This window comes from Diospyros lotus, chromosome 4 (genome assembly GCF_014633365.1).
Source record: "Diospyros lotus cultivar Yz01 chromosome 4, ASM1463336v1, whole genome shotgun sequence".
In the NCBI taxonomy this organism is placed as follows: Eukaryota; Viridiplantae; Streptophyta; class Magnoliopsida; order Ericales; family Ebenaceae; genus Diospyros; species Diospyros lotus.
This window is the reverse complement of record NC_068341.1, coordinates 25,396,550-25,463,053: the sequence shown is the minus strand read 5'-3', so window position 1 is coordinate 25,463,053 and position 66,504 is coordinate 25,396,550. Positions and strand designations below refer to the sequence as shown.

The window sequence follows — 66,504 nt, the reverse complement described above, 5'->3', positions numbered from 1 at the left end:
ATGCCCCTAGCCCCCTGGTCGACATCAAGCCAGCAACTCATAATTGAGATATAACTAAACTGATACTAGTGGGATCCCTGCAGACAAGCCGCCTGGCGCGCATAATGCAATGCTCATATAAGTACTGGCACACGATATGTAGTGCTTCATATAAAGTCATGCTCAATGCTCATACAAATGTGTATTTACAATAATCTCACAAAATAATGCTGACCATGTCATAATGAACTACTAAACATGGTATATGATTTTTACCAACTATATTGAGATACAAAGATTCTAAAATTTCTGAGTATAGGCATGGCATATTGGATTTTATCATATCTTGGCATAAAAATTCAATATTTGAATAATTAAATATTTATATTAAATTTAAGACTTGCATCAAGAATTTATTGGAAGCCATTTGAATGCCATATGATACTATTTGGATGATTGAGGAAGTATAAGGAGTGATTCGAATGAAGCAGTAGCCCATTCGAATGAAAAAAATGGACTACAACAAGCTCATTCGAATGGCAGAAACTCATTCGAATGACAGAGGCTCATTTGAATGATAGATGATATATAACAAAGGCTATTCGGATCTGATCAAGGACTCATTCGAATGACTCACAAATTCATTTGAATGAATTTGACAATTTTCTAACTTTTGAACTGGCAAAAAGTGACTCATTCGAATGCAATAGTACCCTTATTCGAATGAATTAATGGGATACTCACGGGTCATTCGAATGCTAGACTACACAAAGCAACAACTTACTCAATTCTTTAAGGGCTCATTTGAATGACAAGAAAACTCATTCGAATGACAAACTCAAAACTACAAAAATACATACGAATGATACGATAACACATGACTTATTCGAATGACAAAGGACTCATTCGAATGACTGATACATTATAAGGGAAAAACTTACGATAACACTGAAAACTCATTCGGATGTCTCAAAACTCATTCGAATGACATAAGACTCATTCGAATGACTTTAATCTTATTAGACATAAAACTCACGACAACATAGACGATATCTTAAATTACAAACTTAACATTACTACACCATTCCGAAAGAAATCTTGAGAAAACAAATCCCAATTGATTCCAAACAAACTTATGAATGATTCAACCATAATATTGATAAGAATCGCTGGAAGTAATCATGCATGATCTGGTATACATACTCACTGCTTGTGCACATATATATATATATGTACACTGACTGTAACATAAATCTGAAATTTAGATAAAGAGCTACTGAAACTGATGATCAAATGCTAAATACGATCCAGTAAGAAAGGTTTATAGGGAGAAGAACTTACCTTTCAAACTCTCTGATCGATCAAATCGACGCTTTCAATGAAAATCTCCTTATGCCAAGACACTGTTGGCTGCACTCCTCACCCTACAATTTAGATAGCCTTAATCAGTTTGGATGTTCAGTGTTGAAATGGTGAGGAGGTTTAAACTCACCAGTGTGTGAGTGTAGTTGTAGCACAAATATAAATTTCGGACAAGTCCGTGTCGATTCATTGGGAGGTTTATTTAACAAAAGAATTGTTCATTCAGGTTGATTTATCCAAAGAGAGCTAAGTTTTCTTGATTGTGAAAAGGTTTTTTGGAATATTAAAAAGGTCTTGGGTTGAGGCGAGTTCATAACCAATGCCTAATAAATCTCTTATAGCAATTTAAACAGCAACATTAATCTGAAATAAATAGAGGATCGTTTGGTAGTTATAATTCAAGATACGAATGATTCTCAACTAAGCAACCCTCATACATGATATGAGGGTTTTAGGTTAAGATGTCACTGTAAATTGTATTATACTACAGACTATGATTTGATCGTCTGAGCTTGGGTATATCTCATCTCCAATTCTAGCAACTCTCATACATGGCATGAGAGTTCTAAGTTAGGATGATGACCCAATCCAAACTCACAAAACCATTTACACACTCAACTCGAGTTTAACTCAGATAAATCTTGCATTCATCGAGGTTTGGCTTATCTTGAGATTCAAGAACATTGGACACTGTCCTCGCCTTACCCAAGTTGTAAACTAGCCACACATTACGTTTAAAGAACTAACAGAGATGATTTTCATATTAAAACAGGAAAATAATGTAAACAAATTCTACTAAGCACTGACAGTTAATTTACTATTCAATAAATTTCCAATACCAATGTAACAGTAACTGTAGCTGATTCGGATAGTTGAATACAATAATGAAACGGATTACAAACTTTGTGTTTAAAAATGTCGCAAGTAAGAATAAAAGAAGAACAGATAAAAGATGAACAGACGATCACTAAGCTTCAGACCAAAAGTAAAAGCTATCTCTAAAAATGGCGGATCCCCCGGGGAAGACGATGAGCTTCCTTTTTGTTCTCTTTTTTTCCCCAAATTGTCCTCTCTTGCTGATCATTATTTACCATCCAAGCCACCGTGTATCTTTGTGAAGCTGACAAAATTGACCTGGTAGAGGGATTCGAATGGCTGAGAAGAGTATTCAGATGCTAGGTTGATTTGTCTCTTTAATTTGAATAAGTCATTCGAATGTCATTCTTGCGCATTCGAATGAATTTTACTTCTCATGTGTATTTCCTCTCTGAATTAGCTAGTCATTCGAATGCAACAGTGATGCATTCGAATGGATTTTGTTTTTTTTCTTCGTTCATTTCTCCCACAGATTCGAATGGCTATCGCATTGCTTAAGGTCCCACATTCGAATGGTCTGCGCCTAATTCGAATGGCTTCCGCATCTATATGAAACTCTCTCATTCGAATGGTCCGCGGTTAATCCAGATGGCCCATTCTTTACTGCACATTCGAATTGCTCTGACCCTATTCGAATGGCCGTGTGTTTTAACCTTCATCAGCCTCTCTTTATTCGGATGGCCTTGACATGCCTTCTTATTCGAATGGCCTTCCTAGGCATTCGAATGTCCGTGAGACTTGGTCTTCTGTTGCATAAGTGAATCTCAATTCGAATGGCTCAGATGTGTCTTGTCATTCGAATGACCTTCCTGGACATTCGAATGTCCGATTTTCTACTTCTCAACCAGCTTATCCTCATTCGAATATATCTTGAAATTTCTTTGTTTCTCCATTATTTTCTCTCATTGGACCTGCAAACAATCATATATCAATTTTAGATCATTAAAATGGTTAGGAAGAAATAAGATATGACAATATTATGGTATTTTTGAGAACTAATCACACCCCCCAACTTAGATATTGCTAGACCCTTAGAAATTAAATTTAATGCCAGAAATTCTCATTCACAATTTATCAATGGATGTAAAAACTCCAGGCGTGAAGCAGATGTGTATGGAAGGGAACACATGGATTTTAAGCACACATTGAGCTGTTCCTTATTAAACATTTGGCAATCAATAAGCAATTCTCAGGAATCATGATTGAGTCAATCAGTTCATCACACATTATTCTCTAAGCCTTGACTTCAATTCTCACAGTGGGTGTATCTCTCCAACAAAATGATCCCACATGGTTACACTCAAGGATGCATCATAATCAGAGTAAGTGTAAAACAAATTCAAATTGATGTCATCCAACAAATGAAAAACGGAACCAAGAAAGGAAGGGATTTTGACATAGCTTCATGATCGGACAAATGCACTAATGATCAAATTCCAAATCCCGGACAAAATTGCCTATACTAAACCTGAGTCTTGAGTGAGAATTTGCCCAAGGATCAAAAGGGATTGTAACAGGTTGTAGCTGGGCTAAGGGTGATGGAATAGGTATGAAGAAAAAGATTAGGGATTCAAAAAGTGTGTCTTGTGACTCTTATTTGCATAACTAATTTTCTAGTAAATCTACATAACTCTACATATTTTGCTTTTCCTTTTTCTCCTTTCTTTTTTTTCTTTTGCTTCTTCTCTCTCTTTATTTTGTATTTTTTTTCCGTAATTGGAGGGTATTATGAAGCAGCCATTTTTTTTTTTCACATAGTAACATATATTCTTGCTTAGGGGTCCACAAGACACATACGGGTGGATACGTTAAGAAGAGTAAGGGTTAAAACATGGGTTGTCAAAAATGCATATTCTATGTGGCCCAAAGGGTTTACAAAGAGAATATGTTTATAAGAACAATAGGTTATCGGCTCAAACATCAATAAAATGATCCCCTTATCATATCCTTAGGGACAAATCTACTCAATTGTCAAATCTAAAATAAGCAATTCTACCAGAATTCTTCCATTGACATTTTTGGCATTCAAATCAAATTAATGTTTTGAAGCTATTGAAATGAAAACTGGAGCAAGAAGAATGTATCTAGAGTAAGTTGTTATTCCCTCAGAAATGACAGATAATGGGTTCAAATGCTCACAATGGGTATTAGTGTCCACTTTTGAGAATTCATGCAATGCACTAACCTTTCAATCAAAAATTCCTTTGGTTTTATGCTAACTGACAAATAGACAAAATGGAACACTCTTTGTATGCCAAACCTTTATTCTTTCCCATACATTTATGTTTTCAAACAAGGATTCAACACATTCATATCATAGATGTGAATTTAAATTAAAAACATCAAACTCCAATGCATAGGACAAGCAATTCAATCATCTAGGAGTGAAAGTAATGCATAACTTTTAATTTAATCAATTGTAGTTCATAGGGTTATCAACAAATCAAAAACAAATGAAATAAAAACCCTATGACTACTCAGTGGGGTCTGGGGCATCAGTAGAGGTGCACTCCTAAGTGGAGCCACCAGATATGTGCTCAGGAGAAGGATCAATAGTAGCAGAAGGATCAATGGCAGGAATAGAAGTAGCAGGATCATTAGGGTGCGAGGCATCTGGGACTGGCTCAGTGGTGGCAGCCTCCTCAGGTGTGGGGACTGCTGGAGTGTCAGGCCCATTATGTGTAGCATTTGCTGGGGCATCAGTGTGTGGAGGAGCAGGTGCTTGCCTCTGCTAGAATGCAATCTGATCCTGGATGCATGCCTCTGCCTCAGCTACCTCTGCGTTAGTAGGCTCATCTCAAAATGGTGGTGCTCCTTCTGATGAAGATTCAAAGAGTTGGTCTACCTTGTTTTCCAAACCCTTGTATATCCTATTCATCTTTATTAAGCCCACATGAACAACAGTTTGGCATGTTTTCAAATCTTCAAACATGGTATCCTGCCTCTCCTTCAATTCTTGGAACATAGCCTCTTGCCTCTCACCCATCCTCCTTACCATATCCACAAGTCCCTCCAAAGAATGTTCCTCTGATGGTCTGGGAAGCACTTGTGGATGAGTGTCTGAGAGAGGCTCCTACTGAGTAGGCTCATCAGATGGTTCTCCTGTCTCCAAAAGTGGAACCTCAACTCTTTTCAATTGTCCCCTACTCCTACGAAGGGAAGCTGGGCTTATCCGGTCCATGGGGAAGATCATTGCAAAACTTTCTCTTTCCTTCACTCCCTTGGCCAACAAATAGCATGAAATGAACCCTCCAAAAGGTAATCCTTCACTCCCTAAAGGGTTCTTGGCCACTAAGTCAATAGTGTCAAAAATATGCTTGGCTAAGTCAATATGTACTCCTTGTTAGTGTAGGTGCTCTAGACCCAATTAGATTGGGCAAATTGTACGCTGACATTTTTAATCATATTTCATATTGAATAAAGAGTTATTTAATTCTACAAGAAGTCGTTCTATTAGTTTCTTGTTATTAATGTAATGATCGGATGAAACTAGATAGAAGTCCATATGATGTATACTGTGATTAATCTATAAAGATGTGAGATGATGCATCATAGTTTCTCGACATCATTAAATGTCCCAAGTCGTAGCAATGTCAAGAATGGACATTGACAATTGCGGTAAGACTTGTATGTGCTATGTTTTTGCTATGTGATAGCAATGGGGGACTCACACCCATAGGCATGGGGATGCCTAGACAAGTACATAGGTGACCAATGTTGGAGAACATGTCACTGGACATGACTCGCCATGAGAATCCATTTTGGTTAAATGTTGATGGAATTCTCATACGAGATGGGTGTAACTAATCCTTGAACCTGAGGTTGTCACAGTCATCTCATAAGAAGACCGATATGCTTTGACATCGTTTCGATGGGCCTAGATAAAGGCTGCACGTGGGCGATCGTTGGGCATATCGTGAGGCTTATGGAGATGGGTGCATAACTAAGATGGGACTCGTCTATCCCTTGATAGAGGATGATGTATCTAAGGCGCCTTCGGTGGATATTCACTTTAAATCCATGGCCATGGTGAAAGAGATCAATAAGGAGTTATTGATTCACTTTCTATTAAGTGTAGATATCCGGATAACCGAAGAAAGAATTATGTGATCATAATCAAGCAACACATTGCTAACTTGAGATCACATAGGATACATTGACGAGAGGATCGAATTACACGGTAACCATGCTCGTGAAAGGTTATTTGCGGATTATGAATCCTTCTGAATAATTGGGTAGGCATGATACCTTGCTAGAGGCCAATCTTGTCTTATGTGTTCGTACCGACACATTGCCAACATATTCGGGAGCCTAATGAGTCATACGCAATAGGCACGGTCCCTGGCTTAAACTAGGAAAGCGGACGTATGGTTAAGTGGGACACTTCGGCAAGAAGTTGTGCCGTCGTAGGTTCTCACGGGAAAAGAACGAACAGACGTAATGACGTCGATATGACGAGGGGTCGTCATAAAGGAAAAGGTTTCCTAAAATAGCAATTGATTAAATTAGAAAGTAGTTTCTAACTTAATGATTAAATTAGAAAGAAGTTTCTAATTTAATAATTTGGGCTTAATTTAATTCTTGGGCCAAATAAAGTATTTGGACCAAATATTAAATTAAATTAAATATTTGAGCTAAATTAGATTTGGGTCAAATATTAAATAATAAATATTATATTTGGGCTAAATAAGATTTGGGCCAAATATTAAATATTAATTATTTAGGCTTGAATTAGATTTGGGCCACATATTTATAAATGAATTTGGGCCACTTTAATTTCTAGTTGGACTAGGATTAATGGGCTAGCCCAATCCATGTCCCCTAGGGTTTGGGAAAACCCTAGGAGGTTGCTTATTTATAAATAGCCCTTTATGGGATGCCTAAATTATGCCTCTTATTTTGTTGGTTTTCAAGAGTTGAAAATCAATTATTTTTCCGTCCATTCATAAGCCTTGTTAGGAGAAGGAGCTAGCACTCCCATTCCGCTCTCCTCGCCAACGGACGCGCGCCGCGTATCACAAGTTAGAGGCCGGACACTTGGACGGCTTGAATCCGCGAACGACTCGAAAATCTAAAGGTTAGATTTATTTATTTGTTTGTGAATGATTTGATTTCGACGTTGATCCAATCGCCGGGATGGGGGTAAGGTTCAAAATTTTTGAACCACGCTACTTGCCCCGTAGCGATCTTGCTTTACTTTCAGTGGTATCAGAGCCATCGTCGAAATATTTCAATTCCTTACGTGCGGATTCGGTTATGTTGTTATTTGTGAAATAATTAATTAATTGTTGCGTTTGTATTTTTGGATTGCAAAACTTTTTGGTTGAAGGGCAAAAGATCGTGTATGACACGAAAAAGGGCGAAACGGGGTTCGGGGTGCATACGGATGCACCGGAGGGCCAAAAGGCGAAGCCATACGGGGCTGGCACGCGCAGGGCACCGCCAGGGGCGGCCCAGCGCGCGCAGGGCCACGGCATGGCGTGGCCGTGCGCGCGCAGGCGCCCCAAGGCGCGGCCGCGCGCAAGCTGTGGCGCCCCAGGCGCGATCGCGCGGGCGCGCAGGCGCTGCAAGCGGCCCGCGCGCGCGCAAGGCGCAGCCGTCGCGGGTGCGACCCGCGATCCGCGTGCGGGCGCGATCCGCGGGTGCGACCGGCGGGCGCGACCCGCGGGTGCGACCCGCGAGCCGCGCGCGGGCGCGGCCAACCTGCGCGCGGCCTTCTCGCCCCAGCCGCCCGCGCGGCCACGGCCTGCACGCCCCAGCGGCCGCGGCCAGCGCGCCAGGCCTGCCCGGGCGCGCCCTGCGCGCCCCATGTCCGCCCCACGCGTGCTGCTGCTGGCAGCCTTTTGGACAGGCGCGGCCAGCAGCTGGGCGGCCCCCCTAGCTGCCTTGGGCTGTGTCTTGGCCCTTTCTTGGGGTTCACGTGAAGCACTCCGGCCGACCCTTTGGTGTCCCAGTGCATTCCATACCCTCAGGTAGGGCCCGGCCAAATTGTTTGGCTATTTTATTATTTTTATCCCATCCATGAGTGTATGACATTTATGGACCGTGATTAAAATTGGGCCAGGGCCGTTATTTGGGTTATTTATTAATTATTGGGCTATTAGTGTATGTTTGACATGCATTGGTTGATCCAAGGCCTGTTGAGCCTTGTTAGTTAGACTAATGGATAGAGCCCGAGCCCAACTCAATTAAAACAATTTTGTTTTTCCAAAATTAAACAAATTTTCAATTTATTGAAAACGTTTCATTAAGTTTGAAATAAATGCGACAATTAATTAACATAATCTAAATGAATCAATGTGATTGATTGCATGGGTGTATGGTATGGATCGAGTCGACCATTTACATTTATTTTATGTTGGGAATGAATGCTTGTAAATTTGGTTTTTGAAATAGGGCCTGCGTGTCCTGCCTCTCTTATACTCTGATGTACATTCTCTTCTCATCTCACTCCCCCCGAATGTAACTCGGGGTTTCTGATTCTATGTGATGTATGTAGAATAGAATAGAGTAGCGATAGTTGTAGTTTGTATGAAGAGCAAGAGATGGAGCCAAATTGAAGACAAGATTCGAAGACCAATGAAGGCTTGAAGAATGTGCTTATGAAGCAAGATGTGATTCTTCACCTAGGTTTGACCCGCTAGCTTTCCTTCTATGGCTCGAGGGGGCTAGCCGTAGTTATCCATACCATACACCGGTTTGAGTCGTTTATTATGCATTATTAATTTGATTAATTGCATGTGATGAGACCTAAATAAATAAATAATAAATCCCTCATTAATATTAAGCCAACTTGCCTTCCATCATTATGAAGCGTTAGGTTTCTAGCTGACACTTGATTTGTTGAGTCACTCAAGGTCATGTGTCACCTATGATTCCTATGTTTCATGGGCCATGAGATGTCCCTGAATGATGGGTCCGACTTAACTAGAAAGGTGGGGTTTGTTGAGTCACTCAAGGCCTTACTGAGTATAGAGGCAAAGATTGGGAGTCACATAAGATGTGCTTGGCAAGAAGTTGTCAACCCAATGAATCTAGGAGTTGCATGGAGATGCAATTGGTAGCAAGTACCTACCTAATCAATCCTAGCACAATTTGTTGAGTCACTCAAGGTTGTGCGAGGGGAGATGGGATCCTAGCTCACTAGGAAATCTTCCAACGGGATTTCCCGAGTTATGTCTTGAGGGTGGCAAACTCGTAGAAAATAGTGGGAGCAATCATAAAATGTTGCTTTTTGCAATTTATGATTTCGTAATTAAATATGATTATAACATTTATCTCTATAATTCAGGTTGTTGATCCAGAATGTCTGGAAATGTGTCGATAAGATCGATACTCGATGGCAATAATACCTTCAATGGGACGAATTTCCTCGATTGGGAGATGAATGTGAGGATAGTCCTCACTCATGAGAAGATCCTCTATACGATAGAGACACCTCTTCCTCCCGAACCATCACTCGAGGATGTCGTAGCACATGAGGCCTGGAAGACACACAAGGGTGATATGATCACTGCTCAGTGTATCATCCTGGCAGCCATGACCCCGGAACATAGGCGTCAGCATAAGGGTTATACTGCCTATGAGATCATAGCTAGGCTCAAGGATCTCTATGAGGAGCGAACTAGGCATGAACGTTATGACGTTGCCAAAAAGCTCTTCAGGTGCCGTATGGCTGAGGGATCATCTGTTGAAAAGCATGTCACTGAGATGATAGGCTATATTGACAGATTGTCAGAGCTTGGTGTGGGTATGGATTCAGAACTTACCCTTGATTTTGTGCTACAGTCCCTTCCTGATTGTTATGGACAGTTCATCATGAATTTCAATATGATGAATATGGATAAAACTCTTGGAGAGTTACTATCCATGTTGCGGGAGGCTGAGCCCGAGATAAACAAGAAGGCTAAGGGAAGTGTTCTCTTAGTTGGAGGTCCCAAGGGGCTCAAGGGCAAGCCTAAGAGTAAGAAAGCCAAACAGAAGAAGAGTTCTTCCACAGCGCCATCTGGAGGAGTCCAGAAGACCAAAGCCCGTAAGGGCAAGGAGGATGAGGTCTGTTTCCACTGTAACAAGCCGGGCCATTGGAAACGGAACTGTAAGGAATACCTTGCAGAGGTGCAGAAGAAGAAGAGTTCTACTTCGAGTACTTCAGGTATTTATGTTATTGAAGTTAATTTATCTACTTCTGATCAGTCCACATGGGTATTAGATACTGGATCTGGTGCTCACATTTGCACTTCTGTGCAGGGGCTTAGAGGTACGAGACGATTGACTCCAGGAGAGGTGGACCTACGCGTCGGCAATGGATCAAGAGTTGTTCCATTAGTTGTAGGGACTTTTTCATTGACATTGCCCTCTGGGCTTGTGTTAGATTTACATAATTGTTACTTTATTCCTAGTTTGACTAGGAATATTATTTCTATTTCTTGTTTGGACAAAGATAGATTTTCATTTTTATTTAAGAACAATAGTTGTTCATTTTATAAAAATGAGTTGTTTTATGGTAAAGCACAATATGTAACGGTTTGTATGTTCTTGATGTTGATACTCCTATTAATAACATAAATATTAAGTGACTGAAATCAGGTGATTTAAATAGCACTTATTTATGGCATTGTCGCCTTGGCCATATAAATGAGACTCGCATATCCAATTTGTATAAAAATGGATACCTTAGCACATTTGATTATGAATCATATGGTGCTTGCGAATCTTGTTTACTTGGTAAGATGACTAAATCTCCTTTTAAAGGAAAGGGAGAGAGGGCCAGAGAAGTGCTAGAGCTTGTGCACACTGATGTGTGTGGGCCCATGTCCACCCAGGCTCGAGGTGGGTACGTCTAGTTCATAACCTTTACTGATGATAGATCACGTTTTGGTTATGTGTATCTCATGAGACACAAATCTGAAGCTTTTGAAAAGTTCAAGGAATTCAGATTTGAAGTAGAGAAACAAACTGGAAAAAGCATCAAAGTACTTCGATCAGATCGAGGTGGTGAATACTTGAACAGTGAGTTTCTAGATCATCTGAAGCAGAATGGGATTCTCTCACAATGGACTCCACCTGGAACACCAGAGATGAATGGTGTGTCTGAGAGGAGGAATAGGACCTTGTTGGACATGGTTCGATCCATGATGAGTCACACTGAACTCCCCATTTCATTTTGGGGATACGCACTCCTCACCGCGATCTTTATTTTGAATAGGGTTCCAAGTAAATCAGTTACTCAGACTCCATATGAGATATGGAAAGGAAAGAAGCCAAGTTTATCTTTCCTTAAGATTTGGGGTTGTGAAGCTTATGTCAAGCGTGTTGATAGTAATAAGCTAGAACCCAAATCAATGAGAAGTTTGTTTGTGGGATATCCAAAAGAAACAAATGGATATTACTTTTACCACCCACAGGAACAAAAGGTGTTTGTTGCCAAGCATGCGGTATTCCTTGAGAAGGAATTCTTAGATGCTGTGGTTAGTGGGAGGAATGTTAAACTCGATGAGATTCGAGGTGATCCACAAACAGATACTCCCCTCCAGGAACCCGAGGAAGATCAGACACAAGATGTTGTGTCAATTCCCCAATCTTCCACACAAGGACTTCGTAGGTCAACGAGAGTTCGTCATGAGCCTGAGAGATATGGATTTCTCATCTCGACACATGGAGATGTGCTTCTGGTTGAGAATGACGAACCAAATACCTATGATGAAGCAATGTCAGACATTGACTCTAGGAAATGGCTTGATGCCATGAAATCCGAAATGGATTCCATGTACACTAACCAAGTATGGACTTTGGTTGATCCACCCGAGGGTATTAGACCCATTGGGTGTAAGTGGGTCTTCAAAAAGAAGACTGACATGGAAGGTAATGTACAGACGTACAAAGCCAGGCTCGTGGCCAAAGGTTTCAGTCAAAGACAAGGAGTTGACTATGATGAAACCTTCTCGCCTGTAGCAATGATAAAATCCATTCGGATTCTGCTTGCAATAGCTGCCTATCATGACTATGAGATTTGGCAAATGGATGTCAAAACAGCTTTCCTCAATGGAAACCTGATTGAGGATGTGTATATGACACAACCCGATGGTTTTGTCATCCAAGAACATGCAAATAAGATTTGTAAGTTACAAAGGGCCATTTATGGTCTAAAGCAAGCATCCCGGAGTTGGAATCAACGTTTTGATGAGACAATCAAAGAGTTTGATTTTTCACAAAACGAAGATGATCCTTGTGTTTACAAGAAGATTAGTGGGAGCGCGATGGTCTTTTTAGTCCTCTATGTAGACGATATATTGCTCATAGGGAATGATGTTCCCATGTTGCAATCAGTTAAAAAATGGCTTTCAGAAAATTTCTCCATGAAGGATTTGGGAGAAGCAACCTATATTCTGGGAATAAGGATCTATAGAGATAGATCCAGGAGGTTGCTAGGACTCTCCCAAAGCACGTACATTGACAAGGTGCTAAAGAGATTTAGCATGGAAGATTCTTAGAGGGGAAATCTTCCCATGTCACATGGAATACATCTTTCCAAGGCTATGTGTCCAAAGACACAAGATGAAAGAGATAGAATGAGTCGAGCACCATATGCATCAGCCATTGGCTCGATTATGTATGCCATGTTATGTACGAGGCTTGATGTCGCATATGCTTTGAGCATATGTAGTAGATATCAAGCTGATCCAGGTGAGAAACACTGGATTGCAGTGAAGAACATCCTTAAGTACTTGAGAAGGACTAAAGGAATGTTCTTAGTATATGGAGAAGGAGAGCTTACTGTGAAGGGGTTCACGGATGCCAGTTTCCAGTCCGACCATGATGATTTTAAATCACAGTCGGGATTCATATTCTGCCTGAACGGCGGGGCCGTTTGTTGGAAGAGTTCCAAATAGGAAACAGTTGCAGATTCCACAACCGAAGCCGAGTACATAGCAGCCGCCGAAGCAGCTAAGGAGGTTGTATGGATCCGTAAGTTCATTGGTGAACTTGGAGTGGTGCCCAGCATTGTTGATCCAATAACAGTGTATTGTGACAACAATGGAGCCATCGCGCAAGCGAAGGAACCACGGTCTCATCAACGGACCAGACATGTATTGCGGCGTTACCATCTGATAAGAGAAGTTATCAGCCGGGGTGACATGCGTATAGAGAAAGTATCGACGGATGACAACGTCGCAGATCCCTTAACTAAAGCTTTGTCCCAAGAGAAACATGAAAGTCATGTTCGATCATCAGGTATGAGATACATGAGTGATTGGCTCTAGTGCAAGTGGGAGATTGTTAGTGTAGGTGCTCTAGACCCAATTAGATTGGGCAAATTGTACGCTGACATTTTTAATTATATTTCATATTGAATAAAGAGTTATTTAATTCTACAAGAAGTCGTTCTATTAGTTTCTTGTTATTAATGTAATGATCGGATGAAACTAGATAGAAGTCCATATGATGTATACTGTGATTAATCTATAAAGATGTGAGATGATGCATCATAGTTTCTCGACATCTTCAAAAGGTTGCTCATGGGTAGGGGCATCAATCAAAGGTGGTTCCTTAACCGGTGGGGGCCCTTTTCTTCTTGTTCTTATCCTCTTTGAAGCCCTTGAACTCTCTCCTACAACCTTTGGCCGTTTGTGTTTTGGAGGCATGGTTGAACTTTGAATGTTTGGTCTAGGTTTTTGGTTGAGGGATTCTGTCAAACACTTGGTGGGTGTACTCGGTTTTCTTCTTCTTCTTCTCCTACCAATGAATCAAACTATCCCCTCTCCTTCAGTTCAATCTTCTTCATTCCCTCAATTCAACAACTCCTTTATCCAACAAAGCAACCTTTGAATTGAAAAGGGAGGGTTCAGTTTTACCTCTCGGCCGAAAACTTCTTGAAGCATTCAAATGTCTCCAAGACTGATTCAAATGACTGCCGCTTTGCTCCTTCTTCAGCTGATAGCTCCCCTTCGGATTGCGGGTTTGATGGATGGTTTGTGAGGGATGGAAGTGGGATGAGACAATTTAAATGGAGGTTATGGAGAATTCACTGAAAGGTCGCACAGATTGAAGAGGGGATTTGATTGAAGGGGTTTCACCGATTCGGATTCTCAGACGTCTCTTGGCACTGAAATAAGAGTCATTCGAATGGGCGAGAGGCATTCAAATGTTAGGAACGTATTCGAATGACGGAATGTTAATTCGAATGTCGGGTTAAAATTTCAGAAGGATAGCTCTAAAGATTTTAATTGATAGAAAGGGTGATTCGAATGAATTGCAAACGATGGCCCAATATGTGAAGGCTTTTTCTAGTCATTCGAATGCAACAGTAACGCATTCGAATGAATTTCAAATAGTAACCTGGCTTGCGATTGATTTACAAAGGGTATTCGAATGCAACAGTAACACATTTGAATGAATTTCAAGAATGAATCCCAATTCGCATGGAACATACACAGGCTATTCAAATGCAACAGTAACACATTCGAATGCTTAAACTTGCAGATTCTGTTTCCCTTTTTTTTATAATTTTTTTTTATTTTATTGGTTAATCACAAGATGTCAAACAAGAACATAGATAACAAGATCAAATCAAAACAAAAAATTTCACAGCTAAAATCAAAATCAATCAGCATACTTATCAAATTTTCAAAATAAACAGAGTATGCATCACCAAATTTTCAGAATAAACAGATTTCATATCTCACCCCCCAACTTACAATGTGCATTGTCCTCAATGACAAAAAGAAGCTAGGGTTTAAGACAAACCTGGTGGTCTTTACTGATAAAATGAACTGATTTTGAAAGCTGGGGTTAGAAACAAATGAAAACAGAGGTAATTAGAACAGAATCATTTATCAATAAACAAGATATGCACATGTGATGCTTTCTTGCATCAATAGCTGAAATCAAAGCAGGACATTCAAACCTAGTTAGTCGTATCCGAACCTAAGTTTTCATGCTCTTCCTACTGCATATGATCAAGCTTCCATTGCTTCACCCTCAATGGCTACGGGGGTTGTGTTTAATGTCCCAAACCTAGAGACATCCATTTAACCTAAATGGCAATGTGGTCTTTTAACGTTAGATTCCCAGACAAATGTGTTCCTAAATGTCACTCAACCACTAATGGTGGATCACCCAACTCCACCTTCTCTTCATTTCCTTCAACAAGATCTTTCTCAGCTATTCCTAGATATGGTTTCAGCCTTTAACCATTCACTTTAAAACATTGTCCAGACTCTTTGATTTCAATTTCTATTGCCCCATATTCTGATATGGTCTTGATTGTATAGGGTCCTGTCCATTTTGATCTCAACTTCCCTGGGAACAAATGAAGCCTTGAGTTGTAGAGAAGCACCTACTGACCAACATGAAAATTTTTTCTGTTGATGTGTTGGTCATGTAACTTTTTCATATGCAACTTAGATAATTTGGCATTTTCAAATGCCTCATCCCTAAGTTCTTCAAGTTCATTAAGTTACAATTTCCTATTGAGGCTCACTTCTGTTGATTCCTCATTAATCTTCCTAATGGCCCAGTAGGCTTTGTGCTCTATTTCAACTGACAGATGACATGGCTTTCCATATACCAACCTATAGGGAGACATACCTAGAATGGTCTTGTAGGCAGTTCTATAGGCCCAAAGTGCATCAATCAACCTCAAGGACCAATCCTTGCGGTTAGAATTGACTATTTTCTCTAAAATCCTTTTTATCTCCCTATTGGCTAATTCAACTTGGCCATTGGTTTGAGGGTGATATGGTTGCAACCTTGTGGACTACTCCATATTTTCTCATTAATTCAGCCACTGGTTTGTTGCAGAAATGAGAACCTCCAATTCAGCTTGGCCATGTAGGTTGCCTATGTGCTGGGAGAAAGTCAGAGAAGATCAAAGCCATTAGGGCTTGAATTAAGTAGCCCAAGATAGACAAAAGAGTTACGCGGGCAAGAGACAGCGTGACTTGGAGTTTGATGTGGGCGATAATGGGTGGTTGAGGGTAATGCCCATAAAGGGCGTGCCTCAATTCAGAGTTTCGGGGAAGCACAGTCCCCATTACATTAGACCCTTTGACATTATGGAGCGAGTTGGGACCTTATCACATAGGTGGGTTTTGCCACCTCAGTTATCCGGTGTTTATAACGTCTTTCATATGTTTGTGTTGAGGAAGTATGTGCCAGATCCCTAACTTATCAGTGATTATCAGACCATTGAGGTCGGGGAGGACGTTCATATGAATAGATGCCAAGTAGAATTTTGGGAGCGAAAAGGAGGAAGTTCTAAGGAACTAGTCAATTCCAATTGTAAAGGCCCAATAGCAACGTCATTCTCCGGGTAAGGCTACTTGGGAGTATGAGGATGAGATGAGGCATCTATTTTCCCCTAGCTTTTTGATTGACCAGGAATGAATTTGGAGGACCAAATTCTTTTAAGGGGGGGAGAAATTGTAACGACCCGTTAGTGGGTCTAGAGTTTTATTGAATTATGATTTTCTATGTGTGATAAATTAGCCTCAAGAATTAGATGTTATAAAAATTGTGAGGTGCCTCATTTAAGGGATTGGGCTTTTAAAGAAAACTTGGGTTGGAACCATTTATTTCGGGTTGTGTTTTATTTAAGAATGAGGTTGAGAAGCCCTTGGGCCTAAGAATATCTATTGGGCCCATTGTGTTGGGCTAATGAAATGGGCATTGGGCCCATGAGCATAAAGATTTGTGTATTCTAATTAATCAAAATGAATGAATTATGAAAAGTCTAATGAGGGCTTAATGTTTTGTTGAGGCCCTTTTGGTGGGCTAATGGAAATGGGCCATTATAATTAATTGGGCCAATGAATTGGGCTTAGGCCCATGTGTAAAATATGAGAGATGAAATTTAATAAATGAAATTATGTATATATATATAATTGTATTTTGTGGATTAAAAGAAAAGAAGAAAAGAATTGTAAAATGCAAGGTGACCAAATGGTCCTTGCTTTATTGAAAAAGGTGAGGGCAATTAGAGAATTTCATAATGAGGTTGAATAAAGAAAAGGAGAAAGAAATAAGAAAAATGAGAAATTCCAAAAATAGGTTTAATGAGTTGTGGTGTGTGTGTAAAGGAATTGGGAAAAATTGTAATTTGGCATATGGAGTTGGTGGAGGGCTGATGGGCGGCCATTCCTCCCCCATACTTCTTTCTTTTCCTTGTTTTCTTTTCTCTTTCTTCCCCCCTCTCCTGATCGGCCATTCTCTTCTTCTTTCTTTCTTCTTCTTCTTCCATTTTCAATCCCCATTGAAGCTTCAAAGGTGGGAGTTGCAGCTGGTTGTTCTTCTCGTTGGACCAAGCATCATTATGGCAAGTTCTTCTTGCATTTCTTTTTGGTTATGCAAGTTCTCTTTCCTCCTTGTTTCATTTTGGAGGCAAGTTCTCATTCTAAATGAAAGTTATTATTCTTTCTATGTTGTTTCATTGCAAGTTCACGTTGGTTCTCCTTGATAATGCAAACTTTGGTTCTTTTTCTCTTGGGTCAAGTGGGTTTCCTTCTTGGATTCCTTGTCTTCGAATCTTTTATTTTATTAGAAGATCAAATCATGAGTTATATTGATCGGTGGATTATTCTCCCATTCTTTGACTCTTGTGTTTTATCATCAATTGGTCTTTTTGTGAGTTTTCATTAGGGTTTAGTTCACCCTAAATTCTTAAAGGAATGACACTTGATTGATTAGGAATGTTAGAGAAGCAAGGTTTGGTGTACCTTGCTTGGGATGTTGAGTTTTGTGGGTTATCATTGATATTTTTAAGCTTCAGGCCTCTGTTGGTCGACCAAGTTTTTGTGTTGGTCGACCAAGTATGTGTTTTGTTCTTCAGTCGGTCGACCAAGTAAGTATTTTGTTCTTTGGTTGGTCGACCAAGCATTTCTATCGGTCGACCAAGTATATGTTTTGCCTTCTGTTAGTCGACCAAGTGATTCAGTCGGTCGACCAAGTGTTTTAGTCGGTTGACCAAGTGGGCTATTAGTCGACCAAGTGGTTTCAGTCGGTCGACCAAGTGACAATTTAAGCTTCTGTTAGTCGACCAAGTGTTTTTATTCGGTCGACTAAGTCCCTATTTAGTCGACCAAGTCTTCTTCATCGGTCGACCAAGCCTACAGTCGGTTGACTAACTCTTTTATTCGGTCAACCAACAGAATGCATTAATCCTTTCTTTGTGTTCCGATTCTTTTCTAATGCTTGTAATTCTTCCCCAAAACTCTTGTGATGTTCTAGTTGGCCTCAAAAATCATTTCGTCGATATGTAAGTGTTCCAAAAATGGGGAAGTTAATTAATGGTGGGAATTAAAGATGAAGATCATGAGTTTTTAAATGGTGAATTCATGTAATTAAATTATTTGACCTTGAGAAATGGTATGAAAATGAATCCCAATAGATAATGCTAAATCACGTGATGAAAATACCACTAGCTCATGTAAGGATGAAATCTTGAAATGTCTAAGTGTGTATGATGATCATAATGAGAACATTTCTAATAATCAAGCATGTCGATATGTTTACTTGAAAACCCTCATGAGCATTGCATGGTATTATTATTTATGGTATGGAAATTAATCTCAATTAATGATGCCAAATCATATGATGAAAATATCATTGGCTCATGTGAGGAGACAATCTTGAAATGGCTAAATGCGCATGATGATTATGAGGAGAACATTGCTAATAATGTAGCATGTTTGATATGCTTACTTGAAACCTACATGAGCATTGCATGGTATTATTATTTGCGCACTTATTATTTTGCGCAGCGGTTACGTATCGCGGGTTGAGAAAAGGATATCCTAAAGAGTGCCTGACGCGGGAAAGGTGGCCATAGACCCGATCGACGATGCTCAAGCCAAATGAATAGCTAAATGATTTTTCTATGTATATATATATGCATGCATGTGAATGAAAGGCCTTGAGGGCCGATACACTGCATGGAAAATTATATTTTCATGAGAAATGAAATGATGCATAAAATGCATAATGACCATGGCATGGGAATGAGCATAATGAATGAGAAATGAAATGATGCATGAATTGCATAATGCCAATGGCATAGAAATGATCATAATGAATGAGAAATGAAATGATGCATGAATTGCATAATGCCAATGGCATGGAAATGATCATAATGATTGAGAAATGAAATATTGCATGACATGCATAATGACAATGGCATGGGAATGATAATAATAATGGGATCTAATGGGAAATGTTACTCGTACTTGGGAAGTCGGGTCTATTCCATTTTGGTTTATCCATGCCTTGACTCTATTGTCCTTATTGTTGTAATATATATACTTGCTGAGCCTTGTGGCTCACTTTGCTTATTCCTGTCATTCTAGGTATGGGATAAGCTATTGCTGAGAGCGAGTCCATTAAGGCTAGAGCCCAGGTTTAGTTGGGTACAGGGATGTCCCAGCCTCAAGATCTATGGGTGTAATGTTGAGGGCAGGAAATAGAGGGTTCAATTAGTGTTAGAACCTTAGTGCCATTTTATTTGAAAAATGTATGGGCGGTATGCCCAAGATGATAATGTAAAGGGTGTGTAATTTTTAATTTGAGCTCCTATTGATAGTGAGCAAATGTAGAGATGTTTTATTTTGACTCCTGATGATCAGTGAGCAAGTAAAAAAAAAAAAAAAATTGGTGTTTATTTTGAGTTTATTGTTCTTGTATCCATTTCGTAACGACCTCCTTTCGAATTTCCTATGCTAGCGGGATGATCCGAGAGAAGGCCGCTACATTCTCAACTATGTGTTGTTTGGAAACTCTAAAGATATTCATCTCTACAGTCATGTTTCCAAATGATAACTTAAGTATTCCATTCCTATAATTAATTATGGCATTTGAAGTTGCTAAGAATGGTCTACCAAGAATGACTGGAACAGGGGGTTGAGGGCCTTGATGGAGTTGTGTCCAAGACTATAAAATCAACAGGGAAGTAAAATTTGTCCACCTGCACTAATACATCCTCCACTATCCCCCTAGGGACTTTGATTGACCTATCAGCAAGCTGTAGGGTAACTCTTGTTGGCTTGAGTTCTCCTAAGCCCAGTTGCTGATATACACTATAAGGAAGCAAGTTGACACTTGCTCTTAGATCTAAGAGTGCTTGGTCCACCCTCTGGCTTCCAATTATGCAAGAAATGGTTGGGCTACCAGGGTCTTTGTACTTAGGAGGTGTTTTAAGTTGCAGGATGGAACTCACTTGTTCATTTAAGAATGCTTTCTCCTGGATGTTGATCTTTCTTTTAACAATACACAAGTCTTTTAAGAATTTTGCATAAGATGGTGTCTGTTTGATTGCATCAAGGAGAGGAATGTTAATCCTCACCTGCTTGAACACTTCATAAATATCAGCATTTTGTTTTTCCCTCTTTGTTTGAGTAAGTCTTTGAGGGAATGGTGGTGCAGGGTTGCTCTTGAATTCTTCCACCTTATTTTTTTCTTTATCTTCTTTTTTTTTTGTTTTCAAGTTTTTCCTCCAAAGCTGGAGCATTGTCATTTTTTATATTTTCATTTTGTTCTTTTTCGTGTGCATTAAGTTGGTTTGTCCTAGGATCATCTGGTTTGTCAATTATTTTTCCATTCCTAAGGACAGTGACTGCTTGCACCTACTCATGATTATTTTTCCCACTAGTTGATGATTCCACTTGATTTGTTTGCCTCACGGGGTTGGGATTTGGTTGAGAAGGGAATTTCCCAGGTTCTCTCACAGTCAAAGTTTGAATTAGCTTGGTTAGCTGACTCCTCATATCCTCAATTTCCCTATTTGTTTGCTCTTGGAATTTTGCTACCTGAGCATTGTTCCCCATCTGCCCTTGCATAAATTGTTGTAGAGTATCCTCTAGGGATCTCTTATGCGGTGGCTGATATGAGCCAGATTGTCCTTGGTTAGGCTGGTAGGGCTGTGGTTGAGGTTGTGGCTATGGTTGTGAGGGAAATGGTTGGTGTGGCTGAGGTGCTGAGTTAGTTCTCCAAGAGAAATTTGGATGGTAGGTGTTTGAGTTTGGGTTGTACCCTTGATAATTTCCACTCTGGTTCTGGTTTTGGTATATCCTACCCTCTGTTTGCCTTGGTTGTGAGTTTGAAGTTTGGCCATACAGCACTTCTTTGAAAGCAAGGAGAGTTGGACACTCCTCTGTTCTATGGCTATTGGCTTCACACACTACACAATGCACCTCTACCTCATTGACAGCCTTCATTTTTTTCATCTCCAATTCTTCCATTTTCTTTGTCAACAGAGCTAATCTAGCACTGATGTCATCAGTTTCATTTAATTGGAGTTTTCCCTTTGGTTGTGGATTGTATTGGTCTCTTAAATCTCCCATGGTTAATGGCCCAACTTCCCAATTTCTAGAGTTTTCAGCTACATGGTCAAAGAATGCAACAGCCTCTTCAGGAGTTTTTTCATAAAAATCACCATTACACATGGTGGACACCAGCATTTTCAAATTAGGAGTTAAGACATTAAAGAAGAAACTAACTACCCGCCATTGCTCAAAGGCATGGTGTGGGCAAGAATGCAAGAGGTCCTTGAAACGTTCCCAAGTTTGAACAAATATTTCATTTGGTTTACAGATGAAATTCATCATTTGCCTTTGAAGTGATGTTGTTCTATTAGCTGGGAAGTATTTTTTTAGAAGTTTTGTTTGCATCTCCCTCCAAGTTCCTATTGATCTAGGCTCTAGAGTCCCTAACCACATTTTTGCTTTATCCTTGAGTGAGAATGGGAAGAGCTTTAGTCTAACAGTGTCCTCATGTATATTTTGATCCCCATAGGTACCACATACCTCTTCAAAATCCCTTATGTGTGTATATGGATTTTCAGAATCCATACCATGAAATGTGGGGAGCATTTGTATGGTACCTGGTTTAAGGACAAATCGATGATGGTTTATTGGTAGGATTATGCAAGAGGGAGTTGTTTGCCTTGGAGGGTGCAAATAATCCCTGAGGGGTTTAATTGCATCACCATCCAAGGGATCATGTTCTCCATGATCACTCTCGTGAGCAGATAGGTTTTCATTTTGTTGAGACATTATGGATTGTAAAAGTGATATTTCAGTCTCTGATAAAGAATCTATAGAATGGTTTGACTCAGTTTGATGGCTTAAGATTCTACCAGATCTAAGTCTCATACAATTTGAATAATATGCAAACAGTTAAGAAAAAACAATATTAAGAACAAAGTTACCCATGGAGTGAATTTTTTCTTCTGTTGCACCTCCCCGGCAACGGCGCCAAAATTTGGCTGCACTCCTTACCCTACAATTTAGATAACCTTAATCAGTTTGGATGTTCAGTGTTGAAATGGTGAGGAGGTTTAAACTCACCAGTGTGTGAGTGTAGTTGTAGCACAAATATAAATTCCAGACAAGTTCGGGTCGATTCACTTGGAGGTTTATTTAACAAAAGAATTGTTCATTCGGGTTGATTTATCCAAAGAGAGCTAAGTTTTCTTGATTGTGAAAAGGTTTTTTGGAATATTAAAAAGGTCTTGGGTTGAGGCGAGTTCATAACCAATGCCTAATAAATCTCTTATAGCAATTTAAACAGCAACATTAATCTAAAATAAACAGAGGATCGTTTGGTAGTTATAATTCAAGATACGAATGATTCTCAGCTAAGCAACCCTCATACATGATATGAGGGTTTTAGGTTAAGATGTCACTGTAAATTGTATTATACTACAGACTATGATTTGATCGTCTGAGCTTGGGTATATCTCATCTCCAATTCTAGCAACTCTCATACATGGCATGAGAGTTCTAAGTTAGGATGATGACCCAATCCAAACTCACAAAACCATTTACACACTCAACTCGAGTTTAACTCAGATAAATCTTGCATTCATCAAGGTTTGGCTTATCTTGAGATTCAAGAACATTGGACATTGTCCTCCCCTTACCCAAGTTGTAAACTAGCCACACATTACGTTTAAAGAACTAACAGAGATGATTTTCATATTAAAACAGGAAAATAATGTAAACAAATTCTACTAAGCACTGACAGTTAATTTGCTATTCGATAAATTTCCAATACCAATGTAACAGTAATTGTAGCTGATTCGGATAGTTGAATACAATAATGAAACGGATTACAAACTCTGTGTTTAAAAATGTCGCAAGTAAGAATAAAAGAAGAACAGACGATCACTAAGCTTCAGACCAAAAGTAAAAGCTATCTCTAAAAATGGCGGATCCCCCGGGGAAGACGATGAGCTTCCTTTTTGTTCTATTTTTTTCCCCAAATTGTCCTCTCTTGCTGATCATTATTTACCATCCAAGCCACCGTGTATCTTTGTGAAGTTGACGAAATTGACCTGGTAGAGGGATTCGAATGGCTGAGAAGAGTATTCGGATGCTAGGTTGATTTGTCTCTTTAATTTGAATAAGTCATTCGAATGTCATTCTTACCCATTCGAATGAATTTTACTTCTCCTGTGTATTTCCTCTCTGAATTAGCTGGTCATTCGAATGCAACAGTGATGCATTCGAATGGATTTTGTTTTTTTCTTCGTTCATTTCTCCCACAGATTCGAATGGCTATCGCATTGCTTGAGGTCCCACATTAGAATGGTCTGCACCTAATTCAAATGGCTTCTGCATTTATATGAAACTCTCTCATTTGAATGGTCCGCGGTTAATCCGGATGGCCCATTCTTTACTGCACATTCGAATTGCTCTGACCCTATTCGAATGGCCGTGTGTTTTAACCTTCATCGGCCTCTCTTCATTCGGATGGCCTTGACATGCCTTCTTATTCGAATGGCCTTCCTGTGAAAGTAAAGTAAGATCGCTACGGGGCAAGCAGCATAGTTCAAAAATTTGAACCTTACCCCGATCCCGCCGATTGGATCAACGTCGAAAATCAAACAATCACATACATAATAAAGTAAATCTAACCTTTAGATTTTTAAGTCGTTTGCGGATTCAAGCCATCCAAGTGTCTGGCCTCTAACTTGTGATACGCGGCACGCGTCCATTGGCGAGGAGAGCGGAATGGGAGTGCTAGCTCCTTCTCCTAACAAGGCTTATGAATAGACGGGAAAAGAATCGATTTTCAACTCTTGAAAACCAACAAAAAATAGGCTTAATTTGGGCATCCTATAAAAGGCTATATATAGAGAGGCAACCTCTTAGGGTTTCCCAAACCCTAATGGACATGGATTGGGCTAGCCCATTAATCCTAGTCCAACTAGAAATTAAAGTGGCCCAAATCCATTTATAAAATATTTGGCCCAAATCTAATTCAAGCCCAAATATTTAATATTTAATATTTGGCCCAAATGTAATTTAGCTCAAATATAATATTTATTATTTAATATTTGACCCAAATCTAATTTAGCCCAAATATTTAATTTAATTTAATATTTAGCCCAAATACTTTATTTAGCCCAAGTATTAAATTAAGCCCAAATTATTAAATTAGAAACTTCTTTCTAATTTAATCATTAAACTAGAAACTTCTTTCTAATTTAATCAATTGCTATTTTAGGAAACTTTTTCCTTTATGACGACCCCTCGTCATATTGACGTCATTATGTCTATTTGTTATTTTCCCGTGAGAACCTACGACGGCACAACTTCTTGCCGAAGTGTCCCACTTAACCATACGTCCTCTTTCCTGGTTTAAGCCAGGGACCGTGCCTATTGCGTATGATTCATTAGGCTCTCGAATATGTTGGCAATATGTCGGTACGAACACATAAGACAAGATTGGCCTCTAGCAAGGCATCATGCCTACCCAATTATTCAGAAGGATTCATAATCCGCAAATAACCTTTCACGAGCATGGTTACCATGTAATTCGATCCTCTCGTTAATGTATCCTATGTGATCTCAAGTTGGCAATGTGTTGCTTGATTATGATCACATAAGTCTTTCTTCGGTTATCCGGATATCCTCACTTAATAGAAAGTGAGTCAATAACTCCTTATTGATCTCTTTTTCACCATGGCCATGGATTTAAAGTGAATATCCACCGAAGGCGCCTTAGATACATCATCCTCTATCAAGGGATAGACGAGTCCCATCTTAATTACGCACCCATCTCCATAAGCCTCACGATATGCCCAACGATCGCCCACGTGCATCCTTTATCTAGGCCCATAGAAACGATGTCAAAGTATATCGGTCTTCTTATGAGATGACCGTGACAACCTCAGGTCCAAGGATTAGTTACACCCATCTCGTATGAGAATTCCATCAACATATAACCAAAATGGATTCTCATGGCGAGTCATGTCTAGTGACACGTTCTCCAACATTGGTCACCTATGTACTTGTCTAGGTATCCCCATGCCTATGGGTGTGAAACCCCCATTGCTATCACATAGCAAAAACATAGCACATACAAGTCTTACCGCAATTGTCAATGTCCATTTTTGACATTGCTACGACTTGAAACATTTAATGATGTCGAGAAATTGTGATGCATCATCTCACATCTTTATAGATTAATCACAGTATACATCATATGGACTTCTATCTAGTTTCATCCGATCATTACATTAATAACAAGAAACTAATAGAACGACTTTTTGTAGAATTAAATAACTCTTTATTCAATATGAAATATGATTACAAATGTCAGTGTACAATTTGCCCAATCTAATTGGGTCTAGAGCACCTACACTAACATCCTAGGCATTCGAATGTCCGTGAGACTTGGTCTTCTGTTGCATAAGCGAATCTCCATTCGAATGGCTCGGATGTGTCCTGTTATTCGAATGACCTTCCTAGACATTCGAATGTCTGATTTTCTACTTCTCAACCAGCTTATCCTTATTCGAATATATCTTGAAATTTCTTTGTTTCTCCATTATTTTCTCTCATTGGACCTGCAAACAATCATATATCAATTTAGATCATTAAAATGGTTAGGAAGAAATAAGATATGACAATATTATGGTATTTTTGAGCACTAATCAACTGTAATGCTTACCAACTCTCTACCTCTTCTTCTCTCTTTTGTTCTTCACACAGTGTGAAGAACTATTGGCCATCAAACTCTATATATATATACTTTGAAGCCCTAAAGCCCATCTCAATCTCCTAATATAACTAAGAGTTTTCTAATCCAATCCTCTTACGGATGGATTCATCAATCCCTTAATCACAATAATTCTATTTACTAATTAAATACTAATATCAAATCCTTAAATGACCCTCAAGTCCTTGCATTTAATTTCTCATAATATAAAAAGAATTAAATGCTATTTAAAAGCTATTTTCTCAACTAAAAATATTCTAAATTGCCACATTAAAATTAAATGGAAAATTCTCTTAATTAAAATACCTCACTAATTAATTAAATAATTTTAATTAAATACTAGGCCTGCTAACGGGTCGTTACATGAGATCCACGCGGGGCGGACTGACCATGACGGTCTGGGTCCTGAGCACGGTTTAAAGGAGGACCGAGTCTGTCTCGAGGTCATGTGCTCTTATCTTATACAAGGCTTAGTTTGATAGGGCTGAGGCAGGCTCGAGGCACTTAGAGCATTGATGAGGCTGTGCCCGAGATCCGCGTGGGGTGGACTGACTATGTCGGTTTGGGTCCCAAGCACCGTTTAAAGGAGGACCGAGTCTGGCTCGAGGTCCTGTGCCCCTGTCTGATACAAGGTGAGGCTCGATTAGGCCAATGCGGGCTCTAGGTGCCTAGAGAAATGTCGGGGCTGTGCCCGGTGTCTGCGTGGAGTGGACTGTCCATGTCAATCTTGGTCCCGAGCACGGTTTAAAGGAGGACCGAGTCAGGCTCAAGGTCCTGTGCGCCTGTCTGATACAAGAGGTGGCTCGATAAGGCCGAGGCAGGCTCGAAGCCCCTAGAGCATTGACGAGTCTGTGCCTGAGATCCGTGTGACGCAAACTGACCATGTCGGTCTGGGTCCCGAGCATTGTTTAAAGGAGACTCGAGTCTGGCTTGATGTCCTTTGCTCCTGTCTGGTACTAGGCGTGGCTCAATAGGGCCGAGGTGGGCTCAAGGCGCCTAAAGCATTGACGGGGCTGTGCCCGAGGTTTGCGCAGGGCGGACTAACCATGTCAGTCTGGGTCCCAAGCACTATTTATGGGAGGATGGAGTCTGGCTTAAGGTCTTGTGCACCTATCTGATACAAGGCGTCCCTCGATAGGGCCGAGGCGAGCTCGAGGCACCTAGAGCAATGATTGGGCTATGCCCATGGTCTGCGCGGTGCGAACTGAGCTTGTCGGTCTGGGTGTCGAGCATGACTTAAAGGAAGACTGAGTTTGGATCCAGGTCCTGTGCGCTTGTCTGATACACGGCGTGGTTCGATAGGGCCGAGGTGGGCTCAAGGGATCTAGAGCAATGACAAGGCTGTCCCTGAGGTTCGCGAGGGGCGAACTGTCCATTTTGGGTTAGGTCCCGAGCACGGTTTAAAGGAGGATCGAGTCTGGCTCGAGGACCTGTGCGCTTGTCTGATACAAGGCATCGCTTGATAGGGAGGTGCCTAGAGCAATGATGGGGCTGGGCCCGAGGTCCATGCGGGGCAGACTGACCATGTCGATCTCGGTCTCGAGCATAGTTTAAGGGAGACCGAGTCTGGCTCGAGGTCCTGTGAACTTGTCTTATAAAGGGTGAGGCTTGATAAGGCTAAAGGGGGCTTGAGACACCTAGAGCAGTGACGTGGTTGTGCCCGAGGTCCGTGCGAGGCGGACTAACCATGTCGGTCTGGGTCCCGAGCACAGTTTAAAAGAGGACCGAGTCTAGCTTGAGGTCCTATGTTCCTGTCTGATACAAGGCGAGGCTCAATAGGGCTGAGGCGGTCTCTAGGTGCCTAGAGCTTTAACGGTGTTGTGCTCGGGGTCCGCGTGGGGTGGACTAACCATGTCGGTCTGGGTCCCGAGCATAGTTTAAAGGAGGACCGAGTCTGTCTCGAGGTCCTGTGCTCCTGTCTGATACAAGGCTTGGCTTGATAGGGCCAAGGCAGGCTCAAGGCGCCTAGAGAATTGACGAAGCTGTGATCGAGATCCACTTGGGGTAGACTAGCCTTGTCGGTTTGGGTCCCAAGCACAATTGAAAGGAGGACTGGGTCTAGGTCGAGGTCCTATGGGCCTGTCTGATAGAAGGCAAGGCTCGATAGGGCCGAGGCGGGCTCCAGGTGCCTAGAGTAATGATGAGGCTGAGTATGTCGGTCTGGGTCCCAAGCATTATGTAAAGGAGGACCGAGTCTGGCTTGAGGTCTTGTGCGCCTGTCTGACACAAGGCTTAGCTCGATAGGGCAGAGGCAGGCTCGAGGCACCTAGAACATTGATGAGGTTGTGCCCGAGATTCGCGCGATGTGGACTGACCATGTCGATCTGGGTCTTGAGCATGGTTTAAAGGACTGAGTTTGGCTCGAGGTCCTGTGCGCCTGTCTGATACAAGGAGTGGCTCGATAGGGTCGAGGCGGGCTCGAGGTGTCTAGAGCAATGACGGGTTGTGCCCGAGGTCTGCGCAGGGTGGATTGACCATATTAAGTCAAGTCCTGAGCACGATTTAATGGAGCACCGAGTCTGGCTTGAGGTCCTGTGCGCTTTTCTTATACAAGGAGTGGCTTTATAAAGCCAAGGCGGGCTCGAGGTGCCTAGAGTAATGACAGGGTTGTGCCCGAGGTCCGTGGCAGGCGGACTGACCATATCAGGTTAGGTCCCGAGCACGGTTTATAGGAGGACCGAATCTAGCTCGAGGTCATGTGTACCTGTCTGATATAAGGCGTGGCTCGATAGGGCCTAGGTGGGTTCGAAGTGCCTAAAGCAATAACCGGGCTATGCCCGGCATCCGCACGGGGCAGACTGACCATGTCGGTCTGGGTTCCGAGCACAGTTTAAAGAAGAACTGAGTCTTGCTCGAGGTCCTTTGCGACTGTCTGATACTAGGCATAGCTTGATAGGGCTGAGGTGGGTTCAAGGCGCCCAGAGCATTGATGGGGCTGTGCCTGAGGTCTGCGCAGAACGAACTGACCATGTCGGTCTAGGTCCCGAGCACTGTTTAAAGGAGGACTGAGTTTGGCTCGAGGTCCTATGTGCCTATCTGATACAAGACGTGGCTCGATAGGGCCGAGGTAGGCTTGAGGTGCCTAGAGCAATGATGGGGCTGTACCCAGGGTCCGCGTGGGGTGGACTAACCATGTCGGTCTGCGTCTCGAGCACGGTTTAAAGGAGAACTGAGTCTGGCTCGAGGTCCTGTACGCCTTTCTGATATAAGGCGACGCTCGATAAGGCTAAGGCAAGCTCCAGGTGCCTAGAGCAATGTCGGGCTGTGCCTAGGGTTTGCGCGGGGCGGACTGACCATGTTGGTTTGGGTCCTGAGCATGGTTTAAATGGGGATCGAGTCTATCTCGAGGTCTTGTATGCCTGTCTAATACAAGGCTTGGCCCGATAGGGCCAAGGCAGGCTCGAGGCACCTAGAGCATTGACCAGGCTGTGCCCGAGATCCACGCAGGGTGGACTAACCATGTCAGTCTGGGTCCTGAGCACGGTTTAAAGGATTGAGTCTGGCTCGAGGTCCTGTGCGCTTGTTTGATACATGAAGTGGCTCGATAGGGCCGAGGCGGGCTTGAGGCGCCTAGAGCAATGACGGGGTTGTGCGTGAGGTCTGCGAAGGGTGGACTAAGCATATCAGGTTAGGTCCCTAGCACGCTTTAAAGGAGCATCGAGTCTGGCTTGAGGTCCTATGCGCTTTTCTGATACAAGGCGTGGCTTTATAGGGACGAGGCGGGCTCGAGGCGCCTTAGGCAATGACGAGGCTGTGCCCGAGGTCCGTGTCGAGCAGACTGACCATGTCGGTCTGGGTCCCGAGCACGGTTTATAGGAGGACCGAATTTGGCTCGAGGTCATGTGCGCCTGTCTGATACAAGGCGTGGCTCGATAGGGTCGAGGTGGGCTCGAGGCGCCTAGAGCAATGATGAGGCTGTGCCTGAGGTTTGCACGGGGGGGATTGATTATGTCGGTTTAGGTCCTAAGCACGGTTTAAAGGAGGACAGAGTCTAGCTCAAGATCCTGTGCGCCTGTCTGATACAAGGCGTGGCTCGATAGGGCCGGCGCCTAGAGCAATGACGGGGTTATGCCCAAGGTCCGTGTTTGTACCTATATTTGAATTTGCTTAGTAAAATGTGGAGTTTTTGGCATACCTTGTTATTTTGGTCTACTTCGGTAGTGGCTTGTTTTAACAGTTATCTTTGTTTGGCGTATACACTAAGTGGGTCGAGGTTGTAGATGACTTGCTCTTGTATTTAATTGGTCAGTCAGGGCCGGGGTTATCTGAGTTGAGGTGATCTCGTGGTGATGGGGAAAAAATGGGATTATGTCGAGGTTTATTGGGGGGTGCCAAAAGAAAGTCCATGTTTCTTCTCTTTGTGTAGCTATGACAAGTAATAAGTGGAAGCAACCGTCTTTATTTAGTAAGGAATATTGTAACAGCGAGTCCCTATAAGAATGGGTGCCTAGTTGGGGTATGTCTTTGCTTCCCCACGCCTCTTGGCCTAGTAAAAGGCTTCTTCTTGGGTTCAACTAGGTGACGGGCTTTACTGCTAATACTGATCTGGTGCGATGTTTTTGTAATAGACAGTTTGCTCTAGGCGGGGGTCTGGTCCTTCGAGGTGGGGTTTTATTTCGGGTTGACATTAGTCATCTGCCGGTTGGTTTGGTTTCTCTAACTCTGCCATGTGCACATTGGGGTACGGGGCTTGGCTATTTGTTCTTTGGCTATTGTTCTTGGGAGTGTTGTTTTCCCTACTATCCTTACCGGGCTCGGGACTTCGATTCCTGAGATTGTCGTGGTAACATTGCCGAGCCTTTTTTTGATCGGTGTGAATGGCTCCGACCTTGGTGTCTGTTACTGGGAACTTCATGGCTATATGGGGAGTGGATACTACTGCGCCTAATTTGTTAAGAGAAGGGCGGTCGAGCATCATGTTGCATGGTGTTCTGCTGTCAATGACTATATATTGGATGCAGATTGTCTTGACGAGGGGAGCTATCCTAAATGAAGTTAGTAAGTAGATGTAGCCCTTGACGCTTACCTGTTCTCCTGAAATACCAATCAAGTTTTCGACAAATGGTCTTAGTTCCCTTTCGGGGATTCCCATCTTCTTTAGGGTTGGCAAGTATAACAAGTCAATTGAGCTGGCCTAGTCCATGAGGACCTTCTTTACTAAGAAATTCACGGTGACAACTGAGATTATCATGGGATCATCAAGGTTTTTGTCGATACCTTCGAAGTCCTCCTCCATGAAGGAGATTGCGGCATGGCAGGGAATTCTTTTTGGTTTCCTCCCGGTGCTGTTTATTGATATTATTGTCTGGAGGTGTTGTTTCCTCACTGAGCTTGATTCTCCTCCACTTGCGAAGCCTCCAAAGATGGTGTCAATGACCTCGACTATCGAGTTTCCAGGGGGCAGTCCAACATTTTGCCTGTTGCTTGCTTGGTGCTGCCTCTGAGGGTTGTGACTCATTTTCTTGTCTAGGTTGCCCTGCGGGGATCGCTTTCGGTCCGGTCTGTAAATGTATTGACGGAGATAGCCCTCCCTGACCAGCAGCTCTATTTGGTTCTTTAGGGCGACGCATTCTTCCGTCGTATGTCCAAACATACGGTGGTAATCACACTGCTTGCTAGTGTCGGTGTTACCACGAGGGGGCTGCTGCTCACTGATATCTGGAAGGGGAATGACCCTGGCATTGTAGACATCTCAAAAAATTCGGTCCTACCTTATTGTGAGGGGGTGTATGTGTTGTAGTGTAATTGAGGTGGCTCAAGGGCACGGGGTGGTTCCTTCCATCCTTTGTTGCGATCCCGATTTTCTTGGTTTCGGTAGGGGTCCCTTTTGTAGTTTTGTTGATAACTGGTAGGGGGTTCCGCCTAGGGGGTAGGGTGAGGCTGTACTTGCAACTCGGCTTCTTTACACCGAGCGACCGAGGCTTCTTCCATGTTGATGTACCTTGCCGCGCGCGTTCTGAGATCAGCTAGGGTGGCAGGGGGCTTTCGGGCCAGTGAATCAACGAAAAGACTTGTTCTTAATCCAGCCATAATGGCGTGTAAGGATACCACGGAGTTGTGATCCTTGATCTGAAGGGCTTCTTGAAAAAACCTGTTCATGAATGATCGAAGTGGCTCGTGCTCACCCTGTTTTAGGTTGATAAGATTAGTCGAGGTCTTATGATGGGCTCTGCTAGTGGAGAAATGAGTGATGCAGTGAGTGGCTACCTTGGAGAATTTGTGTATAGAATTCGACTCCAAGGACGAGAACCACAACATGAACGACTTTCTCAAGGTGCTGGAAAGGATCGGCACATGATCGGGTCCGAGCTTCTACTTATCAGCATGGTAGCGCTGAATGTGGTGAGATGATCCTGAGGGTCAATGGTGTCGTTATAAGGTTCCAAGATGTAGGGGGACAGAAGCCGTGGGTAAAGGGATGGTCATGATAAACTCGAAAAAAGGGTGACTGTGTGAGTACAAGGGTGCAGAGGGTGAGGGAATAAGGGTGTGGGTAACCTGGTTGTAACACCACGCCTCGCCGGGCGTGCCACTATAAGGGAATTCTTGGGATTTTTTTCCAAGTCTGTCACGTGCGGAGCCATGAGTACAATCTTCACATGCAGACGAAACACCCGTCGCATACAATGGACGGCACCCACGGTGATTTCAAGAACAATCTTCACATGCAGATGGAATCCCAGAAGCCTTAGTCTTGCCCATTTAGCTAACAAGATACATAAGCTTAAACTAAACGAGCCATAACATATGCAGCAGAAAATAATATCATAACACAAATATCGTGGCCAACCACGAGGTTCGTACATAGCAAGATACGTATTACAATGCTATAAAAGGATAATAATGCTATCATGCACCTGTCCATACATATACTAAAAATAAATACTAACGACCCAAAATGGTACATCGACTATCACTCCAAACTTTATTGACCCTCAACTGGCCACTTCTTTTCCCTTGCAACAGTCCTTGGCTGGAACGTAGAATGTTCCAGGGGCATAACTCAGATTAGATAATAAAACATCTGAGTGATGGCACGATACAGTCAATTGAATGCATGATAATACATGTACATGACATAAAAAAAAAATCACATGCAACATGTCTAACCTGAGAAATCTCCCTGGCATACTCAACCTCCTGTGGAAAATCCATTCCACACACCATTAGGGTTGACTTTGCCGCGACATACTTAATCCCCGAGTGCCCTATCGTGTCACCCGATCGCTGGGATTAACCTTGCCCCATTCTCAAGAAGACTCTACCCCAATAACAATAGCACAAAATTAAGACCTCGATGATATGAGAAAAACGCGTACCATGCACCGAATTTTCATAAATAAAATAATTGATGCATTATTCCAAATGAAAGACATGCATATGATGCCACAAATACCTAAGTAAAACACTTATACGATGTATCTCAAATTTCGGAGGGCATAACCACTCACCTAAAGTCACTACCCACACATCAAGACACTTTCAAACAATGGTAAGATTGGATTCGAACCTCTCACCTTAAAAATTGTGTAATCCTTCCTTCTAACAGTCAAGTCATCTCCTGATTACCATTATGACTATAGAAATTAATATTTCTATTTTTTCCATAATTTTCTCAATTTTCCTTATTTTTTTCAAACTTTTCTTTCCTTCGAAAATCCATAACAAATACCAATCACTTAGTTTCTCCAAATATGTTTGCATAAATATCCCTAAAATAATTTTACCAAAATAAAAAAATTAATTTCGAATTTTTCCCATACCTCATGTGCCAAGAGAGTGACTGAGAGTGGGATTCGCGCGTGCTGGTCACGCGCCTCGTCTTTTCTGGCAACGACGACTGTGGCCTTGCTCTGATGCTTGATCCGATCCTACCCTCTTGTAGCTCTCCTCAAGTTGGTCCTAGGGGTACCCTTTAATGGCCAAAAACGTCACCGAAACAGCCCCAAACGGGCGGTTGTAGGTCTCGACTCTAGCGGGGCCCGATTTTCCGGCCAACTCCCAAAACCCCTTGAAACCTACACCAAAATCTCCCAAATTCTCCAAAAAAACTCTCTAGCACTCAAGGAACAAAAGACCCTTATTCCCAAGGCTCGATTCATGTTGAAACACGGCCAATCTACTTCGATTTGTTTTGAAATCGTCGGCCATTCGAACCCTATTTATACCCAATTTCGACCGGTTCTTTGACCAATAGGAAGCTTTCCTACCTCCTAAGCTTCAAATATGATCATTAGAAGCCTTAAAATAAAACCAAATCGCGATGAAAATTTGATATTTCCACCCCCTAAACTTTGATAGGTATTGCATTAAACTTCCACCCCCTAAACTTTGATATTTCATGATTCTACCCCTTTCACACAAACCCTAGACTTTTCACTTATTCCATTAAACCCTTTAAGTTTTGATTGTATCAATACACCCTTGAAATTCTAGAAAAACCCTCTTTTTGACCACCCCCCATCAAATTCTAAATTCTACACTTTGGTCCGAACGCCCCTAATCGCATAATTTTGTCCCAAAACCTCTGTAAATCCCTTGGTTTTTGACATTCCACGACTCTTTAAGCATTTTTACCCTCCAAGTTTCATCTTGGTTTGGTCGCTTACCTTTTCATGCAAGTTTTGAATATTACACATTGGCCCGAAACTTTGATAAATTCCATTTTGACCCAATAACTTCCAAAAATACCTTTAATATTAATTATTGGGTATTACATCCTCCCTCTTTAAAAAGGAATTTCGTCCTCGAAATCATTCATTCTTACAATTAAATAAATGCGGATAAGATGTTTTCATTTCTTCTTCGCATTCCCAAGTGGCTTCTTCTTCATCATGATTTCTCCATAACACTTTTACCAATGGAATAACCTTGTTTCTTAAGACTTGATCCCTTTGATCTAAGATTTGAACTAGCTCTTCGGGGTAGGTTAGATCATTTCGTATCTCTATGGTCTCGTTTTGAAAAACCTGCGTAGGATCTGGCTTGTGTTTCCACAGTTGGGTTACGTGAAACACGTTGTGGATACCTGCTAGTTCTACTGGGAAGGCTACTCTGTAGGCTACTGGTCAAATTTTCTCCAAAATTTCATATGGATCGATATATCTTGGGCTTAGTTTTCCTTTTTTTTTCCCCCCCTCGAATCACTGTTTTGAATGGAGAGACTTTCAAATATACCTTATCACCTATTAGAAATTCCAAATTTCGTCTTCTCTGGTCAGTGTACGACTTATGACGACTTTGACTTGTTCTCATTCTTTCTTGAATTGTTTTAATCTTTTCAGTAGTGATCTGTACTATCTCGGGTCTAATCAATCCTATTTCCCCAGTCTCTACCCAGCAAAGTGGAGTTTTGCATTTTTGCCCATACAACGCCTCGTAAGGGCCCATTCCAATACTACTATGGTGCCCGCTGTTGTAGGCGAATTCTACTAGTGGTAGTTGCTTCTCCCAACTTCCTGGAAAATTTAAAATGCATGCCCTTAACATGTCCTCAAGTGTTTGAATTGTTCAGTTGGACTGTCCGTCGGTTTGGGGGTGATAAGTTGTGCTGAGCTTCAACTGTGTTCCCATACACTTGTGGAAACTTTCCCAAAATCTTGACGTAAATCGTGGGTCTCAATTTGACACTATGCTTGTAGGGATTCCATGTAATCGTACTTTTTCCTCAATGTATAGCTAAGCTAAAGCATGAGTTGGTTGCCCTATCTTAATAGGCAAGAATGTGCCAACTTGGTCAATTGATCCACTATCACCCAGATAACATCGTTTCCTTTGGGACTTCAAGGCAGATTGGTCACAAAGTCTATAGTGACGTGATCCCATTTCCACTCGGGGATGTCCAGAGGTTGCAACATTCCCCCTGGGTACTGATGCTCAATTTTGATACGTTGACAGGTATTGCATTGCGCCACATACTGTGCCACATCCTTTTTCATTCCTGGCCACCAATATCTTTCCCTAAGATCCTTATACATCTTTGTGGACCCTGGGTGGATGGTGTACCTAACTCGATGAGCTTCCCTTAAGATGATTTGCCTCAGGTCTTGATCTTTTGGCACGTACGTTCTCCCTTGGAATTGTAGCATACCACGTGGTAACTAAATTCAGTGCCTTTACTTAATCATTATTTTCTAACCACTAACTTCTTCTTGCATCTGTCTAAAGAGCTAACCTGATTTGATTCACCACATCAGGTTGAATTGTCAGATTTTCCATATGCCTTTTGATTGGTTTAGGCTTAACACTTACTATCTTGATTGGTTTAGGCTTAACACTTACTATCAGATGAATGAATTCCTCAATCATTTCCCACTCTCTAACCATCATGCTAGCCACAATTTTAAAGCTTCTTCTGCTAAGAGCGTCTGCAACTACATTTGCTTTCCTTGGATGGTAGGAGATGGTACAATCGTAATCTTTTAGGTACTCCATCCATCTTCGTTGATGCATATTTAGCTCCTTCTGAGAGAATATGTACTTTAGACTTTTGTGGTTTGTGAAAATCTCAAATTGTGCTCCGTAAAGATAATGTCTCCATAACTTTAAAGCATAAATTATGGCTGCTAACTCTAAGTCGTGAGTTGGGTAGTTCTGCTCGTGCCTCTTCAGTTGTTGGGATCCGTAAGCGATTACCTTTTCGTCTTGAATTAGAACACATCCCAAACCTATCCCAAAAGCATCACTATACACCACATACTTTCCTGACTCCGTTGGCATTGCTAGAATCGGTGCTGTAGTTAATCGTGCCTTAAGCTTTTGAAAACTTTGCGCACACTTTTCGTCTCATTCGAACTTGACTTTCTTTTGCATCAATCGGGTAAGTGGAATGGATATCTTCGAGAATCCTTTCACAAATCTTCTGTAGTATCCAGCTAGTCCAAGAAAACTTCAAATTTCATCGACGGTCTTAGGTGCTTGCCACTTTTGAACTGCTTCTATCTTTGCTGGATCGACAACTATACCTTCTGCAGAAATTATGTGTCCAAGAAAAGCTACCTGAGTAAGCCAAAATTCACATTTTGAAGACTTGGCGTACAACTTGTGGTGCTTTAGGGTTTGCATAACTATCCTCAAATGTTCCTCGTGTTCTCTCTCACTGGCAGAGTATATCAGGATATCATCTATGAACATTATTACGAACTTGTCCAAGTAGGGTCTAAAAGTTTGATTCATTAGATCCATGAATGCAGCAGGTGCATTGGTCAATCCAAACAGCATCACTAAATATTCGTAGTGACCATACCGCGATCGAAAAGTAGTCTTAGGTACGTCTTTTGCCTTGATCTTCATTTGATAGTACCCTGACCGAAGGTCTATCTTTGAAAATACCCTAGTTCCTTAAAGTTGGTCAAACAATTCCTCAATCCTAAGCAACGGGTATTTATTCTTTATGGTTACCTTGTTCAACTGTCACTAATCAATACACATCTGTAAGGTACCATCTTTCTTCTTTACAAACAGTATCGGAGCTCCCCAAGGTGATACACTTGGTCTAATGAATCCTTTGTCGGTCAAGCCCTGTAACTGTTCCTTCAATTCTCTCATCTCAGCTGGGGCCATCTTGTATGGAGGTATGGATATAGACTGCGTACCTGGTACAAGGTCTATCAAGAATTCAATCTCTCTATGAAGAGGTAATCCTAGTAAATCCTCGGGAAAAACCTCGGGGTATTCATTCATGACCCTAACTGATTCCAACTCGAGACTTTTCTTATTTGATTCAGGTTTGGATGATTGCAATGCTTGCAAAGTCACACCATGTTTTCTCTTACTCTTACTATTCTGGCCTTGGAACGTAATCCATAATGCTCTGCTAGGTTTGAGTAAGCTTACTGTCTTATTCTTGCAATCCACCTTAGCCTCATGTATCGATAGGAAATCCATTCCTATGATCATGTCGAAATCTTGTATATCTAGTATTGCTAAGTTTATCTTGAAACTTTCCCCTCCCATATTGAAAATACATCCCTGGAATCCTACTATTGTCTCTGGGGTTGAACCCATAGGCGTAGCTATTACCATTTCATAACCCAACTCTCTAGGTTCTAGCTTTAGACTTCCTATAGATGCATTCGAAACAAATGAATGCGTAGCACCCAGATCTATTAAAGCATGAACTAGAATATTCGAAAAGAACAGTGTACCTTCAATAACTGCAGGATCGGCCTTAGCATCCTCACAAATCAGATTCTACACTCGGCCTGGATGAACATTCTGTGCTCCTCCACTCGGCGGCTCCATCTTTTGCCTCTTTGGGCACTCTCGTGAGATATGCCCCGGTTGCCCGCAATTGTAGCACATCACCTTTCCCTGATACCTAACTTGGGGCGCTCCTTTGATCTTCGGGCAATTTCTTCTAATGTGGCATTCTTCATCGCATCCATAGCATTTTATAACGCATCTCTTCCTAGGATGTTTCTTCTTACATCGAGGGCATTTCCCCTCATCCTTAGGTTGAGCCGTTAAATTTCCCAGCTTACCGCCTTTACTCCCTTTTTTAGTCTTGATTATTTTCACCGGCGTCAAATTCTTCTCAATGGTTAGGGCTCGGTGCAACGCTTCTTTGTAGGTATCAATGTCCCACCCGCTTAAAACTTGTTGAAGACTTGCAACCCTAAAACAAACTTTTGTGCCTTCTGACTCTCGTCAGTTTCGTACATGGGTACGTATTTAATCAACTAAGTGAATCGGTTGTCGTATTGGTTCACAGATATTTCATCAATCTGCTTGAGCCTCATAAACTCCCAGATCATTTCTTCCTTCTAGCTCTTGGGGAAGTACTTAGCGTTAAACTCTTCCTTGAATCTTGCCCAAGTATACACTGGTGCATCCTCATCTTCTTCCACGCATTCTTGTTGAGACCTTATCATAGAGCGCTCGATAGATTGCCACCATCGACCTACTTCTTCCTCCAGGGTGTAGGTTACGCACCTTACTTTCTCCTTCTCGCTGCATTGAAGGTGTTGAAGTAATTTCTCTGTCTGCTCGAGCCAATACTCGACTAAGGTAGGATCATCGCCAATCCTACCCTTGAACACAAGGGGTCTCAAATGTCGGTACCGTTCCAGTGCCGTGGTCATGTGCCGAGTAGGTTCCTCCCTACTCACGTAAGTTAACATGTTCTCTGAAAATCTTTCCATTCGCCCAAAATGATCTTCACCAGAGCTTGATTCCTTGACATATCTCCTGTTTCCCCCAAGATGACTTTTACGGTCACCTTGGCTCTCGAGATTATCTTCTTCTCTCTTCCCACAATCATTGTTGATAGTATCTCGGGGCCTTCGTGTATTCACCATCTGAAGTGAACCACGGATATAAGTTATACTCAAGATAAACTCGTTTCTTAAAAGAGAGACAATCTTATTCCCTAAAGGTAAAAACACGAAACGTAACAGCATAACAAGAAAAGTAAACATAACATCTTATTATATTATATATATATTTTTTTCAGCTAATCCTTTGGCCTCCAGATCCATGGCTCTTTTATACCGATGTCCTTGTCTGACTCGATCAGGGGTCATTCTTTATCCTCATGGGAGTCCTCGTCAGTACTAAAGTCGAGGACGTCCTCTCTTTCTTTAGGTTCTACAGCAGCAGCTTCTTCCTCAACTTCCTCCTCCATAGCTTCTCCATAAAGGTCCGCATATTGTTCCCTCATCCTTGTGTAGAATTCGTGTAAGGATTCAAATACCCAATCCTGCCATACCCATTGAGCAAATGTCTTCCACTCCTTTACCATCTGGTTGATAAGAAAGTCAATCTGGTACTCCGGCAGATCTATCAATTGTTCGTAACTTGGAGGTACATCATCTATTATTTCTTCCATTGCATTCAAAAACACGACCACGTCTTCCTCTTGCAGGTTTTCACGAGCTTTGATCCTATGCGTCCAGTGTGACAATAGCACTTGATCCACCATTGCTTGCTGATAACACACAAATTTTACTTAGAAACCTCGAACATGTGTTTCCTAAAGTATCCATATCATTTCTTTCTAAGTTCCGAATATCTCTTAGAATCCATAACCCTATTCTAAGTTTTTGTTCAATAGTTCTAACCATGCTAAGTTCCATAACCTAGCCTAACCATCCTAGGGTTTTAACCTAGGGCTCTGATACCAATTGTAACACCCCACCTTGCCGGGCATGCCACTATAAGGGAATTCCTGGGATTTTTTTTTCCAAGTCTGTCACGCGCGACGCCATGAGTACAATTTTCACATGCAGACGAAACACTCGTCACATACAATGGCCGGCACCTACAGTGATTTCAAGAACAATCTTCACATGCAGATGGAATCCCAGAAGCCCCAATCTTACCTATTTAGCTAACAAGATACATAAGCTTAAACTAAATGAGCCATAACATACGCAGCGAAAAATAATATCATAACATCAAATATCGTGGCCTACCACGGGGTTCATACATAGCAAGATACGTATTACAATGCTACAAAAGGATAATAACGCTATCATGCGCCCGTCCATACATATACTAAAAATGAATACTAATGACCCAAAAATGGTACATCAGCTATCACTCCAAACTCCATTGACCCTCAACTGGCCACTTCTTTGCCCTTGTAGTAGTCCCTGGCTGGAATATAGAATGTTCTAGGGGTATAACCCAGATTAGATGATAAAACATCTAAGTGATGGCACGATACAGTCTACTAAATGCATGAATAACACATGTATATGACATAAAGACAAATATCACATGCAACATGTCTAACTTGAGAAATCTCCCTGGCATACTCAATCTCTCGTGGAAAATCCATTCCAGACACCATTGGGGTTGACCTTGCAGCGACATACTTAATCCCCGAGTGCCCTACCGTGTCACCCGATCGCTAGGATTAACCTTGCCCCATTCTCAAGAAGATCCCACCCTGATAACAGTAGCACAAAATTAAGACCTTGATGATATGAGAAAAATGCATACCATGCACCGAATTTTCATAAATAAAACAATTGATGTATTATTCCAAATGAACGACATGCATATGATGCCACAAGTACCTAAGTAAAACACCCATACGATGTATCTCAAATTTCGGAGGGAAAAACCACTCACCTGAAGTCACTACCCACACATTAAGACACTTTCAAACAATGGTAAGACTAGATTCGAACCTCTCACCTTAATTCGAAAAAAGCTTATTTTTGCCTCAAAAAGCATGTCACACCTCAAAAATCGTGTAATCCTTCCTTCTAACAATCAATTTGTCTCCTGATTACCATTATGACTATAGAAATTAATATTTCTATTTTCCCCATAAATTCCTCAATTTTCCTTATTTTTTTCTATTTTTTTCAAACCTTTCTTTCCTTCAAAAATCCATAACAAAGACCAAACACCTAGTTTCTCCAAATATTTTTGCATAAATATCCCTAAAATAATTTTACCAAAATAAAAAAATTAATTTCAAATTTTTCCCATACCTCACGTGCCCTCATGCGCTAAGAGAGTGACTGAGAGTGGGATCCGCGCGTGCTGGTCACGCGCCTCGTCTTCTCCAACGACGGTGATTGTGACCTTGCTCCGATGCTTGATCCGATCCTACCCTCTTGTAGCTCTCCTCAAGTCGGTCCTAGGGGTACCCTTTGATGGCCGAAAACGTCACCGAAAAAGCCCCAAATGGGCGATTGCGGGTCTTGGCTCCGGCGAGGCCCGGTTTTCTGACTAACTCCCAAAACCCCTTGAAACCTACACCAAATGCTCCCAAATTCTCTAGAAACACTCCCTAGCACTCAAGGAACAAAAGCCCCTTACCCCCAAGGCTCGATTCTTGCTAAAACATGGCCAATCCACTTCGATTTGTTTTGAAACCCTCGACCATTCGAACCCTATTTATACCCCATTTTGTCTAGTTCTTCAACCAATAGGAAGCTTTCCTACCTCCTAAGCTTCAAATATGATCATTAGAAGCCTCAAAATCAAACCAAATTGTGATGAAATTGCTTCGAAATTTTTGGCCAAATTTGCATTTTCTTTAAAAATGAATTCCCACCAATATACCATAGATCTCGGCCAATGGCTAGGTTCATTTGAACCATCATGGCTTGGAGATCATTCTGATGTCCCTTGCGAGTTCCGACAACAACTGCCGCAAAGTTAGCAGATGATTTGCAGGTTTCACACCCAACTTTCGTTAATTGCACTTCCACCCCCAAACTTTGATATTTCATGATTCTGCCATTTCACTCAAACCCTAGACTTTTCACTTATTCCATTAAACCCCTCATGTTTAGAATGTATCAATACACCCTTGAAAGTCTAGAAAAACCCTCTTTTTGACCACCCTCCATCAAATTCTAAATTCTACACTTTGGTCTGAATGCCTCTAATCGCGTAATTTTGTCCCAAAACCTCTGTAAATCCCTTGGTTTTTGACATTCCACGACTCTTTAAGCATTTTTACCCTCCAAGTTTCCTCTTGGTTTGGTCGCTTGCCTTTTCGTGCAAGTTTTGAATATTACACATTAGCCCGAAACTTTGATAAATTCCACTTTGACCTAATAACTTCCAAAAATACCTTTGATATTAATTACTGGGTATTACACTGGTGGTGTTGGTGACGACTGTCTTCTACATCACAATCAGTTTGTTCGTTGGGTTGGTCACGCTGCTAGTTTTGGGTTAATTTGGCAACTCGATTTTGTAGTTGTTGGACTATCTAGAGAAGGACTTCTATGACAACTGGATTTTGTGGGGGATGATCGGGGTTATTTGGCTCTTGGGCAGGGTCGCTTTTGGTCCTTACCATGGTGTGGCAACGAGGCGGTTGGTTTGAAAGGCTTTAGTGAACTTATAGGGTAGGTAAGTTTTACCGAGCTTCACAGTGGGTGCCAAATGTTCCTTCTTGACCAACAAAGGATGATCGAAGGCGAGGCGCAGTCTCTGGCAACGGGTCCGTCCTGGGGGTGGCTGGCATCTGTAAGCCCTCCGATGCTCAAGTGAGTAAGAGAGTAATGAGAGACAGCATACTAGTAGGTCAGAGGTTAGAACATACCTTGACTCTGAAGAGAGCTGGTTGATATAGGAAGAGGAGATGTCCTCCTGCATGCATGTGTTGTGTGTTTGCAGGTGATGGGACTAGCTATTCGGCGCCGGTGGAGGTTCCAAGGTGGTAGTAATACATTTCTTGTATTTTTTGGCTTGGGTAGCTAGAGAGCCTACTCGTCTAAGTAGGAGGTTTATAAATTCCTAGCAGTTAATGCTAGAGGGCCTATCGATTTTGGTAGGAGGATTAGCGGATTGGTTTACAAAATCTTTAATGAGAAGCTAAGGTAGTGAATTAGTCTTGGTTTAACCCGAACCACAACAAAGCCTTCGTGTACTTCTCTTGTTTGTATTATTTGGTTTGTTTATCATTGTAAGCATTTCAATATCCTCACTTGCATTAGATTATTATTTGTTTTAAAAAAAGTTTTTAAGTTTTCAAGCTAATTTTTAAATAACCCAATTCACCCCCCTTCTTGGGTATGTGCTATAGAATTTTAAACCTATCAAATTGCACATGAAGATTCTGAAAATTAAACCAAGTATTCGGATATATTGTAGGATATTTGGATATGTGGGCTTTGTGGTTCTCTCTAGCATCCGGATGTGGCTTCCCTTGAATCACTCTTGTATTCGGATATCTCCTTGGCATATTCGGATATGTTGCTTTGGTTTCTCCTTGCATCCAAATATCTGCTCTTCACATTCGAATGGGCTACCTTATATTCCTTCCTTATTGTATCCGGATCACTTCCCAGCATATCTGAATAGCTTGGTTTCTTCATGGCATCCAGATGTCTTCTCATCAATTTGAATAATTCCCTACAAAGCAGATATAAGTGATAATTTATCTCATTTATGTAATGGAAATGGAGAAAAAATATGATAAAATTCAACATTTTTAACCACTAATCAATGCTGCAGCAGCCATTTTTCCTTACGAGCCATTTGAACAGAGAGATGGGTTTGGAAGAGGTGAATCAATGGGGGGGATCTGTTGCCTTCCATTGAGTGGGCCTTTGCAAACGTCCGACGACCACAAATCAACCTTTCATCTACATCGACCACTATGCTCCGGTCGTCTTCTTCATCACATTCCCTGCAACGCGACCGTTGACAACACCGAGATCTGTCGCCACCAATCAATGTTCTCCACCTATTCGCGGCCGTCGATCGACCTGCTCGCCATCATCACCGATCTCCTTCACCATTGGTGTTGCTTCCAACTTCCTGCTCACCGTCCATCCTTGCTTCTGTCTGCCATTGAAGCAACCATTCTAAGCACACCCAGATCTAGCCCAGATTCAACCCGGCCCGACCCAATTTATCCATAGTTCTAACCCAAATCTTACCCAATTTCCCGTTTTGCTGACGTGCCTATTATTAAACACGTCAGGACGCCACATCAACTGCCATGTAAGTTAAGACACACGCTTGCTGGATTGAGGATAAAATTAAAACAAAAGTGAAAGTTCGATGAACAAATTGAAACAAAGGTCAAAACTAAATAAAATTAAAAATTGATCCTAAGTTCAATATATATTAATCTATTCGGCCCAATAAAAAATTAGTAACAGATTATTAATCTTTTTAACCATGTAATCTGTTACAAGCATCACATTTAATAGATGTTCAACTAACATCTATCCACATGTCTACTATCTACATATCTTACAATATAACATGTGACTCACCATCTATCATCATTAACATCTCATGCTAATCAATGATAGTAACTCATGTGCTGGTCTATAATCAATTAATCATATTCCTTTGTGATAAATCTAAAGATAGAGAATCACTTTATGAAAGCTCAAACTAAAAATCTTTGTCAAATATTTTTAATAAGTTAAAAATAAGATTTTTATTAGGATATCTAATAACTCATTTATATATGAAATGAGAGTTATAAAGCAATATATGATCATTTATTAATATATAAGAATACATCATTAATCCCTATTACAGATACTAGATGTCATCTAAATTTAATATTATGACACTAACACTAACATTAACATGCTAATAATCAAAATTCGTTAAGAAATCCACGGATCCTTGTGGTGCACACACGGAGGCTTGCTCTTTCAAGCCAAGGACTTACTATGAGCACATAAAGATGAACAACACAGTTGCAAAATCTGACAGGACCAATTCACCCAAAGAACTAGGGAGAGACCAAGGAATCTTCCTAAATGCACGTACAACATCAATAAAGACTTTTTCCAGACCAATTCTCCCGGAGGATTGGGGAGCAACCTTCATAAACATACATACGACATCAACATCACAAGAAAAGTGAAGCAAGCAAAGCAAAAAGATAGCCATGTCGTCAAACAACAAAATCATTACAAAAAGAAAGTTCTACAATGATGAAATCATTACAGCGAAAAAGTATTTGTACAACACAATACAAAACCAAAAAGGAATAAAGATGGCTCAGGGATCAATCGTATCGTTGGAAGGATCTGCAACTGGAAGAGGAGAAAGAGCCAAGGCTACAGAGAAAGGAGTCGGGTCATCAGTTACATTAATATCTAAACCTGAGAGGGCACCAATCTGCTCTGGAGCCCCTGGACCACCTTCATACGGCTCCCAAGGACCTGTCAAATTCTCCAAATTATCTACTAAAGAAGAGGTGAGATAAGTGTTGGGGCTCTCAGCACCTGGCTCATATTTACGCCAATCCAGAGAATCTGCGTTCTCAGTAACCTCAGAAGAAAAGATCAAATCATCAAAGGACTCACCAGGCCTCTTCGACTCGAGGAAAGAGCGTGCCAAATAAAAACCAAGCTTCACAAAACCACCAGCATATTCTTCTTTCCTCTCAAAACAGTCGCGAGAGAGACGATACTCTCTAACCGCCCTGGCCCTAATCCGAGCACTATCTTTTTCCTGTTGTTGTCGAGAAGCCTCGAGCTCCCTCTGAAGGTCCTCCTCCCGTGCCCGACTCAAAGCAAATTGTTGATCTGTCTTTGAACGAAGAGCAGAGCAAACTTGGTTAAGCATCTCAACCTCATGCTCCAGGGTGCTAACTTGATCGGCATAAGCAACATCTCGATCAGCATAGGTAGACTCAATCTGAGCAAGTTGCTCGCGAAGCCCTTGACATATCTCACGAAGGGACTCCCTCTCTTGTCGGGCCTCACGAACAGATTGATCCAAGTGTTGTGATTGCTCATCCCATCTTTCTTGTTCCTTAAGCCAGTAGTTCATTCGTTCCTCCATAAATTGGTGATAAGCTCGACATCGAGCATTCGCTACCACCATGCGTTGCACCCCCTGAACAGAGAGAAAAATAGCATAAGAGTAAGGAAAAAAAAGAAAAAAGAAAAAAGAAAAAAGAAAGAAACAACGAAGTAAGAAGAGTGAAAGAACTTACATGGATTACTTCACGTTCTGGACTGTCCAAAAAGTCAGGAAAATTAAGTGCAAACATGTCCTGCTCGTCTGGAGGAAGAATGGTAGAATAAATGAGACGAGCACCTATCCCAGGGTCCCTCACAGAATCTGTATCAATCACACCGGGACACACCTGAAAGTGGTCACCTCTCAAGTGTCGACCATCCTCTAGACAAACAGGACGAGACTGCACTAGCGGGACATCAGGAAAGATAGGTGTATGTTTGCCCTCCAATGCAAGTACTCGACGATCCTTGCGAAAAGGCAAACCCGACATGTTACATTCAGCATGAGTCTCGCGAGGGTGCTCACGAGACGAACTAGAAGGGTTGGCCTCGATCATCGCAACATCTTGGGAACATTGGGAACCAGAATGGCAGTGAGATTTAACAATATGGGGCATTGGGGAGCCTGAGACATCCGTCGGTGGAGCTGGAGAAGAGTGTGGTAACTGGAACAAAGGGAGAGGAGAGAGTAGAGGCAGGGTCTCTTGAGAAGGAGCCTCGGAAACAGGCAGAGTAGCAATTATCTCTCGAGAAGGTTGAGGTCGCTTACTAGGACCCTCACCTTCAGCTTGCTGAGGCCTTCTCGAGCTTGCACTTGCTTTCTTCTTCCTCCTAATTGCATCACCCAATCGACCCATCTCTATAAAACATACACAAAAACTAGTGAGAATCAGCCAAAAGACAAAAACAAAAGAAGTTACAATCATAGCAAAATCAAGAATAAAAGTACCCTTGGAAGAAACTTGCTCCCTATAGGGGGTGGATGTGTGTGAATGGGACTCCTCTTGAAATTCAGTCCTTCCTTCCCTCCACTCATCTTTTAAAGGATGAGCATCATCGGGACCATCATCATTATTGGGAGACCTAATCACAGATGCATCATGAGAAATGCCATAAGGACCAACCAAATTGCCTGATGGGGCACCCCAGCCCGCAGCAGCGATATTTTCCTGTGTCATGATATCTCGAATAAAAATTGGACCTAAAGCAACTAGTTTCTGAATTGCAGCATCATAATCAGCTCGGATAGCCATAGGACGAGGGTATTTGACGGCGTGTTTCTTACGATCAGGATCCAAACACCACTGACGAGGAGCCATGAAATCATTGGATGGCATTAGCGCAAACCACCTACTTTCAAAGCTATCAACTTTACTTGGAGAGTCAACAAACAACTTCTCTACTCCAGAGACTCGCTGGAAGGAGTAAAAATTAACGCGTTGGTCTACCCCTCTGAGGCTATAAAAACAACTAAAAAGTTCGGAGGACGCCATTACCCCTCTTTGTTGACACAAAATAGAAAAGGCGACTAATATTAACCATCCGTTAGGATGAATTTGAGCAGGGGCAAGATGGAAGTCTCGTAAAAACTTTTCACCAAAGCTGGACAATGGAAATCTAAGTCCTGCTGACAAAGAAGCTTCATATACAGCTATCCACCCTCCTTCAACAAAGGCAGCACATCCCTCCCGTTGAGAAGGCAATCTCATCTTATAATCTTGGGGAAAGGAAAACGACGACGCAATCCTCACGAGATCACTTTTCCCCAAACGAGAAGCTTTGCCATAAATTCTATTTTGTTGAGGAGGAGGGACTTCTCTAGCGACATTCATGATGACTTAAGAAAAAAGAAGTAAGACTACTTGAACAAGACTTGGAAAAATACCTTCCGGAGGACCCAAACGTCAAGGGAAAGTGGAAATTCGAAGACAAAACTTTTCCAGAAGACAGAACGGTGAAACGCAACTACCGGGATCCCGAAAATTAATTTCCAGCAGACCAACTGCCGTGACCAAATACGACCTCCGGAAAGATGATTTGAGAAGAGTCACCAACGATCAAGCTCCGGGAGATCGAATATGAAGCACCGGGAGACCGACGGCGGGGAGGTCCGTGGGAGACCGTCGGCGGAGTCAGCGGCAGATCGACGCGGCAGCATCGAACAGATAGGAGGAAATGGCAAACGACGAAGTCGGATCCGAAGGAATATCTCTCCGGGAAACTGACCTAACAAATTCCCGGAGGCAAAAAGTTTTCCGAGGACTGAATTTAAACTTCCGAGAGGCTGACAACAAACACCTCAAGGAGACCGTCGATGAAAACCGCTGAGAAACTGAAGAACGGAAATGACTGAGAAACTGACGGAAAAAAGCAGAGCTGGATGATCAAACTCCAGGAAAACCAACGAGCGACCGACGGCAGGTATGAAAAATCAAAGGAGTAAACTCACCGAGAAACCAGAAAATCAAAATCGGGAAAGAAGGAATCGACTACAGGAAAGCGAAACAGTTCTCCTGGAGACTGAAATCACGCCGCCGGAGACTGATGTCGCAAGCACAAAGACGCTGTGAAGTCCTCCGGAGGACCGGAAATTGTTCCTGTGATACCGCAAAAATGGCTTCTTGAAGACCGAAAAAATCTGGAAGTATGCAGAAGAAGCTTCAAAGAGTAAAGTTATCCACAGAGAGCACAAAAGTGAATGGTAAAAAGGATTACCCCCTTTTATATGGTAGGGTTCACATACAGAGGACTCCGGGAAGATTAACAATTCAAGGAAAATACACTGGAAAACGTCTTTGAAAAAATCTACTCTTTTCTCTGAAAAACAAAGTAGAGAGATTGATTAGTCAGAGTAGAAAGACCAAAAAAGTCTCAAATAATTAAAGGAATTAAAATATATAAAATTCCTGGACAAAACCAGAAAACCAAGGGACCATTACTGTGTTCTGGAGGCTGGCCACAATCCGCTGGGAGACCATAAAATCGAAACCTTGGGAGACCATTATCGCCTCCCGTAAATCAATGCCTGTAGACTGTCTTATAGTAGAAGGCTGGGAAATCAATAGGTTTCTCGGAGACCCCCCATACCAGGGGATTATTTATGCTCCTAATGACGTCGCCTCCAAAAATAAATGAACAAAGTGAATTATAAAAAATAAATAAATAAAATAATAAGCGACACAACGTGGTGACAAAAACACCCGCATGTATGGCCGCAACTCGCCACACAATTGCTATGGCACCTCTGCATGCACTCGCATGCCTCAGCGCGTGCCCAAGCCTACATATTCGTGCACAGTCACGCTGCCCAACACGCACATGCGGCCAAGTGCCCACTCACGCGTCCGCACCCCAGGTGACCCTTACCTAGGGGCACTAGGCACCCCCGAGTGACCTCACCCGGGGGTGCCATTTGCTGCCTTACATGGCCCAGTGCGGCCACAAGCGCGCCCGCGCTCATTCTAGTGCCTGCACCTCCAAGTGACCCTTACCTGAGAGTTTCCTATTCCTGTACCCCCTCGTGACCTCGCTTAGGGGTGCCATAGGCTCGCCCTCATGCCCACGCTTGCGAGCCATGTGCCATCACCTCGACGAGACGCGGTCAAAACTACCTTCAACTCACTTGCTGAGAAAATCAGGCCACCTAACACATGGATGCCCCTCTCATCCCTATAAATAGGAGGTCACTTCCCCTCATTCGTCACACAACCTCTCACACTCATATTTACTATTTACCTTCAAGCATTTCACTTCTACGAGAGTCTGACTTAAGCATCGGAGAGTCTACGCGGGGATCCTCACCCACACCCCTAATCAATATTCTTTTTGGATAGGTCATCCATCACTCTCAATCTAGCCGAGAAACTCATCCATCGCTGTTGCTACCCCCAAGAAAGTCATCCATCACTGCTGCTTGTAATACCCCATATTTTCGTGAGGTTGCCACGTATTTTAAGTGAGTTTAAAATATCAAAAAAATAGCTTGATAGTAAAATAAATCGTTGAATTGACGGCAGGGGGCACCCCGAAGCGTAAATACCTAAGGATAAGGGTATGTCATTGATGAGCGTCTCGAGACAAGATTTATGATGCTAAAAGAAATCAAATTAGAGACAGTTTTTGGTACAATTATAATTCAGGTTGAAAAATCGAATAATAGTAAGGGACTTCCGAGAAGTTAACGGAACCCTGAGGAGGCTCCAATTTTATGTAAAGATCAACCCTGAAGTGGTTTTAGAATGAAACAAAGGTCTTGAGAGGGTGCAAAGACGAAATCGTCCTTATCGAGTAAGGTTTGAGTTATTAATTTTGGATTTTAAGTATCTCGGTGAGAATTAATTTGATATTTGAGGGTGTAATTATAATTAAAGAATTACCCAAATGAAATAAGGATGAAATTAGGAATTTATGTGGTAAAATATTAAAGCTTGAGAACTTGAAATAAGAGCCAAAGTGGCATTTGGAAGAAGTTTGGGGTATTAGGTTTGGATTTCAAGATTTATTCCAATGTAATTTTGAATCACTTTACATTTCAAAACTTAATCCAATATGGTTTTGAATTTCAAACAACATTCAATTTTAGCTTTGGATTTGAAAACCCATTCTAATATAGTTTTGAGTCTTTGGAGTATAGAGCTTATCAAGGGACAAGTGGCGACACATGATTGGTCCGGGAAATCTATAAATAAGGCCCATGGGTTGTTCTCAAATCATTCCAAGGGAGTTGAGGATTGAGGGATACTAAGGTGAGAATTCTATTCTTGAGAAATGGGAGAAAATTTTGTAAGTAGAAGGAAAGGAATCGGAGGAGATGTGGGAGAGAATGGGCCTTGCCGAAGTTTCAGGTCTTCATTGGAGTTTGCCCCAAACAATCAGAAAAATGGAAAGGTAAGTCCAATCTTTTGTAATATTCTTGTAAGGGGGAAGAGACGGAATTGTAGGTTCAAACGGTGGTCAAATCGGAGTTAAAATGAGAGAGATGTGGTCGAAATATAAAAGTGACGCAGTGTTGTCACAGCGACGCGTGAATTACATGTGTCAGGAAGAGGCTGCGCATGAAGGCGCGTGGGCCACCTTCCCAGTGGGTGTGATGGCGCGTGTAGGGCCCTCTTAGCTTGAAATTTTCTAGCTATGTCCCAAATTCAATTACCTTAAATCCTATGTAAAAATATTAGAGGTTAGGATTATCAAAACTCGTATTTTCTGCAAAAACCTAGGCCGTTTGCTATGAAACCGTAACTTCCAAAGATAAACCTTCAAGGTGAGGCTTCTAAACTTCAAACCCTGTATTTTTCTCTCTTACGTGAGACTTCTATTGCATGAAACATATTTTGTGAGATCCCTATACGCAAACTCCTGTCGTTCTCTTGCATGAAATCATGTTGCATATATGAAATGTGTTTTCCTGGAAATATATGTTGTTAGCTTTCAACTATTGCATTTATAAAATCCGTGTGGCCATACTGTTGTATCTATCTATTATTGGCCGAAAGTAAAAGTCTGGATATCCCCTAAGAGGCGCTATGTGTGCGCCATCGAGAAAGCTATCGTGGGGAAGACCGTGAGCCTAAGGGATAACGAATCTGGTGCTTGGATGAGTTCTACGAGGTCAGGCCAGGGTGGCATGGTTAGGGACCTCTTGAGATGCGCTATGTGTGCGCCATTGAGAAAGCTCTCGTTAGAGGAGGTTGACATGTTCACGAGGCACTTCAGAGTAGTCCTCGTTGTTTCCTCATACTTTTTATATCTATTCATGCATTGATATAAACTATTTTGGAGTTCTAACTAGAAGATTTCTCTTTTAATTGGACTATGTCCCTGGAAAATTCAAACATTCCAAGTTCGACAAGCGGCTCTAAAGGAAAAGAAATGGTTAAAGGATAAGCTCATTTTGTTGTTTGTAGTATGTTTTAACATATCTTTAAGTATGTATGAGAAATTCAATTAATGCAAACCTTAGTACGTTTTGGTTATGTTTGAGACATTCGGTTATCGCTTTCGAGAGATGATATTCATGTAATCTATTTTGTAGACGTCTTGAACAGTTCCTTATATAATAAATAAAGCGTTATGGTTGTGTACCATATCAGGTTCAATCTAGCTTTCGTATTTGTAATTATATCACCTATCTTAGTTATTTGTTTATTGGGATTGTTAGGCTGAGAAGGTGAGATTGGGGTTTTTAGGAATCGTATGTTGTTCATCAATTGAGGCAGTATGAAAAAAAAGAAAATTCCTAAAATCCTAAGTTACAACATACCTGAAAAATTTGGGGTGTTACACTACTCCCAAGAGATTCATCCATCACTGTCGCTCCACCTTGAGAGAGTCATCCATCCCTCAAGTGAGTCACCCATCGCTCAAGCAAGCCAAATGTGAGTCATCCATCTGTGATTTCCCATCTAAAAATTTATTGTTGTAATCAAGCAACAACAATTGGCATTAGTTATGGAAAACCAATAAAGGCCAAGAAACCCTCATTCACCATGGCACAAACTCGAAGCAGCCGATAGACCCTTTCCCGTGGGGTATAATCACCTCAATGAGAGACCCTTCTCCATGTGCAAGATTAACATCAAACCTCTCGTGAAGGCTAGCTACCTCTTACCCATCAGTTCGCTCATGAGGGTCAGCTCCCTTTCACCCATCAGTCCGCTCATGAGGGCCATATCCCCTTTATCCATCAGTCCTCCCCTAAGGGCCAACCACCCTTCACCCATCAGTCCCCACATAAGGGTCATCCATCCCTCACTCAATAGCTACCCTTCCTAGGGCATTCACACCCGTTGGAGATTCAGTTCCAAGCTCCACCAGTTATCAACTCACATGCCCTTTTGGGACCTTATTTTCCTAGTCACATTGGCTCAAGCGTACCAGCCCCACCCATGGTTTATTAGGTTGAGTATGAAGTGTTAAGGCAGTAGCACGATGAAGGCATGCAAGCCCTTCGTGAAATGGCTGGGATATTACAAGATTTGGTTCCTCGAGACTCGATGCCGACTACCTTGAGGAAGTTTATACCAAAAATAGCTCCGTCCAATGGGACACATCAAGAGGTGCCAGGAAACAGTTCCTATTGAGAGGCTACTCCTGACTCTAATGCTTAATCTTTCCCTCCTCGAAACAACCAACCAAGGCCCCCTACCTGAGGGGCCCCTACCCAAACCTCTTCCTGTCAAGAAAATCAAGGAGGGGCCAAAAGTCAAAAGTCAGGAAAATGAAGCCCTCATAAGGGGAGATACTTTGAGACAATGGCTAGCAACCCCATGAAAGAGGACGAAACTCTTTTAAACCATTGTCAAGATAGAATTATGAGCCCAATAACAACTCTACAACCTTTAGTACCTAAGAGACGACAGATATGAAGAAAATGATTAAGCATGTGTAGTAGAAAAATAAGTTATTACTAGTTTCAAAAGAGCAATCACGGGGAAAGCTACCATTTGTGGCAGAAGTAATGGAAAAGTCCTTGTCAAGGAAGTTTAAGATGCCCCAAATAACCCCTTACTCTGGCAAGGATGATCCTTACAATCACATGCAGAACTATGAGTCTTTAATAATGCTCCATGGATGGGATGACGAGATAATGTGTAGGGTCTTCCCATTAACCCTAGTTGAATATGCTTAGGGTTGGTTTAATGGTTTACCTGAAGCATCTATTTCCTCGTTTGGGAAACTAAAGGCAGAATTTACCAAAGCATTCATTATTAACAACCAAAGGAAGAAGGACACGACATACCTCCTGTAATACCCCATGATTGGCATGAGGTTGTCACGCAATTTAAGTGAGTTTAAAATGTCAAAAATTGGCGTGATAGTAAAAATAAGTCATTGAATCGATCGTAGGGAGCACCTTGGAGGTTAGATGTCAAAAGAAAAGAGTATCTCATTGACAAGTGTTTTGAGACAAGATTTATAATGCAGAAAGAAATCGGATAAGAGATAATTTTTGATACAGCTAGGACTCAGGCTGAGAAATCGAATGATCGTAAGGGACTTTTAGAAAGTCAACGGAACCCTGAGAAGGTTCATATTTAGCATAAGGAGCATCCCTTAAGTGTTTTCGAGAAGAACAAAAGGATTTGCGGTCAGCCACCCTTTCCCGCACAACAATCTTTCCAACCAAATCAAGGTTCCTCATCCAACACCTACCAGCCACCTCATAGGAGACCTTTAAAGGACACTCTGCATCAATTCATCCAAAGCCAAACAGAAATCATTAATCAAGTTGCCAAAACTCAAGAGCAAACAAACAGAGCCATAGAAGACATTAGGAGCCAGTTGACCAAGTTAACACAAACATTGAGTGTGAGAGAACCCGAAAGGTTTCCATCCCAAACTAATCCTAACCCAATTAGGCAAACCAACCAGGTAGAAACTTCAAATAGTGAAACCAACACTCATGAACAAGTGCAAGTAGTGACTGCCCTAAGAAGTGGAAGAATAATTGAAAAACCAACTGATCATAGGATAAGCCAACCTGCTGTTGAAGAGGAAGAACCAAAAGATCATGAACCCACCGTGGAAAAAAATGAGAAAAATGAAAAACAAAAAGAAGATAGGAAAGAAATTCAATACAGGCCCAAACCACATTTTCCACAAAGGTTGAATCATTTGAAAAAATAGCAACAAAATGCAAATATATATGAAGTGTTTAAGCAAGTGAGAATCAACATCCCGCTATTGGATGCAATCAAACAAACACCTTCATATGCAAAATTTTTGAAAGATCTATGCACTATCAAAAGAAAAACAAATGTGCATGAAAAGGCATTCCTGACTGAACAAGTCAGCGCCATTCTCCAATTGAAAACTCCTCCCAAATACAAAGACCCTGGTTATCCAACCATTACATGCATCATAGGAAGTCAAAAGGTTGATCGGGCACTCTTGGATTTAGGAGCTAGTGTCAATTTGTTGCCATACAGTGTGTATCAACAGTTAGAATTAGGTGAGCTTAAACCCACTAGAGTGATCCTTCAGCTGGCTGATCGATCAGTCAAAGTTCCACGAGGAATTGTGGAGGATGTTCTAGTACAAATCGATCAGTTCTACTTTCTAGTGGACTTCATCGTTTTGGACACCCAGCCACATCAGGGGCCTCAACCTCCTGTGCCAGTCATCTTAGGTCGATCATTCCTTGCCACATCAAATGCCATCATCAACTATAGGAATGGTGTGTTAAAGCTATCTTTTGGGAACATGACTGTAGAAATAATATATTCAGGGTAACCAAACATCAAGACACTGAGAATGAAGTGGATGAGGTATACTTGATCCAAACATTGACCAATGATTATTTTGAAGAGTTCATGAGAAGACCCAAAGAAGGAAATCAAGATCTTGAGGAAATAAGAGAAGTGGAAGTCATAAGCAAAGAAAGTGAGAAGCCTACATGGATGCCTGGCTTAGAGCCATTAAGGAACTTGGACAGTAAGCTCACGGCTTCTGATAGCCATCAGTCCACGCTTGAGAGAAAGCCATTGCCCAGTGATTTGAAGTATGTCTTTCTAGGAGAAGGGGAAGCATTCCCAGTGGTGATCTCTTCTAGTTTGACACCTCAGCAAGAGCAACAACTGATAGAAGTTCTAAAAGCACATAGGAAGTCATTAGGATGAACCATTTCAGATTTGCAAGGTATTAGCCCTTTGATTTGTACTCATAAGATATTCTTGGAAGAAGGAGCAAAACCAGTTTGGCAAATGCAAAGGAGATTAAATCCCAACATGAAAGAAGTTGTCAGAAAAGAAGTGCTTAAGCTATTGGATGCTAGAATAATTTACCCAATCTCTGATTCTAAGTGGGTAAGTCCAACACAGGTAGTACCAAAAAAGTTTGGAGTCACTGTTGTAAAAAATGAGAACAATGAACTAATTCCCACGCGCATCTAGACAGGATGGCGTATGTGCATTGATTATAGAAAGTTGAATTCTGTGACAAGGAAAGATCATTTTCCTTTACCTTTCTTGGATCAAGTTCTGGAGAGAATAGTAGGCTAAGCATACTATTGTTTCTTAGATGGGTACTCTAGGTACAATCAGATAGAAATTGCACTAGAAGATCAAGAGAAGACTACTTTCACATGTCCATTTGGGACATTTGCATATAGGCGCATGCCATTTAGGTTATGCAATGCTCCAGCCACCTTTCAAAGGTGTATGATGAGCATTTTTAGTGAAATGGTTGAGTAGATTGTTGAAGTATTCATGGATGATTTTTCTGTTTATGGAAGTCACTTTGAGGCATGTTTGGAGAATCTGAAAAATGTTTTAGCAAGATATGAGGAAACAAATCTGATACTCAATTGGGAAAAGTGTCACTTCATGGTGAAACAGGGCATAGTCTTGGGGCACATCGTTTCATCTAGGGGGATGGAGGTAGACAGGTCAAAAATTGAAACCATTCAAAAACTCCCCACCCCTAGGAATGTGAAAGACATCATAAGTTTTTTAGGACATGCAGGGTTTTATAGGAGATTCATTGCTTCCTTTAGCACCATAACAAGTCCCTTGTGCCATTTGTTGTCTCAGGATGTTCTGTTTGAATGGAATCCTGCCTGTCAAAATGCTTTTGATAAATTGAAAGATGCACTCATTTTAGCACCTATCATTCAGTCCCCTGATTGGTCCCTCCCGTTTGAACTTATGTGCGATGCTAGTGATTACGCGGTAGGAGCTGTGTTAGGGAAGAGGAAGGATAAGAAACCTCATGTGATATACTATGCTAGCAAAACTCTTAATGAGGCACAAAAGAATTACACCACTACAGAGAAAGAGTTACTAGCAGTTGTCTTTGCCCTGGACAAGTTCCGATATTACCTCGTAGGGTCACTAGTGATCATTTTTACTGATCACGTTGCTCTAAAGTATTTGTTCACAAAACAAGATGCAAAACCTCGTCTCCTTCGATGGATCTTACACTGTAAGAGTTCACATTGAAATCAGAGACAAGAAGGGAGTAGAAAATGTGGTGGCTGACCATTTGTCAAGGATTCCAAGTCAAGATCTCACACAATTTGATGAACCAATTCATAACAATTTCCCTAATGAGTAACTATTTGAAGTGAATGTTATTCGTGCATCATCTGTTGTCCCTTGGTATGCCGACATTGCGAACTACCTGGCAACTGGTCTGATCCCAGACCATTGGAGTAAGCTAGATAGGTATAAATTCTTCAGAAAAGTCAGAACATTCTTTTGGGATGAGCCCTACCTCTTCAAGTATTGTCCTGACCAAATCATCCGTAGATGCATACCTGATCATGAGCAACAAAGTGTCATTAATTTCGGTCACACTCTTGCATGTGGAGGCCATTTTTCTGTCAAGAAAACAGTTGCAAAAAATTTTCAGAGTGGATTTTATTGGCCGACACTATTCAAGGATGTGTACAAATTCTGTTCAAATTGCGATCGATGTCAAAGGTTAGGAAGTTCGTCAAGGAGAAACACGATACCATTACATCCGATCCAAGTGTTAGAAGTTTTTAACTATTGGGGTATGGATTTTATGGGCCCATTTGTTAATTCATTTGGTCATGAATACATTCTTACTTGCTGTTGACTACGTGTCCAAATGGGTAGAAGCAATCCCGGCCAGAACAAATGACCATAGGACTGTAGTGAAATTTTTGAAAGAAAACATATTCAGTCGATTTGGGATGCCACGAGCAATCATCAGTGATGGGGGTTCCCATTTTTGTAATAAAGTTGTGGCAGGATTAATGAAGAAATATGGTGTACTGCATAAGGTTGCAACACCATACCATCCCCAAACCAATGGTCAAGCCGAGTTAGCCAATAGGGAGATTAAGCCCATATTGGAAAAAACTGTTGCTGCTAATCGTAAGGATTGGTCCTTAAGACTAGTAGACGCTCTTTGGGCGTACAGGACAACTTACAAAATAATTTTAGGAATGTCTCCTTATAGGCTAGTATACGGTAAATCTTGTCATCTACCGGTGGAAATTGAGCATAAAGCATATTGGGCAATTCAAAAGATCAACAAGAGTCTAATTGAAGCATGCCTACCTAGGAAGCTCCAATTGAATGAGCTTGAGGAAATTCGGAATGAGGCATTTGAAAATGCACGATTGGCCAAGGTTCGATGAAAGAGTTACATGATCGGCACATCATTCAAAAAAGCTTTCAGGTAGGGCAACAGGTACTTTTGTACGATTCTCGATTGCATCTATTCCTAGGAAAATTGAAGTCTCGATGGGTCGTCCCCTTTGTAATCAAGTCCATCTCAGAATATTGGGCCTTTGAGATAAAAAATCCGGAGTCAGGACAACCTCTTACAGTCAATGGTCATAGGTTGAAACCATACCAGGGTAGTGTTGAGGAGAATGAAGGAGTTGTGGATTGGATGATCCACCATCATTTGATGAGTAAGGGAAGTTTTATGTCGTCTGGGAATCTGACATTAAAAGACCACATTTCCATTTAGGTTAAATGAATGTCTCTAGATTTGGGACATTAAAAAAAAAAACAAAACAAAAAAAAATAAAAAAGAAAAATAAAGTATATAATAATATATATATATATATAAATTGTTTCTTTTCTGCATTACTCAAATAGTGTTTCTCTGTGTGCAGTCTAAATAAAATTTTTCCATACGAGTTCATGCATTAAAGACCGCCAGGTATGCCTATCTTCTATCATTTTATTGCCGATTGAGGACAATGAGCAATTCAAGTTGGGGGGTAAGGTGTACTTAAGAATTATTTATTAGTGTTTAAAATTGATCCATTATGCAAATAATTTTGGTTGACTCAATAATATTGTCTTGTGTGGTATATATGATTTTCTTGGGCCCCTATAATAATAATAATAATAATAATAATAATTAAAAACAAATAAAATAAATAAAATAAAATAAAAAATTTGAATTGAGAGAGATAGAATTGACATTGGTGGTAGCCATTTTTCTCGGGCAGTGCAATCACACTACCCTATAAAGAAAAGGCACACTGCCAAACGTTGAAAAATGAGACGCTAGACGACGCCAAATCTGACGATGCAATTATGGCATGCCTCAAGCTGAGTGTAGAATAGTGATGGTCATTGCTCTATAAGAGACTCCATATCTGTATGAGGCAAGCCACCCTTCTTGAGCTCAGTCTTCTCTCCTTTATGTTATTCTCCGATTAGGTACTCTCATCCCTTTTGTAAAGTTTATAGTTCTTTACTTTCTTCTTATAGTTGTCTTTTAAAAAAAATGGATCTTTATCTCTCAAAAATTCATAAGTATTATCCATCTCTCTCGCAGAATGATTTAAAAAAAAATTATGCTGCTAGGTGTGAAAGACTTAGGCTGTTGATGTGTAATAACATCCCTGAAGATATTCTTTGGCTGATCGAAGCAAAAGTTCGATTAGCTGGCGAAACTTCACCTAGTTTTAAGCACTTTCCAGGCTTAGGGAAGAGTAGTTTTGCGAAGAAAAGAAGAGAGAAAAGAGTGAATGGTTGTTACAAATGTGCTCGATGGACCTGTAACACACGATGCAAATCTGTGGGGTTTACGTCCATAAATCGAGAAGATAAAATTAGTTTCATAAAGGATGGACTGAGTAAGGAGTCTTTGGATGATATCTTATTGACTCTTGAGATGTATCCATGTGGAATAGTGCAAAGAGAACTTATTACTTTATGGACCCAGTTGAGAAGTGACCACCAACGCTATAGTCTTGGGAATCTAACTAAAAACGACCATGTTTGCCAATCTATAAGAAAATTGGATGGGAAACCTATCCCTACTTCATAGAAAGTGTTTAAGACGTTTCTGAATGTAAAATCAGAGAAAGATGTGAGCCACAATCACAACTACTTGTACATATATATGCATGATTTTTTTTGTATTTATTTCTTATTGAATTCTTGTATAGCTACTTTTGATCTCCAAACCTCTTTCCAGGGCATACAAAAGGAAGAAACATGGAAGACTAGTTAGTTCATCGAATCAATACCATATGTGTACTTTGTGGCTCTCAACTTGGGAGCGATATTTGTTATGTACTTGTAGCAAGCGAACTAGGCCAAAAATTAGGAGAGAAAAAAATTAATTTGGTATATGGAGGGGGAAGTCGTGGATTGAATGGTTATGTTTCACAAGCTGCACATCTTGGAAAATCATTGTGGTAGGTGTAATGCCAATCCCTTTGGCTGAACCACATATTTACAGGGATTACACGCGGTCAACTTATAGAAACGACTTCTATGTCTAAGCGCATGGCTTGTAATATTTATCAGTCAGACGCCTTTATTACTTTACCAGGAGGTTTTGGAACACTTGCAGAAATCTTTTGTATAATCTCCTAAGCCAAGAGTAATCTCCACACCAAACCCATTGGACTTTTAAATGTTAACCATTTTTTCGATGGGTTGCTCTCTTTTCTTGATCAGGTTGTGGACCAAAAGTTTTTTTCTCTTTCAGCAAGAAAGATTCTCATTTTCGCATCCACCATTGAGGAGCTGCTAGAGAAATTACATGCTTATATTCCACAGTACGATCCTCATAAGCCTCAGATAAACTGGTCTAAGGCAATCAGTAACAAGCGCCAAAGGGGTCCGATTAATTTAGATTTATCACTGTGAGGAGTACTCTTTGTTAAGATGGCTGAGTAAGGAGTATTTTTTATACTCTTGAGATGCATCTAATTATTGTACAACTTGTAGGATTTTTCTTGGTTGTATTCATAAAATATATATATAAATAAATAAATAATTAAAAAAAATTGTGGAATGTTGTTAGGCAAGTCTATGATAAGATGGCAGAGTAAGGAGTACTTTTTGTACTCTTGAGACGTATTTTGTTTATCTTATGACTTGCATGATTTTTTTTTTTTTTGGTGTGAAAAATATAAATATATATATATATGATATGCTCATTTGTTTGTTTGAGTTTTAGCAATTCACAGTAAATCTATGGACTTGTGGAGTTACAGGTATTCCTAACAACCCTATTTTATTACTGCAATTCAGGTTGGGGGTGTAAGGTCTAGTTATGAATTATTTGATTCATGTTTAACTGTGAGTTTGCTATTGTTTGCTTGTAGTCTTATGAAAATTAGTTATCTTTATCTACTCTTATTATAAAAAAAAAAAAAAATTGTGTGTTTTAAATAACGCTATTCCTAAAACTTTGGAGTTATGCATTGATAGGTGGCTAAGTTTGCAATACGAAACATGAATGCATTGATTTCTTATTTAAAAACATATATGCATTAGAATAAGTAATTTGTATTCATCGAGGATTCAAAATTTAAAAAATTGGTTATCGGTCATAAAATCAAAGGTAATAGTAATTAGCTTATTAGTATACTGTATGATCCCTCAACAGAAGTGGAGACTATTACCCAAGTGAGTGTTTGAGCCTAATAACCATTAATTCTGAGTGAAATAACACTTACTCTAAAGATACTTTATTGTTTATCTCATATTTTCAATAGTTTCAAAACATCAATTCACTTTGAATGTCTAGATGATAGCGGATGAATTTGACTGGTTTCAAACCCCGAATTAGATGACTGAGTATCATCGTTTTGTAGAAGCATGATAAAGGGATCAATTTCTTTCATTTTGAGCCTATTAAATCTTTTTCTTTCTTTAAATTAACTTCCCTTGCTAGCCCATTTGAGCCAATTGTAGTACAACTTCTTTCGTTACCCTTGTTTAAACCATAACCATATGAATTTTATCCAACCTAGTGTGATTTTGGGAATTAGTCTGTCTAGCTATTTTCATATTTAAAAAAAAGAAGAAAAAAGAAAAAAGAAAAAATAATAATAAATAAAAAAAATCTCTTAGATATTCAGCACAATTGTTTCAAAATAAATACTGGAAAAAAAAATCCCGACACACCCTTTGCACACTCTACCTTTTCTTTGACAACCCGTATTAACCTCATAGCCCCATTACAACCCAGTCTGGTCCCTCTGATGCTATAAATCACATGATCTCAGAATTTGAGTTTGGAATAGGAAATCATGTTTAAATTCAGAAGTTACTCATCTAGAGCATTATTCCAATCATGAAAATATGTTCCTTGTTTGGGATGACACCGAGTTTTGAAATTGTTCTGCATTTACTCTTATAACAGTGCACCCCCTTGTGTGTACACTTGAGAAATCCTTTTTATTGGAGGGAAAATCCATAGTAAGGTTTGAAGTCAAAATTTCGAGGGAGTAAGTCTGTGTGTTGGTTATCCTAATTTCCATTCCTGAGATTGTATGACCTTTAACCGAAAATCTGATTTAGAATGCTAAATTACTTATTCAATTTTATGCATTTCGGTTTCGAATTTGAAATTTTTACATTAATACAATTATTGTGAATAAAATTTGACAGGTGTATAGTCTGATTGCTAAGGGACTAGCAATGTTTAAGTTGGGGGGTATGATTAGTGGTTAATTTTGTAAAAATTATCTTATAATTACACATTTCTTTTGATCTTAAAAATGGCTTAAATTAGATATTCATATATATTTTTTGGTTATATGCAAGTTTAAATTGAAAAATGAATGAAATGAAGTTCTAAAGTAAAATTTAGAAATAATAACAATATTAATAATAATAATATATAAATATATATAATTGTTGGGCCAAAGAAATTGGGGGCAAGAAATTGAGCAAATAAGTTGCGCAAAGAACGTCGGGGCTCCCGGCACACTGCCGCAAGCCACTCCCCGCCCGCTTGCTAGCGGCAAATGCCGCAATCCCGCGGGCTCGCGGCAGTGTATCATGCCGCGAGCCCGACCGCTTAAGCTCGCAGCAATTGCAGCGAGCTCGCCGCAAAATGAGCAGGGGCTCGCTGCACAAATCCAAGTGTGCCGCGAGCCCAACCTCCTACATTGCCGCAAGCCTAAGCTTGCGGCAGTGTGCGTCTCCCGAAAAGCCAAGAGCCCCACTCGGCAAGTGCCACGTGTCGATACCATCCACCCTTGAAAATCGCGCCCTATAAATATCCAGCTAGAAGGCAATGAACAAGACTTCCGACTTTCGTAAAATCCAGACATCTTGAATACACTAGGACTATTCTCTTTTTGGTGAGCAATTTCATTAGAGTTTGGGACTGACTTTGGCATCAGAGGGGTCTTCGCGGGGAAGATTTTCGCGAGCCTTCTAACCCATTTTTTCAACATTAATAGGGTCAAAGCCTCGTGGAAAAGCTAGCGGCGAAGCCTAGCAGTGAAGCCTTGTGGGCAAGCTTGTGGCAGAGCTAGGGGCGAACCTTGTGGCGAAGCTTGTGGCGGAACCTTGTGGCGGACCTTGTGGCGAAGCTTGTGGCGGAACCTTGTGGCGGAACCTTGTGGCGAAGCCTTGTGGCAGAGCTTGTGGCGAAGCCTTGTGGCAGAGTTAGGGGCGAACCTTGTGGCGAAGCTTGTGGCGGATCCTTGTGGCAAACCTTGTGGCGAAAGCTCGTGGCGGAACCTTATGGCGAAGCTTGTAGCAAACCTTGTGGCGGAAGCTTGTGGCGAAGCCTTGTGGCAGAGCTTGTGGCGAAGCCTTATGGCAGAGCTAAGGGCGAACCTTGTGGCGGATCCTTGTGGCGGAAGCTCATGGCGAAACCTTGTGGTGAAGCTTGCGGCGAAGTCTTGTGGCAGAGCTAGGGGCGAAGCATTGTGGCAAAGCTTATGGCGGAAGCTTGTGGCAGAGCTCTTGGCGAAGCCCTGCGGCGAGCATCCAAGCGGCAATTTCCCTTAAGGCGACATCTCTTACGGCAATCCAACTTCACTCGACACCAACCTCGAGTGGACCCCACTTCATAAATTTTAATTGTTGTATTTTGGCAACAACAATTTGGCGCCGTCTGTGGGAAAGGCAACAAAAAGCCAATCTTAGCCCGAGATGCGAGAGAGACAAGATCAACTAGTTTGGCAAACCAGCCTAACCCTACCCGTAGGAGCGCTCGCACAAAGACAAGAGACCCCAGCCAAGTACACCCTACAGTACCTGCACCTTTGGAGATCATCTAGACAACGAGGTGCGCTCGGGAAACATTCCAATGCTCGAAGGTAATCAGGCTATCGGGTTTGGGGGCTTGGAGCACTCGGAGCAGGGGGAGATACACGCTGTCGGGTGGGGGAGACAGGCGATCAGACAAGGGAGGTAGGTCCCGCCCCCAATACCGACAAATCAAGAACAACACTCCCTAGGACAGTCCTCGATTCCTCGAAGGAACCCAGCGGCGACATCAGTGCCCCCGGAACCGTCTGGGATAGCCCCCCCCCCCCCCCCCACACGGTCCCACTGTCGGATTACAAGCTATTGCAGAAGAATTTTGAAGAACTAAAACACCAGAATGATGAGTTAAGGACAAACAACGAGGAGAGCATGAAAAGATTGCAAGGGATTACTGCCTCTTGCAAGAATTAATGCCGGACATCCACATTCCCCGCATGGGACAAACAGGGGCCGGGGGAGAACACTGGAGATCCCAAAACAACCCCCTGAGGACCCCAAGACAAGGGATAAGAATTGGGACTCCTAGGCCTAATGACCCTGTCCGGGAAACAACAGACCCAAGGGAAAATCACGACAGGAGACCAGGGAAAACCCCCATGTACGAAGAAACGGCAGAAAGCACCCACTCAAGAGCTCTTTGCGTCTCGTCTCCGCACAAGAACGAAACAGAAAAAGAAACGCTCAGAGCGTCCGACGTCAAACGCCTCATAAAAGAAGTGCTAGAGTAGAAACAGGTTGTGATGACGCCAAGAGAAATCCCTACCAAAGGTTTTCCTCTATCCGAGGAACTCCAGAAACAACCGGTGCAACTAGGGTTCAAGTTGCCGCAACTCTCGGTGTACCTAGGAAAGGAAGATCCTGTGAAGCATGTACAACACTTTGTGGCAATGGCTGTGTTGCATGGATGGGACGAAGTCACCAGGTGCCGAGCCTTTCCACTCTCCTTGGCAGGACAGGCTCAACAATGGTTCACAAACTTACCAGCTGGACATATCCAATCATTCGAACAGCTAAAAAAAGAATTTCTAGAAGCATTCTCTGCCTATGTCCCAAAGAAAAAGAGCGTCATGTATTTAATGAGCTTGCAACAAAGGCCCAATGAATCCCTAAAACAATACACTGAGCGGTTCAGAGTAGCCACGCAGGAAGTAAGGGACCCCCAGTCGGTTTGGCAGCCTCGGCATTGCTTAACGGAACCACGTATGCCCGCTCAGGAGATCTCTAGCATTTTCTGAGCCAGATTCAATGACCGAATTGTTCGCCCGAGCAGAGCAATTTATTGTCCAAATGGAAATCCTCGAAGCTTGGGAAGGAAAAAGAAAAGGGAGACAAAACGACGTTAGACCAGATTGAGCTATAAAGGTACAAAGGAGAGATGAGCCCCCAAAGATGCAATTTCGGAGCTTCACCCCCCTCACTGAGCCAAGAGCTGCAATCCTCTCATCCATTGCCCATACAGGACTCATTAACTTTCCCCACATTCAGCCAGCCTCTGGGCAAGAACATGGAGGCTTTTTGCAAATTTCATGAGTCCACGGGGCACACTACAGAGCAGTGCAGGGAGTTACGCAACCAGATTGAACAGCTTATCATGGAAGGGAAGCTTGACCGATTTATATTGGATAAGCCAAAAAATCAACAAAATATTGGAGATAGGTCTAGGAGGGATAATCAGAGGAGGCCCCCCCGTCCTAAGTTTGATGCCGCAAACAGAAGGGAAAACCAGCAGCCCCGACAGAGGGAAGGAGGAAGAAACAATTAGAAGGGGGAAGAGGCAGGACCGAGCGCGGAGAAAATGACAATGAGCCTATTATGGAAAAAATACACATGATCTCAGGAGGAGAAAATTTAGCAGGCGATTCCTCTTCTGCCAGAAAGGCATATGCGCGACAGGCGTTGCACGTAAACTCGGTGGCTAAGATTCAAAGAAGACGAAGACCCCATTATTTTCACACCTGAAGACCAGGGGGATGTGCTACTACCTCACGATGATCCCTTAGTTATCTCTGCCGTCATTGCTAAGGCATCCCATTGAAAGGATACTAGTAGACAGCGGAAGCTCTGTTAATTTGTTATACTGGAACTGTTTCGAAAAAGATGTATGTTGCCCTGACCGATTAAAGACGGTCACTTTGCCC

At 41.5% G+C, this 66,504-nt stretch overlaps 1 protein-coding gene and 1 pseudogene across 3 annotated transcripts; one reads left to right on the top strand and one right to left on the bottom strand.

Annotated features, from left to right (window-relative positions):
• The first annotated feature begins 21,717 nt into the window (after positions 1–21,717).
• On the top strand, positions 21,718–21,817 carry LOC127800862 (small nucleolar RNA R71; annotated as a pseudogene).
• A 23,730-nt stretch (positions 21,818–45,547) lies between these two features.
• On the bottom strand, positions 45,548–49,502 carry LOC127800829 (uncharacterized). Of its 3 annotated transcripts, none has more exons than XM_052335671.1 (4): positions 48,856–49,502; positions 47,356–48,738; positions 46,601–47,265; positions 45,548–46,500 (listed from the first exon to the last, which is right to left on the bottom strand). In XM_052335671.1, exons 2-4 carry the CDS (start codon positions 48,236–48,238, stop codon positions 45,658–45,660), a joined length of 2,391 nt encoding a protein of 796 aa, XP_052191631.1. In that variant the 5' UTR covers positions 48,239–48,738; positions 48,856–49,502; the 3' UTR covers positions 45,548–45,657. The 3 variants fall into 3 exon arrangements, with proteins under 3 accessions (XP_052191631.1, XP_052191630.1, XP_052191629.1); XM_052335670.1 differs by having other exon boundaries at positions 47,356–49,223; positions 49,346–49,499; XM_052335669.1 differs by having other exon boundaries at positions 47,356–49,502.
• Between the last annotated feature and the right edge of the window lie 17,002 nt (positions 49,503–66,504).

Excerpts from the sequence above, each read along its gene's own strand:
- LOC127800829 (XM_052335669.1), bottom strand. The coding sequence starts at position 48,238 with ATGAATGTCGCTAGAGAAGTCCCTCCTCCTCAACAAAATAGAATTTAT. Across the intron at positions 47,266-47,355 it reads GGAGCAAGTTTCTTCCAAGG|AGATGGGTCGATTGGGTGAT; the intron begins GTACTTTTATTC and ends TATGTTTTATAG. Across the intron at positions 46,501-46,600 it reads CAGAACGTGAAGTAATCCAT|GGGGTGCAACGCATGGTGGT; the intron begins GTAAGTTCTTTC and ends CTCTCTGTTCAG.